Source organism: Mesoplodon bidens, assembly GCF_964165515.1.
Source record: "Mesoplodon bidens genome assembly, chromosome: 1".
Lineage (NCBI taxonomy): Eukaryota > Metazoa > Chordata > Mammalia > Artiodactyla > Ziphiidae > Mesoplodon > Mesoplodon bidens.
This window is the reverse complement of record NC_138176.1, coordinates 30172338-30244426: the sequence shown is the minus strand read 5'-3', so window position 1 is coordinate 30244426 and position 72089 is coordinate 30172338. Positions and strand designations below refer to the sequence as shown.

At 43.5% G+C, this 72089-nt stretch overlaps 1 protein-coding gene across 2 annotated transcripts; it reads left to right on the top strand.

Annotated features, from left to right (window-relative positions):
• Window positions 1–18515: 18515 nt before the first annotated feature.
• CNNM1 (cyclin and CBS domain divalent metal cation transport mediator 1) lies at window positions 18516–67949 on the top strand (the record flags this gene model as incomplete). Of its 2 annotated transcripts, XM_081225206.1 has the most annotated exons (12): window positions 18516–20079; window positions 36447–36590; window positions 39450–39590; window positions 41985–42154; window positions 43771–43870; window positions 44222–44269; window positions 47698–47760; window positions 55524–55687; window positions 62948–63131; window positions 63285–63434; window positions 64343–64444; window positions 65484–67949. In XM_081225206.1, 12 exons carry the CDS (start codon window positions 18516–18518, stop codon window positions 65561–65563), a joined length of 2910 nt encoding a protein of 969 aa, XP_081081332.1. In that variant the 3' UTR covers window positions 65564–67949. The 2 variants fall into 2 exon arrangements, with proteins under 2 accessions (XP_081081332.1, XP_081081333.1); XM_081225207.1 differs by lacking the exon at window positions 47698–47760.
• Between the last annotated feature and the right edge of the window lie 4140 nt (window positions 67950–72089).

Here is a 72089-nt window from a genome sequence, read left to right as displayed (position 1 = left end):
TGCCCTGCTCCCCCTAGAGAGAAAGTAATAATTCTTTTCATACCCTCTTGATCACGTATGCCACCACCAGTCTCAACATCTGTGTTGAGGGTCCCCAAGACCACCCCCAAGTTCAAAGATTTGCATGAAGGGCTCACAGGACTCAACTTATAGTCATATTCATGGCTATAATTTATTACAGCAGAAGTATTCAAAGCAAAATAAAGAGAAATGGTATATGAGGCAAAGTCCAGAGGAAACCAGGTGCAAGCTCCCAAGAGTACCTTCTCCATGGAGTCACAAAAGACACACCTAATTCTTCCAGCAACAAACTGTGCCAACACATATGAAGTGTTATTTACCAGAGATTTGAGCATTAGAAAAATGATAAAAGCAATTACTTTAATTAGACTATATAAAGTCAATAATGTATGCTGTAATCTCTAGAATTGAAATGGTAAAAGAATATATAATTAACAGGTTAATACAGGAGAAAATGAAATAAAAATATTTGATTACAGAGTATTCATTTTTTAGGAAAATTTTTTATTTTATCCAGCTTTTCAGATTGATTGGAATCAAGTTGTTCACAGTATCTTTCAATTTTCTTTTTAACGTCTATAGAATCCCAAAAATTAAACACAGAATTATCACATGAACCGGCAATTCTACTCCTACGTATATATCCAAGATAAATGAAAATATATTTCCACACAGAAACATGTACATGAGTGTTTTTAGCAGCATTATTCATAATAGCCAAAAAGTAAAACCCAAATGTCCATCAATGGATGAAAGGATAAACAAAATGTGATACAGCCATACAATGAAATAATTATTCAGCTATAAAAAGGAAAAAAGTACTTGTACATGCTACAACTTGGATGAACCTCCAAAACATACTAAGTGAAAGAGGCCAAACACAAAGGTCATATACATTGTATGATTACTTTTATATGACATATCCAAAATAGGCAAGTCCATAGAGACAGAAAGCAGATTAGACCTAGCAGGAGAGGAGAATGGAGAGTCATTATTTAATGTCTACAGGGTGTTTTTACGGGGTCATGAAAAGGTTTTAAAACTGGGGAGAGTCGGTGGTTATACAACATTGTGAATACACTAAGTGTTACTGAATTGTACACTTTAAAATGGTTAATTGTGTGTTGTGTGAACTTCACCTCAATGAAACATAGATAAAAATAGAAGCAAGTAAGAATCAAGGTAATTCACCATATTAATAGAATAAAAGAATAAAGTAAAATCATATGATTATCCTGATAGTTGAAGAAAAAGAATTTGATAAAATTTAATACACAGTCATAAATAAATCTGTTAGAAAACTACTAATAGAAAAATAAGTTCCTTAATCTGATAAGAATAATAATCAAAAAAATTCACTGTAAACATCATAGCCAATAGGAGCACGGAGAAACATTCCCTCCTGAGACCAGGAATGAATAAGCATGCCAGCTAAAAATATCCAACAGTGTCAATGCAATAAACTAAATTAGTTAATTAATCAAATAGTTTTAAAAGCAAAAGGATTGAAAGCAAAAGCATTGAAATGATAAAGTTGTAATATTCACCAAATGATTGTGATGTATAAAATCTAAAGGAATTTTCAGGTAAACTATTAGAATTAAGAAGTGAATTTAGGGAATTCTCTGGCGATCTAGTGTTAGGACACCACACTTTCACTGCCAAGGGCTCAGGTTCAATCCCTGATCAGGGAACTAAGATCCTGCAAGCCATGCATCACGGCCCCCCCAAAAAAAAAAAAGTGAATTTAGCAAGGTAGCTGGATACAAAGTCACTATCTTAAAAATCAATTGTAAACTAATGAGAACCTGCTGTATAAAAAAATAAATTAAATTAAATTTTTAAAAAATCAGTTGTACTCCATATGCCAGCAACAAGCAAATAAAATAAAATTTTAAGAAAAGGTGCTCTTTATAACAGCATCAAAAATGTCAAATGCCCAGTAATAAGTTTTTTTAAAGACATGTGAGACTCTTACACACTAAAATAGAGACATATACCATATTCATGAGTTGGAATTGTTAAAACGTTAAAATGTCAGTTCTCCCCAGCCAGATCTATAAATTTAATGCAATCCCAGTTAAAATCTGGCCAGGTTTTTCTGTTGTTGTTGTACGGAGTTTTTTGTTTGTTTGTTTGTATAATAGACAAGCTGATTCTAAAATGTGTAGGAAAATACAAAGGACCAACAATAGTAAAGTAATCTTGAAAAAGAATAAAATTAGAGAACTACCAGATAACAAGGCCTGTTATAAAACTCCAGGAATTAAGACAGTGTAATATTTGTACAAGTATAAATAAAAACTAATGTAATGATACATGCTACAATGCAGATAAAAGTAGAAAACACTGTGCTAAGTGAGAGAAGCCAGACACAAAAAGTAACACTTTCTATAATTCAATTTATATGAAATATCCGGAATGGATCCATAAAGTGAATCCACAGGGACAGAAACCATATTGATAGTTTTCAAGAGAAGAGAGTAAAAGAAAAATGGGGAGTATCTGCTTAATGGGTATGGGGTTTTATTTTGGATTGATAAAAATGTTTTGGAACTAGACAGGAGTAGTGGTTACATCACACCTGCATTAAATGCCACTGAATCATTCACTTTAAAATGGTTAATTTTATATTATGTAAATTTCACCTTAACTTTTAAAATTATGACAAATAATTTTAAACTAGAAAGAGTAGCCATGAAATAACACAGAAGGTGAACTGAATGCATAATTAAAAAACATTTTTTTCATTACTATTGGAACAGAACAGAGAGCCCAGAAACACACCCACATATATGTGGCCACCAAATTCATGAAAAAAAGATGACAGTCCAGTAAGGAAAAAATCAATTGAATGTCCATACAGAAATAAAAGTAACCTTGTCCTCTAACACCTAAAAATCAATTCCAGATGGATTACAGATCTAAATGTGAAAAGTAAAACAACAAAGCTTTCAGAGAAAAAAAAAAACATAGAAAAACATCTTCATAATCTTGAAGTAGACAAACAGTTCTCAAACAAGACACAAAAAGTGTTAACAATAAAGAAAAAAGGTAAACTGGATTATATTAAAATAAGAACCTTTGCTGGGCTTCCCTGGTGGCGCAGTGGTTGAGAATCTGCCTGCCAATGCAGGGGACACGGGTTTGAGCCCTGGTCTGGGAAGATCCCACATGCCATGGAGCAACTAGGCCCGTGTGCCACAACTACTGAACCTGCGCGTCTGGAGTTTGTGCTACGCAACAAGAGAGGCCGTGACAGTGAGAGGCCCGAGCACTGTGATGAAGAGTGGCCTCTGCTCGCCGCAACTAGAGAAAGCCCATGCACAGAAACAAAGACCCAACACAGCCAAAAATAAATAAATAAAAAACTTTTTTTAAAAGATGATAAATTTTAAAAAAATAAGAACTTTTGCTCATTAAAGTACATGATCAAGAGTGCTATAACACCAAGAGAAGATATAAAGAACTCCTATAAGTAAAAACAACAGCAAAAAAAATCCACAAACTCAATTTTAAAATGAGGAAAAGGCAACATATAAAAAATATTATAAACATGTGCAAATCAATGAAATAAACCATATATATAGAATAAAGGACAATAACCATATGACCATCTTAGTTGAAAATGTCTGACAAATTCCAACATACTTTCATAATAAAAGCACTCAATAAACTAGGAATAGAAGGGAACTTCCTCAGCATGATAAAGGGCATCTACATAAAACCCAGAGCTAACATAATATTTAATGGTGATAGTCTGAAAACTTTCTCCCTAATAATCAGAAACAAGACAAATATGTCTGCTCTCACCACTCCTATTCACCATTTTACTGGAGGTTCTAACCTAACCAGGACAATTTGGCAAGAAAAAGAATTTAAAAGCATCCAAATTTGAAAGGAAGAAGCAAACGTAGCTCTATTCACAGATGACAATCTTATATAAATAAGAAATTCTAAGAAAATGCTAAGAAATCCAACAAAAAACTATTAGAACTAATAAACAAGTTCAGCAATGCTGCAGGATACAAGATCAACACACAAAAATAGATTGTATTTCTATACACTTGCAATAAACACCTAAAATTGAAAATAAAACAATTCCATCCACTATCGCATTAACAAGAATAAAATACTTAGGAGTAAATTTAACAAATGAAGTGCAAGAGTTGTACCTTGAAACTACAAAATATTGTTAAAGGACATTGTAAAAGCCCTAAATAAGTGGAAGGACATCCCCTGTTCTGATATTCATGGATTGAAAACTTCATATTGTTAAGTTGGCAATACCCTCCAAACTGATCTACAGATTCAATTCAATCCCTATCAAAATCCCAGCTGTCTTTTTTGCATTACCTGACAAGCAAGGGACCAAAACAACCTTGGAAAAGAACAAAGTTAGAGGGCTGACACTTCCAGACATCAAAACTTACTACCAAGCCATTGTATTCAAGAGAGTGTGGTACCGGCATAAGGACAGACATGCAGACCAATGAAACAGGATTGAGAATTCAAACATAAACCCATACATGTATAGTCAACTGATTTTCAACACTGGTGCCAAGACCATTCAATAGGGAAAGAATAGTCTTTTCAACAAATGTTGGGACAACTAAATACCCACATTCAAGAGAGTCATGTTGGGCCCTTCCTTGACACCATATATATAAAAATAACAAAATGGGTCAAACAGCTAAATGTGCGAGCTGAAATTATAAAACTCTTAGAAGAAAATATAGATGGAAATCTTTGTAACCTTGGATTAGTCAATGGTTTCTTATATACTGGGTTGGCCAAAAGGTTTGTTTGTTTTTTCCTTAAGATGGCTCTAGTAGCACTCAGTTGTCTTTAACTTCATTCGAAACAATTTGTTAGATTGTATAGGACAACTGTCATTTCAGCGTACATTTTAAAAAAAGACATCAAAACTAATGACTTTTTGTGAAGCCATTTTAATATTGAAGATGGAAGAAAAAACAACATTTTTGGCATATTATGCTTTATTATTTCAAGAAAGGTAAAAACACAACTGAAACACAAAAGAAGATTTGTGCAGTGTATGGAGAAGGTGCTGTGACTGATCAAATGTGTCAAAAGTGGTTTGTGGGGGCTTCCCTGGTGGGCCAGTGGTTGAGAGTCCACCTGCCGATACAGGGGAAATGGGTTTGTGCCCCAGTCCAGGAAGACCCCACATGCCGCGGAGCGGCTGGGCCCGTGAGCCATGGCCACTAAGCCTGCGCATCCGGAGCCTATGCTCTGCAATGGGAGAGGTCACAACAGTGAGAGGCCCGCGTACCGCAAAAAAAAAAAAAAAAAAAGTGATTTGCGAAGTATCATGCTGGAGATTTCTCACTGGACAATGCTCCATGGTTGGGTAGACCAGATGAAGTTGACAGAGATCAAATCAAGACATCAATTGAGAACAGTCAATGTTATACCACATGGGAGACAGCCAACATATTCAAAATATCCAAATCAAGCACTAAAAATCATTTGCACCAGCTTGGTTATGTTAACTGCTTTGATGTTTGGGTTCCACGTTAAGTGAAAAAAACCTTCTTGACCTTATTTCCACGTGTGATTCTCTACTGAAATGTAATGAAAACATTCCATTTTGAAACAATTGTGATGGGTGATGAAAAGTGGATACTGTACAACAATGTGGAACTGAAAAGATCATGGGGCAAGAGAAATGAACCACCACCAACCACACCAAAGGTAGATCTTCATCCAAAGAAGGTGATGTTGTGTATATGGTAGGATTGGAAGGGAGTCCTCTATTATGAGCTCCTTCCAGAAAACCAAACAATAAATTCTAACAAGTACTGCTCCCAATTAGACCAACTGAAAGCGGCACTCGATGAAAAGTGTCCAGAATTAGTCAACAGAAAATGCATAATCTTCCATCAGGATAACGCAAAACCACGTTTCTTTGATGACCATGCAAAAACTGTTACAGCATGGCTGGGAAGTTCTGATTGATTTGCCATATTGACCAGATATCGCACCTTCAGATTTCCATTTATTTTGGTCTTTACAAAATTCTCTTAATGGAAATTGAAACCCTCAGACATTGCTGGTGGAATTGTAAAATGATTCACCTGCTTTGGAAAACAGTTCGCCAGTTCCTCAAACGTTAAACAAAAAGTTACAATATTACCCAACAATTCCACTCCTAGGTATATACTCCGGAGAATTAAAAACATATGCCCACACAAAAATGTGTACATGAATGTTCACAGGAGCTTTATTCAAAATAGCCAAAAGTGCAAACAATCCAAATGTCCACCAACTGATGAATGGATAAACAAAATATGGTGTATCCAAAACAATGGAATATAATCTGGCCATAAAAAGGAATGAAGGGAATTCGGCCAGCAGCCTTCATTTGGGGTGCAACTCTTCCCAGAGTCTCTGGCCTGCTAGCCTACTATGTCAGATTTTGGATTCACCAAGCCTCCACAAGCATATTAAGAAAGTGAGAAAGAAAGAAGTGAAATAAGTCATCCAAGATCATATATGCACCGTACGGCTGACAGGGTCTTGGTTCTCCACACGGGTGTCAGGCCTGAGCCTCGGAGGTGGGAGAAGCAAGTTCAGGACATAGGACCACAAGAGACTTCCTGTACCCACGTAATATCAATCGGTGAGAGCTCTCCCAGAGATCTCCATCTCAGTGGAGAACCAGCTCCATTCAACGACCAGCAAGCTCCAGTGCTGGACAGCCTATGCCAAACAACTAGCAAGATAGGAACACAACCCCACCCATTAGCAGAGAGGCTGCCTAAAATCATAATAAGTTCACAGACACCCCAAAACATGCCACCAGACACGGTCCTGCCCACCAGAAAAACAGGATCCAGCATCATCCACCAGAACACAGGCACCAGTCCCCTCCACCAGGAAGCCTACACAACCCACTGAACCAACCTTACACACTGGGGGCAGACACCAAAAACAATGGGAACTACAGACCTTCAGCCTGGGAAAAGGAGACCCCAAACAGAGTAAGTTAAGCAAAATAAGAAGACAGAGAAATACACAGCAGATGAAGGAGCAAGGTAAAAACCCACCAAACCAAAAAAAATGAAGAGGAAATAGGCAGTCTACCTGGAAAAGAATTCAGAGTAATGATAGTAAAGATGATCCAAAATCTTGGAAATAGAATGGAGAAAATACAAGAAACGTTTAACAAGGACCCAGAAGATCTAAAGAGCAAACAATGATGAACAACACAATAAATGAAATTAAAAACTCTCTAGAAAGAAATCAATAGCAGAATAACTGACGCAAAAGAACGGATAAGTGACCTGGAAGATAAAATAGTGGAAATAACTACCGCAGAGCAGAATAAAGAAAAAAGAATGAAAAGAACTGAGGACAGTCTCAGAGACCTCTGAGACAACATTAAATGCACCAACATTCGAATTATAGGGGTCCCAGAAGAAGAAGAGAAAAAAAAGGGACTGAGAAAATACTTTAAGAGATTTCAGTTGAAAACATCCCTAATATGGGAAAGGAAATAGTCAATCAACTCCAGGAAGCGCAGAGAGTCCCATACAGGATAAATCCGAGGAGAAACACGCCAAGACACACATTAATCAAACTATCAAAAATTAAATACCAAGAAAAAATATTAAAAGCAGCAAGGGAAAAGCAACAAATAACATACAAGGGAATCCTCATAAGGTTAACAGCTGATCTTTCAGCAGAAACTCTGCAAGCCAGAAGGGAATGGCAGGACATATTTCAAGTGATGAAAGGGAAAAACCTACAACCAAGGTTACTCTACCCAGCAAGGATTGCATTCAGATTCGATGGAGAAATTAAAACCTTTACAGACAAGCAAAAGTTACAACAAATGCTAAAGGAACTTCTCTAGGCAGGAAACACAAGAGAAGGAAAAGACCTACAATAACAAACCCAAAACAATTAAGAAAATGGTAATAGGACCATACATATCGATAATTACCTTAAATGTAAATTGATTAAATGCTCCAACCAAAAGACACAGACTGGCTGAATGGATACAAAAACAAGACCCATATATATGCTGTCTACAAGAGATCCACTTCAGACCTAGGGACACATACAGACTGAAAGTGAGAGGATGGAAAAAGATATGCCATGCAAATGGAAATCAAAAGAAAGCTGGAGTAGCAATTCTCATATCAGACAGAAGAGACTTTAAAATAAAGACTATTACAAGAGACAAAAAAGGACACTACATAATGACCAAGGGATCAATCCAAGAAGAAGATAGAACAATTGTAAGTATTTATGCACCCAACATAGGAGCACATCAATACACAAGGCAACTGCTATCAGCCATAAAAGGGGAAATTGACAGTAACACTATCATAGTAGGGGACTTTAACACCCCACTTTCACCAACGGACAGATCATCCAAAATGAAAATAAATAAGGAAACACAAGCTTTAAATGATACATTAAATAAGATGGACTTCATTGATACTTATAGGACCTTCCATCCAAAAACAACAGTATACAATTTCTTCTCAAGTGCTCATGGAACACTCTCCAGGATAGATCATATCTTGGGTCACAAATCAAGCCTTGGTAAATTTAAGAAAATTGAAATTGTATCAAGTATCTTTTCCGACCACAACGCTGTGAGACTAGATATCAATTACAGGAAAAAAAACTGTAAAAATACAAACACATGAAGGCTAAACAATACACTACTAAATAACTGAAAGACCACTGAAGTAATCAAAAAGGAAATCAAAAAATACCTAGAAACAAATAACACTGAAAACACCATGGCCCAAAACCTATGGGATGCAGCAAAAGCAGTACTGAGAAGGAAGTTTATAGCAATACAATCCTACCTAAAGAAACAAGAAACATCTCAAACAACCTAGCCTTACACCTAAAGCAATTAGAGAAAGAAGAACAAAAAAAACCCCGCAAAGTTAGCAAAAGGAAAGAAATCATAAAGATCAGGGCAGAAATAAATGAAAAAGAAATGAAGAGGGCTTCCCTGGTGGCACACTGGTTGGGAGTCCACCTGCCAATGCAGGGGACACGGGTTTGTGCCCCAGTACGGGAAGATCCCACGTGCCGCGGAGCAGCTGGGCCCGTGAGCCGTGGCCGCTGAGCCTGCGCGTCCGGAGCCTGTGCTCCATAACGGGAGAGGCCACAACAGTGAGAGGCCCGCGCACTGCCAAAAAAAGAAATGAAGGAAACGATAGCAAAGATCAATAAAACTAAAAGCTGGTTCTTTGAGAAGATAAAGAAAATTCATAAACCATTAGCCAGACTCATCAAGAAGAAAAGGGAGAAGACTCAAATCAACAGAATCAGAAATTTAAAAAGGAGAAGTAACAACTGACACTGCAGAAATACATAGGCTCATGAGAGATTATTACAAGCAACTATATGCCAATAAAATGGGCAACCCAGAAGAAATGGACAAATCCTTAGAAAAGCACAATCTTCTGAGGCTGAACCACGAAGAAATAGAAAACACAAACAGACCAATCACAAGCACTGAAATTGAAACTGTGATTAAAAATCTTCCAACAAACAAAAGTCCAGGACCAGATGGATTCACAGGTGAATTCTATCAAACATTTAGGAAAGAGTTAACACCTATCCTTCTCAAACTCTTCCATAATATAGCAGAGGGAGGAACACTCCCAAACTCCTTCTACAAGGCCACCATCACCCTGATACCAAAACCAGACAAAGATACTACAAAAAAAGAAAACTACAGGCCAATATCACTGATGAACACAGATGTGAAAATCCTTAACAAAATACTATCAAACAGAATCCAGCAGCACATTAAAAGGATCATACACCATGATCAAGTGGGGTTTATCCCAGGAATGCAAGGATTCTTCAATATACAAAATCAATCAATGTGATATACCATATTAACAAATTGAAGGATAAAAACCACATGATAATCTCAATAGATGCAGAAAAAGCTTTTGACAAAAGTCAACACCAGTTTATGATAAAAACTCTCCAGAAAGTAGGCATAGAGGGAACTTACCTCAACATAATAAAGGCCATATATGACAAACCCACAGCCAACATTGTTCTCAATGGTAAAAAACTGAAACCATTTCCACTAAGATCAGGAACAAGACAAGGTTGCCCACTCTCATCACTATTATTCAACATAGTTTTGGAAGTTTTAGCCACAGCAATCAGAGACAAAAAAAGAAATGAAAGGAATCCAAATCGGAAAAGAGGAAGTAAAACTGTCACTGTTTGCAGATGACATGATACTATACATAGAGAATCCTAAAGATGCTACCAGAAAACTACTAGAGCTAATCAATGAATTTGGAAAAGTAGCAGGATACAAAATTCATACACAGAAATCTCTTGCATTCCTATACACTAATGATGAAAAATCTGAAAGAGAAATTAAGGAAACACTCCCATTTACCACTGCAACAAAAAGAATAAAATACCTAGGAATAAACCTACCTAGGGAGACAAAAGACCTATATGCAGAAATCTATAGGACACTGATGAAAGAAATCAAAGACGATACAAACAGACTGAGAGATATACCATGTTCTTGGATTGGAAGAATCAACATTGTGAAAATGACTATACCCCCCAAAGCAATCTACAGATTCAATGCAATCCCTATCAAACTACCAATGGCATTTTTCACAGAACTAAAACAAAATATTTCACAATTTGTATGGAAACACAAATAAAACCCGAATAGCCAAAGCAAACTTGAGAAAGAAAAATGGAGCTGGAGGAATCAGGCTCCCCGACTTCAGACTCTACTACAAAGCTACAGTAATCAAGACAGTATGATACTGGCACAAAAACAGAAACATAGATCATTGGAACAAGATAGAAAGCCCAGAGATAAACCCACGCACATATGGTCACCTTATCTTTGATAAAGGAGGCAAGAATATACAATGGAGAAAAGACAGCCTCTTCAATAAGTGGTGCTGTGAAAACTGGACAGCTACATGTAAAAGAATGAAATTAGAACACTCCCAAACACCATACACAAAAATAAACTCAAAATGGATTAAAGACCTAAATGTAAGGCCAGACACTATAAAACTCTTAGAGGAAAACATAGGCAGAACACTCTATGACATAAATCACAGCAAAATCTTTTTTGACCCACGTCCTAGAGTAATGGAAATAAAAACAAAAATAAACAAATGGGACCTAATGAAACTTAAGTGCTTTTGCACAGCAAAGGAACCCATAAACAAGACCAAAAGACAACCCTCAGAATGGGAGAAAATATTTGCAAACAAGGCAACTCGCAAAGGATTAATCTCCAAAATACACAAGCAGCTCATGCAGCTCAATATCAAAAAAACAAACAACCCAACCCAAAAATGGGTAGAAGACCTAAATAGACATTTCTCCAAAGAAGACATACAGATTGCCAATGAACACATGAAGGATGCTCAACATCACTAATCACTAGAGAAATGCAAATCAAAATTACAATGAGGCATCACCTCACACCAGTCAGAATGGACATCATCAAAAGGTCTACAAACAATAAATGCTGGAGAGGGTGTGGAGAAAAGGGAACCCTCTTGCACTGTTGGTGGGAATGTAAATTGATACAGCCACCATGCAGAACAGTATGGAGGTTCCTTAAAAAACTAAAAATAGAACTACCATATGACCCAGCAATCCCACTACTGGGCATATACCCAGAGAAAACCATAATTCAAAAAGAGTCATGTACCACAATGTTTACTGCAGCACTATTTACAATAGCCAGGACATGGAAGCAACCTAAGTGTCCATTGACAGACGAATGGATAAATAAGAAGTGGCAGATATATACAATGGAATATTACTCAGCCATAAAAAGAAACAAAACTGAGTTATTTGTAGTGAGGTGGATGGACCTAGAGACTGTCATACAGAGTGAAGTAAGTCAGAAAGAGAAAAACAAATACAGTATGCTAACACATATATATGGAATCTAAAAAAATAAAAAAATGTTCTGAAGAACCTAGGGGCAGAACAGGAATAAAGACGCAGACATAGAGAATGGACTTGAGGACATGGGGAGGGGAAAGGATAAGCTGGAATGCAGTGAGAGAGTGGCATGGACTTATATATACTACCAAATGTAAAACAGATAGGTAGTGGGAAGAAGCCGCATAGCACAGGGAGATCAGCTTGGTGCTTTGTGACCACCTAGAGGGGAGGGATAGAGAGGGTGAGAAGGAGACGCAAGGGGGAGGGGATATGGGGATATATGTATACATATTGCTGATTCACTTTGTTATACAGTAGAAACTAACACAACAATGTAAAGCAATTATACTCCAATGAAATTGTTAAACAAACAAAAAAAAGGAATGAAGTACTGATTATGTTACAACATGGATGAACTTTGAAAACATTATGCTAAGAAGCCAGACACAAAAGATCACATATTCTATGATTCCACTTATATGAAATGTCCAGGATAAGCAAATTCATAGAGACAGAAAGTAGACTAGTGGTTTCCAGGCGCTAGGAGTAGAAGGAATGGAGAGTAATTGTTAATGATCATGGGGTTTTCTTTTGTGGGGGAGTGATGAATATGCTGTGAAATTAGGTAGTGGTGATGGTAACACAACTCTGTGAATATACTTATGACCACTGACTTGTATAGTTTTAAAAGGACGAATTTGATAGTATGTGGATTACATCTCAGTACAGTACAGTAAGTCCCCTACATACAAACAACTTCCGTTCTGAGAGCGCATTCGTAAGTCCAATTTAAGTCCAACAAAGTTAGTCTAGGTACCCAACTAACACAATTGGCTATATAGTACTGTACTGTAATAGGTTTATAATACTTTTCACACAAATAATTCGTCCATAAAACCAAACAAACACAAAAAATAAAACACTTTTAATCTTACAGTACAGTACCTTGAAAAATACAATAGTGCAGTACAACAGCTGGCCTACAGGGGCTGGCAGGCACGTTCACATCTTTGGAAGTTCGCATCTTGAAGGTTCATATGTAGGGGACTTACTGTATTTTAAAAATTAGCAAAACGCTTGAACAGACCCTTCACAAAAGAGTATATCTAAATGGTCAACACCTGAAAAGATGCTCAACCTCATTTGTCATCAGAGCTGTGTGATTTAAAACCATAATGAGATACCACTACACACTACAAGAATGGCTAAAATGGAAAGGACAGAAATTACAGTGCTGGAAAAGACACAGAGCAAGGATCAGCAAAGTAAGACCCATGACCACCTTATTTGTAAATAAAGTTTCATAGGAATGCAGCCCTGCTCATTCATTTATGCACTGTCTATGGCTTCTTCCACGCTACCACAGCAGAGCTGAGTAACTGCCACAAATCCAATATGGCCTACAAAGCCTAAAATACTATCTGGTTCTTCAATATCTAACCCCCAACCCTTGATGTAGAGCGACCAGAACTTTCGTACACTGCTACTGGGAGTGTAAATTGGTACAACCACTCTGGAAAACTATTTGGCAGTATCTACTAAAACTGAATAAGTGCATACACTATAAACCCTATTATTGATTTCCTCTGGCTGCTGTAACAAATTATCATAGCTTTGTTGGCTTAAAACAAAATAAACTTATCCTCTCATAGTTCTGGAGGCTCAGACTATTAAAAAATTTCTTCTTAATTGGACTGTCATTATAATTAGTATTAGCACCCAATTGAGCAAAACAGCGTAAACATAATAAAATTTATATAAATATTAGACATAATAAAAATTGTATTCACATCATATCTGTTAGTGAAAGGAATGTGGCTTTTATTTTATGGATCCATGCTTTTACTGACAGTAATAGTAGATGTACAAAATCAATCCCTTTCCTATATTTATTTATTTTTAAATATAAATTCTGAGAAACCTTGTTTACATAAATAAGTAATTAGGAATAATCATTTTGCTATGGTAACAGCACATAATTCTTTGATCTCCAGAGTTATCTGCCAAAAATCCTACAATGACCTATTACTAAAAATTACTTTTAATTATCTATCAGTTAACAACTACATTAGGTCCTCCTTCTATTTTGTTGAAAGAAAGAACTGGAAACCACCTAAATTGGAAAAAGATTTGTGGCCCAGTGATTTGGGTCATTTACTTTCTCAAGATCAGCACCAGTTTTCCTTCCATGCACCACAGCAAAATCAGGAATGGATAAGAAGTATGCAAAGGAAATGAATTATATTGTACTATAGCTGTCAAAATATTTTTAAGTTAATGATATAGCATGCTTCAGTGTTAATGCACTGAATAAAAGATCAGGTGGCAATCAAATAACTCATAATTTTATAGCAATGAGCAAAAATATTTCTACATACCACAATGTGAATGACATCTGTGATTTCTCTGGTGGCAAAGGTACAGGTACTGTCAAAACCACTTGATTTCTATTGATGAGTCATGGGTACTGCTAACATTCCTGTGGTTTACGATCACTTTCATAATTGATGAAGACGCAAATTTTTATTTAGATGTTAAACAAATATGATTTTCTTTCCATTGTGGTTCGCGGACCACCATAATTCTAAGGTTAAGAACTCCTGGTTTGATGGAAGGAAGGAGGTAGTGATAAGGAGACAAAGCAAGGGGAGGAGTGAAAAGTGAGGAAGGGAAGAAGGGAAGGGGGACAGAATAGAATGAGGGCAAGAAATAAATACAGCTACATCTCTGGACTCAGACTAAGCAAATAAGCTTGGAGATTCGCAGCCAGTGCTGGAGTTATTTCTATGGTGATTTTATATTGACATTTTATAACAAGTAGTTTCTTCAGCTGAGTCCCACCCGCTCAGTCCCATAAAGGGTCACCCGATTGCATCATGTCTAAGTCCAAAAACAACCAGTATTTTCCATGGTCTTCCAGTATAGTGAGCATAAATCTGATCCCCTCAGGGCCATACCCCAAATATTGTGCTCTCAGTTACCCCTTCCTTAGCAGGAGGTCCATATTTTCTCGGGATAACCCCTCCTACGTTAGCTCCTCCACAAGTCCTCAAAGGGGGTGCTGCTCACCTGTCTTCTGAGCCGCCGCCTGCTGCTCTCCGACCTCAGCCCAGGGTTCCGCAGCCCAGGGCCGTGTGTCGACTCGGTGGCCTCCTCTGTCCACCGACCCTGGGACTCTTCTCCACTGCTGACCGAGAAAGATATTCCCCTCCTGGGTCCCTCTTTTTTCGCTCCCCAACACCGTCTTTCCCTTTTCTCCTCCGCCTGTCAGAGGGCACAGTCCCGCATCGGACCTGGGGTGGACACTCCCGGCAACGCCCGCTAGGCTCTGCCGGCTCTTCCTCACTGGCGGAGGTTCTTCCCCTCAGGGGGCTCCGGTCAGGCGACCATTCTTCCGCAGGTTTCGTCGGTTCCAGTCCCGTGTTCCGGGCCCCACAGAAAGTCAAGCAGAGACGGAACATGCGTTGGGAAGTCACTGCACATTCGACGCCCTACGGAAAGTTCCTGAACTTTCAATGACCCAGCGCGGAAGCCTTCGGGGTTACGAGGCGGCTCCACGCCGCTCTCGCGGATGATGAAGCACCGCGAGATGTTCCCGGCTGTGAGGAAGCACCTGGCCCCACCCAGCCAAAACAGGTTTGATAGGGGTTTGATACACCTGCAAAGAAGAGCCGTGGAGAGGAAAACAATAGAAGCAAAGCAGCGCCAGGTTCCACTCATCCCAGGTCCCTTTTTCTATCTCTCCTGAGTATCTCCGCTGCCTTTGAGTTCTTTTTAGGTTGTGCTTTGAATCGCCCCCGCAAGAGATCCAAACAGGAAGATGACTATAGTATTCACTTCCCAACCCCCAGTATTAAGCTCTAAAACTTGCAGAATGGAATCTTCTGTTCGTTTATACAACAAATATGTTACCAGTGCCTACTGTATGCACTGGGGATATAATGATGTATAAAATAATCACAGTCCTTGAGATCACAGAATTCAAATTCTTGTCAAAGAGGTAAGTAAATAAACTGGCAATTATAATACAACTAAGTTATATGTCGGGGAAGAAAAAGAATTTATAGGACTGTAGGGCAAGGACTTATGACTCAGACTTGGGGAATCACGTGAAACTTCTTAAAGAAACTTCAAAGCTAAGATCCGAAAGATAAATATGGAGGGGTTTTCCAAGCCAAAAGAGTGGATAGAGAAAGGCCAAGCATAAGCTACAGCATGTAGCAAAGCCTAAAGACATGAAAAAGCATAGTTCATGGGAGACGATGAAGGACATTCAATATGGGTGACTGCTGGGACAATGCAAGCAAGCAGTTAAGAATATTGGCTCTGAAAGTCAATTACATGAGTTCAAATCCCAGCTCTGCCACTTACCACCCTTGAGAAGCAGGGTGATGAAGCAGAGAGAAGGCAGTTCATGAAGGATTTTGATAAGCCATGTCATAAGCAATAGAGAGCCATTAGAAGCAGAGGATTGATATAATCAGATTTCTGTTATATACATATGGATCTCTTCCCAGACAAACAAAAGCTAAGGGAATTGATCACCACTGACCTTCCTTGCAAGAATTGCTAAAGTGGTTTCTTTAAGCTGAAATGAAAGGACACTTAATTAAAAGAACTTAATTAAAGTTTAGCAAAATTCATCTCCAAAGTCCCTCGCATGCAGCTCCAACAATCAATGGTTCTATGCTCAAGTTGAAATGAAGAGACTTTTGATTTCTTTGATTTCTCAGCAACACAATTTAAACGCGGAGTTTCATTTTTCCTCTTTCGCTCTGTACTGTTGTTTGAATGGGTGAATCGTGTCAAATGTATGCTTTTAATTGTTTCTTGTTTCTTGCCTCCCTGGCGGTCCAGTGGTTGAGACTCTGCGCTTCCAAGGCAGGAGGCGCAGGTTCCATCCCTGGTCGGGGAACTAAGGTCCCACGTGCCACATCCCACATGCAGCGTGGCCAAAAAATAAAAATAAATAAATAAAATAAAATTATTTTAACAAGTAATACAGACCTGTGGTAAATTTACCCAAGAGAAATGAAAATATATGTTCACACAAAAACCTGCACACAAACATTTATAGCAGCTTTATTCATAATTGCCAAAAACTGGAAATAACTCAAAAATTCTTTAACTGGTAAATGGATAAACTGTGATATATCCACCTAGTAGAATACTACCCAGCCATAAAAAGGAATGAACTATTGATAAACACAACATGGATGACTGTCAAATGCATATTGCTAACTTAAGTAAGGGAAGCTAGAGACAAAAGGTTGCATATTGTATTATTCCATTAATACGACATTCTGGAAAAGGAAAACTGTAGGAGAGAACAAATCAATAGCTGCCAGAGGATGAAATGGGGGGAGAGCTGGCCACAAAGAGACAGAAAGGGAATTTTGGAGAATGACGGCACTATTTTGGATTGTGATAGTTACATGAATATTTGTCAAAACTCATAGAACAGTACGCCAGGAAGTGAATTTCACTATATAAATTTCTTAAATAAATGCATAAAAGTAAAAGTAAAGTAACAGGCCCATGGTAAGTTCAAACAACACAAGGAATTCAGTAAAATGTCTCCCTCCTAGCTCTTTATGGTGATAGAATAGTTCTGCATTTTGATTTCAGCAATGATTATATAAATCTATACATGTAGTAAAATGAGACAAAACTATACACACACATTATACCAGTGCCAATTTCCTGCTTTTGGCATTGTACAATAGGCCTGCTCCCCAGAGGTGAACACTATTACAAATTTCTTGTGTATCCTCTGCATATTAAATCTAATATTTTACATATGTATATATGTACATATACATTTATACTTACATACTTTTAATACAAACAGTAGCATATTATACACACTGTTCTGCACCTTGATATTTTGCAGCTATTACTTTGGAGATATTTCCATATCACAAACACATGGATCCACATCATTATTTTTTTCTGCTGCATAGTATTCCATTGCACAGTGGTATCATAACTTAATTCAACAGTTTCTTATTAATGGACATTTGGATCTTAACAAGGAATTTAACCTAAGTAATTTGTAAATTTTTAAAACATGAAAGGTCAGCTGGAGTTGAGACTAAACACAGATTCAGGACTCGTCTCCAGAATATCTTTTGACCAGAAGGGGGAATGCAAGAGGCAGAAGGAGAGGCGAAATGCTGGGAAATTTCCCTGGCCAATGGTGAAGTGGCGGGGCCAGATGGGAAATTCTGCCCGGTAGGAGTTCGCCGAGGGGCATCCTACTGCTGGAATAGGAGGCCGTGCTTCAAGACAAGCCTTCCTGAGGCTGCAGCTCTGCCGTACCCAAGTGCGTCGGGGTCACGCACCGTGCAGTGATGCGTGACCATCGCCAGCCTCCCGCCGGGACCCACCCCCACCGCCTCCAGCTCACGCGCGCAGGGGTGCGTGCACGTGGTGAACTGCCTGGGGCCGGGTTCCCGGCTCCGGCTCCTCCTCCCTCCAGCTCTCGGTAGGCTTTCTGCAGTATCACGTGCAGCCGCGCCGGGTGCAGGATGGCGGCTGCGGCAGCAGCGGTGGGTGTCAGGCTCCGAGACTGCTGCAGCAGGGGCGCTGTGCTCCTGCTCTTCTTTTCCCTGTCCCCTCGGCCCCCGGCCGCCGCCGCCTGGCTGCTGGGCCTGCGGCCCGAGGACACCGCTGGAGGCCGCGTGTCCCTGGAGGGGGGCACCCTGCGCGCCGCCGAAGGCACTAGCTTCCTCCTGCGCGTCTATTTCCAGCCCGGGCCCGCGGCGCCCGTGGAGCCGGTGCCCACACCCACCCTTTCCCCAGGGGAGAACGGCACCGGCGACTGGGCTCCACGGCTCGTGTTTATCGAGGAGCCTCCGGGCGGGAGCGGCGCGGCGCCCAGCGCTGTCCCCACGCGCTCCCCGGGGTCGCAGCGCTGCCGCGAGCAGAGCGACTGGGCATCGGACGTGGAGGTCCTGGGGCCCCTGCGCCCCGGAGGCGTGGCGGGCTCAGCTCTAGTCCAGGTGCGTGTGCGGGAACTGCGTAAGGGCGAGGCAGAGCGAGGCGGCACGAGCGGTGGCGGGAAGCTCTTCTCTCTGTGCGCTTGGGACGGGCGCTCCTGGCACCACCACGGCGCCGCCGGCGGCTTCCTGCTGCGTGTACGCCCGCGGCTCTATGGCCCGGGCGGGGACCTGCTGCCCCCCGCGTGGCTGCGGGCGCTCGGAGCGCTCCTGCTGCTCGCCCTGTCTGCCCTGTTTAGCGGCCTGCGCCTGAGCCTGCTCTCGCTGGACCCGGTGGAGTTACGGGTACTGCGGAACAGCGGCTCGGCCGCCGAGCAGGAGCAGGCGTGTCGAGTGCAGGCCGTGCGCGGCAGGGGCACCCATCTGCTCTGCACCCTGCTCCTGGGCCAAGCCGGAGCCAACGCGGCCCTGGCGGGCTGGCTGTACGCCTCGCTGCCGCCGGGCGTCGGGGGCACTGGGGAAGACTACGGCGACGCGTGGACTCACTTCCCCTGGCTCCCGGCGCTCGTGTGCACCGGCGCCGTGTTCCTGGGCGCAGAGATCTGCCCGTACTCGGTGTGTTCGCGGCACGGGCTGGCCATCGCCTCCCACAGCGTGTGCCTGACCCGGCTCCTGATGGCGGCCGCTTTCCCCGTGTGCTACCCGCTGAGCCGCCTGCTGGACTGGGCGCTGCGCCAGGAGATCAGCACCTTCTACACGCGGGAGAAGCTGCTGGAGACGCTGCGGGCCGCGGATCCTTACAGCGACCTGGTGAAAGAGGAGCTCAACATTATCCAGGGCGCCCTGGAGCTGCGCACCAAGGTGGTGGAAGAGGTGCTGACCCCTCTTGGGGACTGCTTCATGCTGCGCTCCGACGCTGTGCTGGATTTCGCCACTGTCTCCGAGATCCTGCGCAGCGGCTACACTCGCATCCCCGTGTACGAGGGCGACCAGAGGCACAACATTGTGGACATTCTGTTTGTCAAGGACTTGGCCTTCGTGGACCCCGACGACTGCACACCGCTTCTCACGGTCACCCGTTTCTACAACCGGCCCCTGCACTGCGTCTTCAATGATACCCGGCTGGACACGGTGCTGGAGGAGTTTAAGAAGGGTGAGCATGTGGTCTAATCTCCTCCCTCAACTCCTACCCCCTTAAAAAGTATTACCCTCTCATAAACACGTGAGGCTTCAGGTACCCAAAGCAGCTTCTCTCCTATGGTACCAAAAACTCAAGGAAGGCCCTACCTCATGGCTCCCTGGGGCTTTTTATTTCACTTCTCCCTACCTTCCTTGAGGCTGATTGAGTCCCTGCCTCTTCCCGTTTACTTGGCTCACAGGATACACTGCATTCCTCCTTCATTGCATTCCAGTATTTTTTCAGGGCCTACCAGTTGCCGGGTATTGTGAGGATAGGACTCAGGAGATGGCCTTTGGAGGGCACTGCATAGCTCCCCATTGCAGGAGGTACCTCTAAGGGTTCCCATAACAAGCAGTCTTTGCTTCCTCACTGGGTGGGAAGCTCACCATTTCCAATTCCAGGGCAGACTCCGTTGCTGGACAGCTCCAGCTGCTGAAAATGTATTTCCTACAAGGAGCAGAAATTTATGTCTCCAGAGCTTCTCTGTGGGTCCTAGTTCTGCCCTTTGAATCACATAGAGTAAGCCCCAGACACCTTAGCCATTCTTCCCCCATATTCATCTTTCCATCAACTATGCCTTGGACACACATCAAGTACCCAGGTTGGAGATTAAAAGTTGACTAAGGCAGTGAGGTCCTTGTACTTCTGGGAACTCTGGTCCCATGAAGTAAGGTAGATCTAGACCTGAGGAAATATTCTGGTAAAGGGAATCACTAAAAAACCTGCATATCCAAATGAATGGAGTTTCCTTCAGAGCGGTCACATCCTCTGCCCTTGACGTCATGCCTATAACATGTTTACTCCATTTCTGGGGTTTGCCTTTGGAAACTGTCTTCTGAGGTTGAGAACAATTCACTCCAGAAAAATCAGCCTGAATACTTTAGGGTTGATCCTCTTGACATTATACAGTTTGACTGGTCCCCCTAGTAACCAGAGTTGACCCAGAAGGACCCTTGGTTGTTTTTGAAAATCAAATCTACCTTCCAGAGTCACAGTTGAGAGCATTCAGAAAACTATCTCACAGACCCTAAAAGCAATTCCAGAAATGATTTGAGAACAGTGACATGGTTAGAATAAGTGTAGAACCTCCCAGAATAACTATTTTGAAAGAGGCATTCATCTGTACTTATGAGTTGGCATGTTTATTGAAAACAAAACAAAGCAAAAAATTAGTCCCCAACTTTAGAATCAGGTTTCAAATGTAGCTTCCCTGTGGCTAGCAGGAATCTCATTTGACCATGTGTTTTTGATACATTTTTTTGTTTGTCAAAAATTCAGTCTCATTTCATTATCAGCACAGGTACTCTTTGTATATACAGGCTTTGCATACAGAGAGAAGTCTGGGGACTTCCTCCAGCCACAATATTTTTAGACAAGTGAAATTGTGTTAAATATCAAAAAGTAACCTGAGAAAGGGGAAAAAGTCAAAAAGCTACTTTCAGTCTCTCAGATTTGGAGAGAGAACAGCCCTATGCTTTGTGTTGATAGCATGAGAAGGGGAAGGAAATGTATATACACTGCAGCTGTTTAGCCCAGTCTGGGTTACTGTCTCACGCTCTTCTGTCTGTCTCCCCCCAGTCCTTCCATGACTCATGCCCATTGCATTCAGAGGTTCATCCATATACTTCTAGCATTTTTCTTACATTTTGTGTACCCTACAGAAGGGAGTCTTGGTTCTGGGCATAAAAGCTGTGAAAATCTATATTAGTTTGCTAGGGTTGCCATAACAAAATACCATAGACTGAGTGGCTTAAACAACAGAAATTTTTTTTTCTCACAGTTCTGGAGGCTGAAAGTCCAAGACCAAGGTGTTGGCCGGTTTGGTTTCTTCTGAAGCCACTCTCCTTGGCTTGCAGATGGCTCTGCCTTCTTGCTGTGTCCTTACATGGTTGCCCCTCAGTGTGTGTGCACTCAGCCCTGGAGTCTCTCTGTATTTGAATCCCTTCTTATAAGGACACCAGTCAGATTGGATTTAAGACTCACCCTATCAGCCCCTTTTTAATATAACCACCTCTTACATGTGATAGCTAAGATAGAGTTCACTGTCACGCGCTTCCAGACAATACTTTTTTTTATTGAGGTATAGTTGATGTACAATATTATGTAAGTTTTAGGTGTACAACCTAGTGATTTTTAAGGGTTACATTCCATTTATAGTTATTGTAAAATATTGGCTATATTTCTTGTGTTGTACTATATATCCTTGTAGCTTATTTTATACATAGTAGTTTGTACCTGTTAGTCCCCTACCCCTATTGGGCCCCCTCCCCCTTCCCTCTTCCCACTGGTAACCACCAGTTTGTTCTCCATATCTGTGAGTCTGTTTCTTTTTGTTATATTCACTAGTTTGTTTTATTTTTTAGATTCCACATATAAGTGATATACAGCATTCGTTTTTCTCTGCCAGACAACATTTTTAATGAAATTCCTGGGAACTCATCCATTCATTCATTTAGTACTTACTGGCATCTATATAGTGCTAAGCAACAGGGGAAACAATAAGACTGCCCTGAGAAAATTAACAATCTACAAGGGTGGACAGTGTTAGAATAAAGGCAGTCTTCTGAAGCAGAAATTGTGTCTTACTAACCTCTATATCTCCAGCACCTTGCACTGTGCCTCGCATGTAGTAGGCTGCTGGAAAAAGTCACTATTGATCAGAAATGAGTCCTGTTGCAGAATTTCTAAATCTGGTCTAAAAAAAGGCACGGTAATGTTCCGTCAGTAAGTGGTTAGTTTGCAATTAGGTAGATCCCTAAAGAGAAGCAGGCCATTACACCACCCCAAGAGATTTCCATGTCCCTGTAGAGCCTTGCTCTTTCCTCAAAGTGTGGTCCACGAGCCAGCAGCATGGGCCTCACTTGGGACCTTTTTAGAAATGCACATTTTCATGCCTCACTCTAAATCCACTGAAAAAAAATCTGCATTTTAGCAAGCCCTCAAGTGACTCGTGTACATTAAATTTTCAGAAGCATTGTCTTCAGAGAACCTTATTAACAATGATTGATAGATTAACTTAGAATAGAATAAATACAAGGTATAATTATCAAGGTAGGTGTTCTCTGGCTCCAAGCCATATAATACGGTGGTCATTTTCTATAAGAGTTACGTTTGCATCATAGGTTAGGAGAGGAAAGCTGAGTTGAATTACTTTTCTTTACCTTTAAAAATAACGTTTTAAGCAAGTCATAATAGCCCTTCCATTTCCCTCACTTCCTTGCACTTCAAGTAACTTAACCACCTAAACAAACCCCTTAGGAGGTAGGAGAGGAAAAAGGTAATTTTAATAGGAGCAACGGTTACCATTAACTGAGCAACAGCCCTGCCAGGCCCAATGCCAAGCCCTTGACATACTCAGAACAACCCTCCTGGGGTGGTATTATAACCTCCATTTTACAGATGAAGAAACTAATGCTCAGATTGATTACATGACTTGCTCAACTTTCCACAGCTAATAACTGACTGAATTGTGATTTGAACCAGATCACAGGACCCCAAAGCCTGTTCTTTTTTCCACCACACCAGTCTTATTCCATCTCCCATCCCAAAACTCCTGCCACCCAAACGGTTCAAAGCTGTCCTTTCACCTCTGACTTGCTGCCCATGACTTGCTACCCTTCAGTTTCTGCAGGTTGGAAATGTAGCTTTTTATAATTACAATAATTGCTAACATGCATATTGCATTTTACAAAACATTTCTACCTACCTCTCTTATTCTTTTTTTTTTTTTTTTTCCGGTACGCGAGCCTCTCACTGTTGTGGCCTCTCCCGTTGCAGAGCACAGGCTCCGGACGTGCAGGCCCAGCGGCCATGGCCCACGGGCCCAGCCGCTCTGCGGCATGAACCCACATCCCCTGCATCAGCAGGCGGACTCTCAACCACTGCGCCACCAGGGAAGCCCCCTCTCTTATTCTTAAAACAATTCTGCAGATATAGGTGAGGACCATAAGAACCAGAAGCGTTACTTGTACTGCCTAAGATCATCACTCACCTGGTATATTCCAAGGCCCAGATTCAAGTCCCGGTCTTGTGATTCCAAAGCTCTTATCCATATGGGATTTTATATATATATATATATATATATATATATATATATATATATATTTCTTATGAGCTCCAGGTCTTTAGAAGTAGGGGAAAAGGAAAGCAAGCATGCTAGCTTTACAAAAAGGAACAATATTTCTCCTCACCTGACTGTGAGTTCCTTGAGGGCAGAGAATGAATCTTACTTACTTTGTATACTCAGGACAAACACAGTGACCTTGATGGCTAGAGGATGAATAAATATTTATTGAACAAGTGATCTTAAATAGCTAATTTCAATTATATTTCTATGTTTGAGTGAGGTGAACCTTAAGTACAGGATAATTAGTGTTGTTCCATTGACCATAATCAATCTTCCTCTTCCCAGTTTATCTACCCCAGTTAGTGACACACCTGTGCCCCCAGTCTACCAAGGGAGAAACCTCTCCTTCACTCCCCACCCTCATCCTACTAATCACTGTCTTAGTCTTTTCCGGCTGCCATAACAAAATATCAGACTGAATGGCTTAAACAACAGAAATTTATTTTTTCACTGTTCTGGAGGCTAGAAGTCCAAGATCAAGATTCCAGCTGATTTGGTTTCTGATGAGAGCTCTCTTACTGGCTTGCAGACAGCTAGCTACCTTCTCACTGTGTCCTCATGTGGCCTTTCCTTAGTGCACAAGCACAGAGAGAGAGAGAAACAGCTCCTGTCTCTCTTCTTCTTATAAAACTACCAATCCTTTTGGATTAGGGCCCCACCCTTGTTATCTCATTTAATCTTAGAGGCCCACTGGGGGTTAGGGCTTCAACATATCAATTTGGAGAGGGGAAGGGACACAAATATTCAGTCCGTAATGATCTCCAAAGTCGGCCAAATATTTGGAACAAAGTCTGAAAAAATTTGCCAATATTGCGTATTTCTTGTACTGATACATAACTTAGTCTGCTATTTCTTCCACTTGGGTTATTCATTAATTTTATTCAGCAAATAGTTACTATACACCTATTGTGTAGGCACAGTGGAGAACACCACCAATAGGGCCCCTGTCTGAATGGAGCTTTCATTCTAATACAGGAGACAGAAATTAAACAAATGAGATAGAAATTAAGAGCATAAGCTTTGGTACCAGACTGCTCTGGTTGCATCCTGGCCTTGGGCAAGTTATTTAACTCTTTGCTTCATTAGCTGTAAAATAAGGGTAATAATAGTATTTACTCATAGGGTTGTTTGAAATATTAAGACAATATTGCATAATACTGCTTATTTAGTAACTGTCATATAATAAATGCTAAATAAATGTTAGCTTTCATTATTAAATTTAAACACAAATCTGTTACATACTCATTTGTGCAAATGCCTCCTGAGAAGTTCTACTTCCTCCGGTTTTTTTTCACCCTCAAATCCATCCTCTCCAGTGCCAATAAATAATCCCTGGTGTCGTCATCATCCCCTGCTTCAAACACTTCTGCCTGCAGGATAAAGTCTAAGCTGTGCAGTCATGACCTGCTCCCCGCCCTCCCCTGCAGATTCATCACTCATCACTACCACAGCTTCACGCTCCAGCAACGCCGAACTCCGTAGCCACACTGTGTTATTTCTTGCCTTTGTCCCTGTACTCATGCTGTCCTCTTTGTCAGGAATGTACATTACCCGACTAATCCCCAGTCTAGCCCCTCCTTTAACATCAGCACAGGGGCCACCTCCTCTGCGAAACTTCTCCTATAAACCCCAGTTTTGGCCAACTCAGTTGTTCAATATCTCTATTATTGAACTAACAGGCTGTATTTTTTTTTTTTTTTAAGAAGACGTTGGGGGTAGGAGTTTATTAATTAATTATTTTTTTGCTGTGTTGGGTCTTCGTTTCTGTGCGTGGGCTTTCTCTAGTTGTGGCAAGCGGGGGCCACTCTTCATCGCGGTGCACGGGCCTCTCACTATCGCGGCCTCTCTTGTTGCGGAACACAGGCTCCAGACGCGCAGGCTCAATAGTTGTGGCTCACGGGCCCAGCTGCTCCGCGGCATGTGGGATCCTCCCAGACCAGGGCACGAACCCGCGTCCCCTGAATTAGCAAGCAGCTTCTCAACCACTGCACCACCAGGGAAGCCCCAACAGGCTGTATTATTAGTATGTGTTGGAAAGTGCTGCCCACCCATATAACGAGCACCTGGAGGACAGAGTCTGTCTTATCTACCTTTGTAGCTGTAGCCCGTAGCGATGGATATAACACAGTAAGTTTTCAATAAATCTTTATTGAATGACTGAATGAATGACTGGAAGGGGTTAAACCTTAATATAATGGAGGGGATCTGCAGAGCTCTAGTAAATGAATCATTCATTATCTCCAGCCCAATCATTCTGGACCATGCAGAAGGACAAAGTCAAATTTTAAATGTTAGAAGAGAAGTGTTATATATTATCTTTCTTCACTTCTTTAGGAAACAATTATTTAGCCCTTTTCAAAGCACTGTGCTAAGAGTTGGGTGTATGAGATACAGTTCCTGCTCCCAAAGAGCCTTCAGCCTAATGGGAGAAGCTTTCCCCTTTATAAAGCTAGAAGGCAGGCTGGACTCACCTTTCCCCCCAACTTCCAGCAATGTTACATTTTGCAAGTCATAGCTCAGCATATAAGAATGTGGATAAGACAGACTGGTACCTAAATCATTAAAGCAAACATGCAATAATAGAAATCCTAACATGCAAGGAGAACATGGAGAAGAGAGAAATTATGATAGGGTTATTTTGCTTTTATAAAATTTATACTAAGGTTTATGAATTTCTATATTTATTCATTATAGAAAATTGAAAAATATAGAACAAAGTATGAAAATCACCTGAAGATAATCATCCCACTGTTCTGAAATAATAACTTTTAATACTCTGTCATGTTAAAAATATATTGCATGCAATAACAACCTTAATCAAACTCTTAAACAGAAAAAAAAAAAAGAAAGAAAAACCCTATGGTCTTGCCTTCTTCCACAAATCAAATATCCCATTCTAATCTTCAGAGGGAGTTTTTTTTTAAAGATGTTTTAATGTGGACCACTTTTTCAGTCAGTGTTTTGCTTTATCACTCCAAATTCCGGTGTGAGCTATTTTAGCAGAAAGTCATCCCACTGCTTAATTCTATAAAAAGCTGCCAAAACATTAGTGCTCCATTCTTTGTCTTCTACAAAAGAAAATAAAAAGTTATTTCACTCAAAGTTATATTTCACTGGTATAATTAGATGTAATATGCTTTAAAATGTGTTAAACATTGCTAAATAATAATTAGTAAAATTTAGAATGAGATGTTTACCTTCTAAACAATAATTAGAATAAAGAGTAAGCAAAGCATAGTCCATCATGCTCCCCTACAGGGAGGAAGGAGAAAAGGAAACAAGGAAAAGTGAAAAATAATAAATTATACAAGGTTCTAACATTGCTGGTTTATATTTCTTTCTTTACAATTTTTCATTATGATTGTTGTAATATTGTTATGCAATATTTGGTTTTTTCTTAGCCTGGCAATAGCAATACCAGGTAACAAGAGAATCTGAGCTGGAAGGGGCACTGAGAAACCTGAGAGAGAATCTAATTCACACTTTTTTTTTTTTTTTTAACCTTTAGTTATCCTTTCCAGGACATAACAGCCTTTGTTATCAGACTCTCTTTTTATCTAATCTAAATCCCACACACTGCAGTCAAATCCCATTTCCTCTTTTTATCATGCTTTGTGAGTCCTCTTTTATTTGGAGAATATAGTAGCTCACCTCAATTCCATTTTTTAACAACCAAATACATTTGGTTGTGTTTCTGGCTCCCTTAAAGCATTTGGTGTCTCAGCGCAGGGGGCCTGTGGATTTTCCTAGTACTCTCTTAAATTGGTTTACCTCTAGGCCCACGTTTAGCCACCCCTGGACCTTCAATAACAACTCTCAATCCTCTATTTTCTGTTGTCTGTTCCCTTCCAAACTGAGATTCTTCTCAATTCCTCCTTCCCTCCTTCCCTCCCTCCTTTCCTGTGACGTTATCTTGTGTGAGGCCTCCAGCCCTCCTGGTGTTTACAGTCAAGTAGAGAGATATACAGGAATCAATAAACAATTACAAATGAAGACAAGTGATTTGAATAAAAAGTATAGGGAACTATGAGAGCTTATAATAGGGGGGCCTGACCTGGTATTATAGGTTAGGATAAACTCCCCCCTCTCCCCTCAGAGATATTTGTGCTGAATCCTAAAGTGTGGAAAGGAGTTTGCCAGAGCTTTCCGGGAGAAAGGAACAGACATCCAAAGGTTCTGAGGAAAGAGGGCCGTGTGCGTGCCGTGCACGGCTCCTAGGCCATTTAACACCCATTAGGGAAAGCGCCACCTCTGCCACCAACCTTCCCTCTGCCAACATTATCTGAGTGCTGGGCTACCAGGGCTCTGGGAGATGGACATGGATATAAATATCCAGGAGCTGAAAAGAGGGATGAAAATGATACAAAGCAGCCTGGGGTACAGGGAAGGGCATCCAGACAACATCTATGGGCGAGGGGGCAAGGGAGAAATAATTCCCTGGAAGGACCTGGGAAAACTCTGAGGAAGTAACTGAAGAGGGACTCTGATAAGCAGTTAGGAAGGGAAAGGGCATTCTAGCTGAGGTGGGAGCTTGAGCTAGAAAAATAAAGGCAGAAAGGGACCGAGACAACATTCAAAAGCTGGTAAAACCGTGATTATAATGTTGCTTTTCTTCTAGCTAAATGGGGAGCTAGGCAGATTGAGGCATTTGTCAAACCTAATTTACATTCCCTCCAAGTGCCAAAACTGTATATTTTAACCATTTTTGGTGATACTATTTCTAAAATGTTTTATACCCATTCCAGCCTTCCTTAACAAAGGATCCTAAATATAACAATCTTTTCTTGATGACGCATGATCATGGTCATGAGAGTGTGGTTATTTTATGCTGTATTATAAAGCAGTTCTCCGTCTACTTTTACATTTTTCTCTGTCCTCTGGCTGTCAGCTTCTAGTTCTCTTTGAGTCGGCCTCAAGCAAATCCCTGCCCTCACCTCACTCATCACAAAACCACTCTGTGTCAATTCTATTTAACTGAGAAACCAAGTAAATACATATGTTGGGAATTGTGTGCCTGGTGTAGAATAGGCTTCAATAAATATTTGTTGAATAAATTATTAATTAGGCTTTGACTGGGAGCCTCAGGTATGGGGTTGATATATAGACCAGGGATAGTTCCTTCTGGGACCAGATTCAAGACCATGCAACGTCAGACCTCCAGATAATGGGTCGTTACTCTGCTATTTTTGCAGTGTTGCTTAGCAAGCCAAACTGCCAACCAGCTTAAGAGTCTAGTGACTAACAACTATTTTTTCATGCTCTGGTGATGCTGGTTACCATGGTGTTCTGGGTGACATGCCTGGCTTTTTTTATAATTGCCTTTTAGTGGCTCGAGAAATTTTTGGTGATAAATGCGTTGATTACTCTATTTCTGATGAAGTAGAGCAGGATTACTACAAAGTACAGCCTTTTTTTTTAAACTAGAGAGAGGGACTGTTTTGTTTTTCCAAATTTAGGTGATTGCTGCAGGACTGGTAGGATAACATTTTTTGTGTTTCTATTCCTGATTTCATAGAAAGTGATTTGATTTGATTGTATAAATTTTTTTTAAAAGTCTAGCATGTGTCAAGGTAATTTTTCTCATTTTATTCTTAAAATTAAAATACAAACATTAGGAGTTCAAGCTCCTTTGTAAACTCAAGAAGCTGTAACTATTGGCACTGTTAAAATTCTGGTATGTCATACATCATCACAAAGAAACGTCCTATTAAGCCAAACTGTTTTTGTAGCCCAGGACTGTTTAGCCTTATAAAAGCATAGAATTTTAGAGCCAGAAAAAAGCATGCTGGAGATCACCTGATCCCATCCTTTAATTTTAAGGCGGAGAAAACTGAGGCCCAGAAAAGACAAATTATAAAATAGCGATGATAATCCCTTATTACCTTTGCAAAGATCTTTCCAAACAGTAACTCATTTTGTGCTCACCATGCATGTGAAGTCAGCAGAATTTATCCCCATTTTGTATGAGGCACATGGAATCTGGAGACACAAGTGTCCTGCTCAGTGTTAGTGACTGAGGCAGAACAGGAAGCCACATCTGTGACTTGCTGTCTCAGACTGTGGAGCCACAGGCAGAGATAGTCTGGGCCCAGTTCATCTGTTTACTAGCAGTGTAACTGGGGCAGGTCACTCTACCACTCTGAATGAGGCTTACCTTCCTTCTTCTTAAAATGGCAATATTGATCCTACATTGTAAGCTTAACGCAAAGACTAAAGATAATGCTTGTACAGCATTTAAGACATTCCACCATTTGCCTCTCTCCTCACTGATCTAGTTAAATGAATTCTGTCTAGTTAGTTGTTTTGTATAACAAGTACTTTCTCTGATTCAGCCCATGTAGAAGTCATTGTATATAATAAGAAAATAAAAGTGAGAGCTGTTTACTTTGGATAGGGCCCAGAAGACCAAAATTGACTGTGGAAATTTCCTTATATTTCTTTTATCCTGTCTTCAGTTCGGTTTCCTCCTGCATCACTCTGCCCTTCCTCAGACATCCCAGGCAAATAAAAAAAAAACCTAACCTACAAACAAATATCACAGCCAGATCAATGAAACCCCTTAAAGCTGCAAGCAGTCCACAAAATGAAATATCAGGCTGGACGTGGGAAGGGTTGAGCCAGAAGGCAGACATATTATGCCGGGGAGTCGGGGGACAGTGACTCCTCCTTTCCCCTTCACAGTCTAAAGCCCTCCTCTGCCTTTGTGAGGTGCTGGGCATTAGTTCTGCATACTTTCAGCCATTTACACAATAAGTTCCCATTTCTCTTAACACATTTGGGACAGGAAACCTGAGATCTGGCCTGAAATGTGGAGTCAGCAAGGTGTACTGGGAGAAGCACAGGCTATGGAGGCAGACGGACCTGAGTTGTTTCCTGGCTTTATGGCGTACTAATTCTCGGCCTTGAGCGAGTCACTCACTTTTCTGAGTGTCATTTTCCTCATCTTCATATTAATGATAACAATCCCCATTTTGCAAAGAGATGGTGAAGACCAGAGGTGACATATGACCCCAGTTTACAGTAGGTATGGTAGTCACCACCATGGCAAAAACTGGAAGATCGAGTGGATATTGACCTGTGCTCTCAGGAGTCAGCTTGGTTTAGATCAGAAACAGTCTGGAGAACGTTGGAGTAGCTGTAGGCGGTCTTCACCTGGAATGAAAACCTTCAAAATAGCGGGTTTTCAGGCCACCTCAGGTGTCTGGCTTCCTTCAGATAGGGCCCCCAGAGCCACATCTGTCTCTTTTCCCAGAGACTAGCCAAGTTTGACCATAGCCCCTGGGCTGGCTCAGAACTAATAGATCTGCTGGACAACAAAGGCCTTTCCATGTATCCTCCTCATATCTGAGATTGCTTTGTGGCCTGAGAATGACACCATCTGCCAAAGCTTAGCCAATGGTGATTGTTAAGCAGAGGATCCTGGTTATGTTTAGCCTGAAACTAGAGAGTCAAACCGGCCCCACGGGCAGCCTCTTAGGCCAGTTCTGTGCCTAAAAGGCCTGAGGTTAAAATATCCAGTCTTGTTTTGTTCATCTCAGAGCTTTCCACAAATCCTAGCTGGGTAGGTCCTCTTCAGTTCCCTGAGTTCACATTTTGACTCCACCATTTATTGGCTGAGTATCCTTGGACCGGTTATTTTCTGAATGGGGAAGAAGCATTCAGAAATATTTTCAAAAGCATTCAAAATACTCTATATTTTGATAGAGTAGTGGGAAAGAAGGCAAGGTATATACCCTAAACCATGGAGGCCTCTAATGGCAGGAAAAAGAGTTCAGAAATGATCCTCCGTGGTTATTGGTCCATGTTATTGAGATGGGGAATAACTTCATAAGTGCAATGTTTGGGAGCAGTCAATCTGGTTTTAGTGGATAGTATGCCTTAGAACAGAAAAAAAAACAAAAGGAGGACTGGTTAGGATATTAGTGCAGTCATCCAGGATACAATGAGGGCATGGAAATTAAGAACTATACACCCAAAATTGGAAGGAGGGAAATATGAGACTTCATTACCTTCTGGAACTCCTTCTCAGTCTCCTTTACTATTCCTCCTACGTCATACTCACTGATACATCATCAGCACTTGGAACAGGACCTACCCAAGAAACATGCGTAAGACAGCAGTTCTTATTATCTCTCAATAGATTCTGGAGAAAGCTGGGGACCTGGCCAAACATTTCTAATTCACAAAATGAGGGCTTCTCACAATTCTCGGGAACATCTCCTCACAATCTCCATGACTCTCCTGTACCCTGTATGGAACCTCTTAACAAACTGTTAAGTTCTATATAAATGTTAATGATCATCATTGTCAGCCTAAATTATTTCACAGACATCCCGCTTTTCTAGTAAGTTGGAAGGAAACTGAAATCAATAGACTAGTAGTCGTGAGAAGGAACTTGAAAAATTCTGCTGGTCTGTAGAGGGACAGCTCAGCAGAAAAGGCCACAGTTCCCATTCACAGAACCTCATAGAAGGGCAGAAGAGGGGATTAGCCAAGATTTAAGCCATTCCCTCAAGTATGCCATTAGGAAGTAAACACAACACTCATCCATGGGAGGAGAAATAATGCATATTAGAAACCAGCTTTTGCCCAGAAAAAGGTGAAAACACTTGGGAAATTTGAGCCCCCCCTGCCCCAGTTTTAAATACTTGTGAGTCATCCCTCAGGGTTGATAAGATCTCTGATAAAGCCGTGAACCTACTATGCCCCAGACCCACAGCTCCCCAACACTTCTGGGGCCCAGAAAGAGAAGGAGTACCAGGAGGTAGGTCTCTTAAAGGCCAGCCTTTTTGAGGGAAGGACCTCGGGTATGTGTGTCATGGGAACAGCTGGTTTTCTTGTCCCGGTGTCAGCTCAGAACAGGGTTATGTGATTGCTGATTCCTGTTCCAGTCTGTCCCCAAGAAACAATGACTTCCTTCATTTGTTTGTAGATCTCTACAGGCATTTGAGGGAATCATAAAGGCTGATTGTGAATTTAAAATGTTTCTAAATAGATTACATAAGTACATTGTCTTGAATATTACAATTAGGACTTAAAATCTCTGCTGCCTGGTGATCACATAGCTTGTCCTCAAATTGACCTTATAAGGTGTAGACAAATGGTGGATTTTCACATGGAAGTTATGGCACTCTTTGTGAAACAACATAAGATGTTAATTTTTTTAATCCCATTATATGAACTAATCTCTTAGTGGCAGGAAGTATGGCTATATTATATATATTCTGGGCTTCACATACCAAAAATTATCCAATTATAGAAAATAATTTTGGATGAATTGGGAGATTGGGATTGACATATATACACTAATATGTATAAAATAGATAACTAATGAGAACCTGCTGTACAGCACAGGGAACTCCACTTTGCTGTACAGTAGAAACTAACACAACAGTGTAAAGCAACGATACCCCAATAAAAAAATAATAATAATTTTAAGAAATCACTTTTCCAGTTTTTTCTGTTATGATAGTCATTTTTTTTGTCATCTGCTAGCACATGTTAGCAGCAAAGTGAGAACAGGTGCCAGAAGTTTAAGAACATGTGTTGAAAAAAACAACTTTAAATGGAGCACATCCTAACAGTTAACATAATCTAATTTAAGCTACAAAACACTTCAGTCCAACTGGGCAGGATGTAGTTGTTTCAAAGGATAATTTTAGAACCACTGATGCATTTTAAATGTTCATTTAAACACATTGTATTTTATTTTTAAAAAAGGTTTTAGTGTCTAGTTTTAATACCATCTATTACATCAACTATGGATTTTTATTCAGTCTTAGTTCAGTTCCTCAGGCACTTATTGGCTGCCTGTTATATGGAGAGAACCCTGTCTCAGTGTATGTGCCTTTGTCCTGAAGAAGCTTATGATCTGAGGAGGAAACGTGGTCCAGTAGAAGACACACACATTGCAAGATACGAGAAGCGGCAAATTGTGATAAATGCGCTAATGGAGTTATCAAGGGCTTAGAAACACAGGCAAGGAGAGGTTGATACAAAATGGGGAAAATCTGGGAGAGCTTTCTTGAGGAGCTGGCACCTGAGCTGGAACTCAAAGGGCCAGTGGAGACAGAGTAGGAGAAGGAAACAGTGTGAGTGAGGACTTGGAGAGTGGACGTGGAGGAAGTTGAGGAGCTGGAGGGAACCTGGTGCACCTGGAGTCCAGGATGATTAGAGGATGCAGCAGGGCACGCAGTCAGAAAGACGGGGAAGAGCTACATTTTACAGTCTTGATAATAGCGAACTAAGGAGCCTAGATTTGATTTTGTGCACCCTAGGGAGCCTTGGCAGGTGTTTGAGCAGGGCAGTGGCCTGATCAGATCAGTTTGGGAGTAAGTTGAAAGATGTGTTGAAGGTAGAGAGGAAATTAGAGACCACTCTTGAGTGATACGGATACCATCTTTCCCATTATGAAAAATCCCACTAAGTAGCTATCTTGTGATTTGAGGTATTTGATACAGAAATTCATTTGTTTAAATGTTAATGGTTAATTATGCCTCTGGCAAACTGACTGCTCCTCTTATCTGATATTTTTAGCAATGGCCAAGCAAAAGTTTATAAAGGGTAGTAATGATAAGGCATGAACTTCCTTTTTTTTTTTTTTTGGCAAGAATAACATCTGAGTCAGTACCCTAGATATTCTCCTAATTTAAGGAGATGTTCTCTTAGCCAAGAAAAGAACCACCCAGATTGACATTTTAGAAACAGATCCAGGAAATGCATCTATCGGCAAATGAAGACAAATCAAGGTGAAGCAGGACTGTTAGGTAAGACTCAGTCGCTAGGTTAGGAACGAACCTGGTTACCTGGGTTCACAATCCAGCTCCGCTGCTTACAGGCTGTGTAACTTTAGGCTTATTACTTAACCAATCTGTGCCTCAGTTCTTTCACTTGTAAAATAGGGATAATAATGGTACTTGTCTCAGGGGTCGTTAAGAGGATTAAATGAACCTGATACATGTAAACTGCTCCAAATAGTACCTGGCTCGTAGTTAGAGCTCAATAAATGTTAACTATTATTCATGGTTGGACAGCTCAATAAATGTTAACTGTTATTCAGTGGTTGGACAGCTCAATAAATGTTAACTGTTATTCAGTGGTTGGGCAGTCAGTTAACTAACTACCTATGACACATCATAGTTTACACAGCATTTTCACACATCCACTAGGTCATTTGAGCTCCACAATTACCTTATGGATATTGGTTGTCCTAGTTACCACTGCTGCTAACAAGCCACCCCAAAACTTGGAAGCATAAAACAACAATCATTTTATTAGGCTCACAGATTCCTGAATCAGGAATTCAGACAAGGTACAGTGGGAGTTGCTTATCTCTGCTTCTCTGTGACTGTGCCCCCAGCTGGAGACGTCTTAGATGGCTGGGGAGGACACCAGTGGTGGGGATGGATCCACTGCCAAGATGGCTTCTTCTCTAACCTGTCTGGCACTTTGGTGGGATGGCGGAAAGGCCAGGCTGAGCTGGGACTGTCACCTTAGCACCTACATGTGACCTCTGCACCATGGTGGCCTCACGATACTTGTCAGACTTCTTAGAGTGTTTCTACAGCAGAAGATACATGCCTTTTATGACGCAGCCTCAGAAGCCTCATAGCAGACACTTCCCTGTTCTCTATTGGTTGAAGCAGTCACAAACCTGCCCAGACTCAAGGGATGGGATTAGACCACACCTCTCAGTAGAAGGCATATCAAAGAATTTGGGGGCCATGTTTGAAAATCACCATACTGGTATTATCCCCTAATTCTAGATGAGAAGATTGAGGCTCAGTACAGGTTTAATGATTTATCCAGGATTAGTTGCACAGATAGTCACTGGGATAGTAAGGGGTGGGGGCAGGGAAGTTTGCTGGAAGAAAAAGGCTTCTAACCTAATTCTTCTGACTCCAAATTCTTGTTCTCTCAATTAGATTATTCATCATCCTTCAGCTTAGATATACTTGCTAACATAGGAAAGTTACAGAAAAAAAACATTTAAATGACATTGTTTACATTAGGTAACTTTCTTAAGATGAGACAGTGATGTAAAAGTATAAAGTTTGCATTTATAAGAACTTGTACACAAACTTCATATTTTAAAGAGGTCCTGGGATGGGTTGAGTCCCAAGACTGGTCAGAGGTCAACTTAGTGTAATATTCTCACAAGGATAATTCTCTGAAAATGTCCCAGATGCTTAACTGTGACTTCCTTCATCTCTAGGAAAGTCTCACCTGGCCATTGTCCAGCGGGTGAATAATGAGGGAGAAGGGGACCCCTTCTATGAGGTGATGGGCATTGTCACACTGGAGGACATCATAGAGGAGATCATCCAGTCGGAGATCCTGGATGAAACTGACCTCTACAGTAAGTGCACAGCCTTGGCTCTTGTCCAAGGCCATCATATTTTTCTCTGAGATTCTCAGAGCTGGCTTAGTTTGGTGAACAGTGTAAAAGGGGGTCAGGACAAGCCCCAGGCATTGCTGTGTGTCAGCCCCCTCCTGCCAGGAGTTGGCACGGCAAGATGCCCTGACTTGAACCATCCCTGAGTCACTGAGAGTGTGCTAGCTAAATGTTTATCCAGAGGGAACCTTCAGGAACACAGCCAAGACGATGAAAAGGAGACCTCCTGGCCTTTGGATGGAAAAGGAACCAAAGGAAATAAAGAGTACCTTGGATGACCCCTCTGCCCTTGTTTCTGTCCCCTGTGCTGTTCCTGGTTTGTCTCTTCATCCACCTAGACACAGACCCCAGCACCCCCTGGGGTTCCACTCAGGATCCACTCATTCAAAACGTCCGTGTGCCGTAGAGACTCATGAGACTGCCCACCACAACCTAAGCTAAACCTGAAGTCACCCTTTTAGTCGCTCTTGTCCCTTGTGCGTTTTCAGCCCTGCCTCCTGGTTTCTCCCTCTCCCGCCTTCCCACCCCTGGCTCTGGTCCCTGCTCCCTCCTTTCTGGCCTCCTCCCCCCACTCCCCACTCCCCCTCAGGAACAACACGGACTCCTTCTTGCAGATAGTGACTGCTTTCAGTTTCTGAGCCTTATCACAGCTTTGCTTGCAAACATTACAAAGGCCTGCTTTCCTCAGGGCTGGGAGTGTTATCTAAATCCATGGGAGTCCCTAGGCCAGGAGGTGTTTCCTCCTCCTGAATGCATTTCATCACCTGGGACAGCAGTCCCTTTTCCTCCCCTCAGATGACTCATTCCAGACCCCTATGCTTAGTTTGCTAGAGGCAGCTGTTCAGAGACTAGCTCCCTGTAGAAAAGGTTTTGAGACTCTAAGGCAGTGAGTGGTGCAGAAAGAGTGCTTCCCTTTGGGGTGAGACCTAAAAGTGGGTCAGGCCTTAACGAAACATAGCAGGAATGTCCCAGTGTCTGCTATTGCTGTGGAGCCCTGGCTGGGCTCATCTTCTTGAGTTAGGGGTTAATTTCTCCCTCCCCCATTCCTTTCTCCCTTCTCCACCTCTGCCCATGGCTCATGATTTAGAATTCCCAAGTGTCTCAATAGATATAGTGGTGAAAACATTCACACTAAAGTGTTAGTGGCTGATAGTAGTGACAGGGGTCTAAATGAGTAAGCTCTTCCTAGGGCCTTTGTTGGAACGACCTAATACTCCAAATGCTCACTAATAAAATAGAAGAAATGAAGAGGGAGATCAGAAGACTGATTCTCCAATAATGAACTGTTCGCTGGCATTCTGTTGGAGGAGGGAGAGGAGATATTTAGACAAACGTGTCATGCAAACCGGAAGGTTACTCACTAGTCACACAAAAGGACCCGTCTGATACAGGTATTTGCTGCTGTCTTGCCTAACCGTCCTCTCTCTAAAGGAGAGGGTTTTCCCACTCTTATAAATAAGCTTCTGGCATGAATCCTTAAGAGTTTTGAGAAGGCCAAGGAGCCAGGAATACAGTGTTACTTCGCCCCGGACCCTGACCCCCAGGGCAGCTGGGCCTGTATCTCACCACTGTGGCAGCCAGACACAAGGATTGTTAAAGCCAGGGCCCAGAGTCCAAGGCAGGCCCACAAGAGAGCAGTGCAGTGGAAGGCACTTTCTCTCTTCTAGAAGGGAACCCAATCGTGTGGTGGAGTGAGCTCCAAAGGGAGGGGGAGAGTCCAAAGGAACCCCTGTCCCTGGAGTTCATTCCCTTTCATTTCCACTGTGTCCTCTCAGCCTGCACTGAAAGTTCCCTGCAGCCCTGTTTTTCTCTAGGCCAACTTTGGAGAAAACCCAAATCTGTTTCTCTGCTCCCCTTAGCACAGGTTAAGATAGACTAAAGTTTCAAAATTTTACTCAATACTAAGGGAAAGCAAAAGAGACATGACCAAAGAAAACATTCCCCTTACCCCCTAAACATGTTTTTTAAGACAAGCTTTTAAAAAGCAGGAAGAAAAAATTAAACTGGAAAAAGCAGAGATTTTCTCAATCAATAATCACAATAGTCCTTCCTGAGGCCGCCACCCAGAGACCACACCTTTATGGATTACAGGGCTATTTCCATTTTTCCTCCTTCTTTCCTTTATTTCCCCCAATTCTCTCCCCGTGGAGGGGCCAGGGTTGAAGCAAGAGAATTGTAAGTGGGGAGAGGGGATGACTGCCCTCCTCCCTTGGGTGGCATGCCTCAGGTACCACTCAGAGTGTGGTTTAAATCAGCAGGAATAAACCAGGTGAGCTCAGCTCTGGGGACAGGAGAAAGGCAGAGGCAGAAACCCCCTGGGCCCTGCCAAAGTCCTTGAGGCTAAGAGTGCAAGTTCCTCGTGTTTGAACGTTCTTTTGTAAGCATTTCACAGATAGGTTCAGATTGGAGTCTCATAATAAGAGACTCCTGAGATGAGCAGAAAAATTATGATTAATCACTGACCTTATTGTATAGATTAAAACACACAAACACTCTGATGCTTAGAGAGCTTGCACAGCTCGTAAGCAGGGGTGCCAGCCCTAGAAACCTGAACTTGGGAGCCCCAGGCTGGCCTTCCCCTTTTCCACTGTTCACCACTTCAGTGCAAGTAACACTGAGACATGGCAGCGGCTCCCACCTCCTATCCCTTATCCACATCCTTCCAGTCTCTGGGAAAGAGATGTTGCGATGTCACCTACAGTGGACACTTTCCAGAAATCCCCGTGGTCCCAAAGGAACTATCTGTCTCAGGTGACTATGGTGAAACCTCCAAAAACCATTAGCGATTCTGAGATAGCTGCAATGTGTCCCCTGTCCCGACAGCCGACAATCGGAAAAAGCAGAGGGTCCCACACAGGGAGAGGAAGCGGCATGACTTCTCCTTGTTTAAGCTTTCTGACTCGGAGATGAGGGTGAAGATCTCTCCACAGCTTCTGCTGGCCACGCACCGCTTCATGGCCACAGGTATGATGACTCTGCCCGCCTGCATCTCCACCCCAGGCAGGCAAGGCAGCTCTGGAGGGTGGGACCCAGGCACCAATCACTTTTAGTACCTTACGACCTAATTCCAATTCTGGGACTGAGAACCACTGTTCCAGGAGAGGAGGTCATCTTAGGTGGGGCGACAGGACTCCACGTACTGTCATTTTCAGCCTCAGGCCTGATCTTCTAGGTGGGGAAGTGAGCATAATGCAACTCTGCTTTTCTCTCTTCTACTCGAAAAAAGGGCTGAGGAATTCACCGCTGCACTTTCCCTTCCTCCACCTGCTTCAAGGCAGGAGTTGGTGGTCCCCAGAGGGTTCATCAGGGAGGGACAGGCGATGTCCTGTGCAGCCACAAAGGCCCTGGGGCCCAGACCCTCCAGGGGCCATGTAGGCCTGTGAGCTGCGAGTTCTTCAAATACAGATGTGGATTGTGAATACTGGAATCTTTAGAAAGAAAAAAAAAGAGAGGATCCAAAGATAAACTTCTTCTTGTGAAGAAAGTAAAGTTTGTCTTTGAACCGTCTAACCTTCTCATCCATGCCTAATTAATGTGCTGACCCAGAATGATCACACACATTACTAAGTTCAATATTTAATTAATCTAACTTGTATTTATTGAGTATATAATGAGTGCTAGTACTGTTCCAGTTACTAAAAAGTAGAAAATTTTAAATTGGAGCTTCTAAGAGAGTTACAGATGTAGAAAATAAACTTATGATTACCAGGGGGTAAGAGTGGGGAGGGATAAATTGGAAGATTGGGATTGACACATACACACTACTATATATGAAATAGATAACTAATAAGGACCTACTGAATGGCACAGGGAACTCTACTCAGTACTCTGTAATGGCCTATATGGGAAAAGAATCCATAACAGGGTAGATATATGTATATGTATAACAGATTCGCTTTGCTGTACTGCAGAAACTAACACAACATCGTAAATCAATATACTCCAATAAAAATTTTTTTAAAGTTCAGGTCATAAAGAAAATAAATAAATAAATAAACACATAAATAAATTGGAGCTTCTTTAGGGTTTTCAACATGTTATCTAGTTCTAAATACAGATTTCTTTAATTACTGGCTGTCTGATTTCCTAGAACAAAACAGCTGTATCTGTTAATATAATGACATACCATAATAGTATAGTATAACATAACAATATAAATAATAATATCTATTAATATGTAAATATGATACAGTGATGCTTCTCATTATTGAGAAATTCACACTTAAATAATTAACTGTTCCTGTTAACTTGAAGTTTCATTTCATTCAACAGATACATGTCATACAAATAAGTCAGATTAAATTCTCTGTATTTCATTTGATTGTAGCATTAAAACTTTTTTAGCCATGTTTACATGGCTTACTTATCCATGTCCAACTCAGTAGTTGTGGCACGTGGGCTCAGTAGTTGTCGCACACAGGCTCTAGAGCACAGGCTCAGTAGTTGTGGTGCACAGGCTTAGTTGCTCACGGCATGTAGTATCTTCCTGGACCAAGGCTCGAACCCGTGTCCCCTGCATTGGCAGGTGGATTCTTAGCCACTGTGCCACCAGGGAAGTCCCTCTTGTTGCTTTTTGAACAACTTTATTGAGGTATAATTGATATACAAAAAAAACGGTACACATTTAATGTATACAACTTGATGAGCTTGGAGATAAGCATACACCCAGGAAACCATCATCGTAATCTATGCCATAAACATATCCATCACTTCCAAGAGTTTCCTCCCCCCCTCTTTATTTGTTATTATTATTTTTGCGTGTGTGTGTTAACATAAGATCTACTGTCTTAGCAAATTTTTAAGTATACAGGATAGTATTGCTCTTAGGCTCTATAGGCTGTGCAGTAGATCTCTAGGATTTATTCATCTGGCATTAACCGGAACCCTGTACCCTTTGACTAATACCTCCCCATTACCTCCTTCCCCCAGCCCATTCTACTCTCTGCTTCTATGAATTTTACTATTTTAGATTCATCATATAAATGGTATCGAGTAGTATCTGTGCCTGTGCCTGGCTTATGTCACTTAGCATAACATCCTCCAGGTTCCTCCATGTTGTCACAAATGGCAGGATTTTCTTCTTTTTTTAGTTTATGTGCAGCTTTAAATAAAATCAAGGAGAAAAATAATAACAAAACTGACATTGCCAAAATGGTGACCTGTTTCTCCTGAGGTGCCAGTGCAGGGACACACATCCCCAGAGGGCCTGAGACACACACGTGGGCTTAAGAACCCCACCCACCCAAGGGAACTGCAGGAATCCTGCTAGCTTGGTGCCTGAGAGCATGAGTGGCCCTGGCTGTGCCCACCCTTACTCCTCCCAGCTGCCAATTCCTCCTGCCTCCCGGTCTCCCCTAGAAGTGGAGCCGTTTAAGTCTCTGTACCTCTCGGAGAAGATCCTGCTCCGGCTCCTGAAACATCCCAATGTGATCCAGGAGCTGAAGTGTGATGAGAAGAACAAGAAGGCCCCAGAACACTACCTGTACCAGCGCAACCGCCCCGTGGACTACTTTGTGCTACTTCTTCAGGTGAGTGGGAAAGCCACAGACCCCCCAAGGGCAAGACAGGACCTCTCTAGACTGGAGAGGAATGGCCATGCCTCCTCTGTGCCAGGTTCCAAGGCTCGGCTGGCTGCCCTGGGAGCAAGGCCAGTTGGTGTGGGTGTTTGTCCGCGACGCTCAGAGGGGACAGATGTGACGGGCTGGCGTCCTGGAGTGTTGGGATCTTGATGGCATTTAACCTGACATCAGCGATGTTTGTGGTGGGATGCAGTGGGTACCTCCCAGCAGAGGGGTTTTGTCGCTGAATTTCCAAACCTGCTGCCCTACAGGATCCCTAACACCTCCTTGTCTCTGCTTGGCCATGCCCGGGAATGCAACTGTGCACTGCCTCCCAAACTGCAGACACTTCTTGTTGCAGGCCCTTTTCTCTGTTGAGCTGAACTCTCACCGTCTCTGATTTCCACCCACTGGTCCTTGCTGTGCTCCCTGGAAGTGCACAGAACACATCCGCTCTCTCGACCACACTTCAGCCTTTGCAGTCCCTTAATCTTCTCCTTAAGAAGACTGGGAAGGGAATAAATGAGCAAATGAAAGAGGGGCAGCATCTTCCCGGTACTCACAGGAGTACAGTCACCCTTTGCCCTGGGTGCCTGGAAAGGCCTGTAAGTAAGTGTCAGGCATGGTTCCAGCACTAGGTAGTGCTGGTGTCCTGGCCTGGCTCCACCATTAGCTCCGTCCCTATTCCCTGTCTCTTTCCAACAGAATCTGGTGAGCCCTAAATACAGCGATTGTCTTAAAATCTTCATTAAACTCACGTTGACTTAGAAAGGGCCTCTCTGTTACAGTTCCCCTGCAGCCTGTCTGCTCGGACTCGGTAGTGTACCTCACACCCATCCTTCCAGATAGCCTCAGTAAAATGCCCTCTCTTCTCCAGAAATGGAGTTGCATTCTTTACTGTTGGAAATGGAGAAGCGTCCTGTTACATCGTTTATATAACACAAGGAACACATAGAGTCTTATGCCTAATATAAACTTAACCATTTTCAAATAAATCTTGGAGACGTAAAATGTAGTGGCAAGAGTGTAGATTCAGAAATTGGGAAGATCTAGCTTTAAAGTCTAACTAACCTTGACCGAGTTATTTAACCTTTCTGAGCCTCAGAATTGATTCATCTATAAACTGGGGATAAAAATAGTACAGGCCTCATAGGGTGTGGGCGGATCCATGCAGTGGATTTCAGACCCATAGACGCACACTATATGCACAAGCTTCTCACAGAATCAGGCTTTATCTCAGCCAGACTTAGAGATGGTTTAGTCTCAGACTACACCCGTGGGGCAGTTTACGGGGTTCTGGGCTAGCTGGTGCCTGGACCCGCATCATGGAAGAGCCATTACAGTCTGCAAGGAAAGCTTGGATGTACATGACGGGATGCTGCTTTATGAACTAAGCAAGTAATTTACTGCCAAGGCCTTCTGAAGTTGGAGTTGCTGTTTCTGAAACGTATCCAGACAGAATTCACATTTCCCTGTGATAAGATTTTAAGTCCACTTACTATCCAAGCAGAAGTGCTTAGGGTCGTAGTCACTAGTAGATCTGGAAGTGCTGTCCACACCCTTAGTACACTTCCTTCTTTCTCCAGGGTAAAGTGGAGGTGGAGGTTGGTAAGGAAGGCCTTCGCTTCGAGAACGGAGCCTTCACCTACTATGGTGTCCCAGCCATCATGACCACTGCTTGCTCAGGTATTCCAGTTTCCAAGCCATAGTTTATTGGGGAAGCAGTGGGACAGTGGAGAAAATGCATCTGGGTTCAAGTCATGACTCCCGTTATGGACCCTGGACAAGCCTTTTACCTTCCCGGGCTTTAGATGTGGAAGTACGTGGTAGACTGTAACATTACCCAGTGTTAGGGATGGATAGTGGTAATTTTCAATATGAAAAGACAAGTTTATTTTGCTTTTTACACTTCCACCTGATTGCCCTGTTTTTACAGGGTTGATTGGTGCTGTGGGTGGGGCGGAAGAGGGAGAATTCCTTTAAGAAGGTGTGTTTTCTGAATTGCCTCTGAAACACACTGCATCCTTCTGTCCTTAGATAACGATGTGCGGAAGGTTGGAAGTCTGGCTGGATCCTCTGTCCTTCGTATGTATCTCTCAAAACCCCTCCCTCATCCTCCCTGCTGTGGTCCTGCCTCAGCCCACTCTGGGGACCTGGACCGAGCACTCTCAGCCTGGGCTAGGGCTAACACAAATGCTGGCAGCCTCTTTGTATGCTCTGCCAGGAACACCGCTTTCTGCCAGGTACCCACGGACCGCAGGGGGCTTAGTTTCTGCGTGTCTGGAATGTTTTCTGCTGCTTCTCTGCTCACGTGCAAATGACGAATGACCGGGGAGGGAGGTTGTGAGGGGAGGCACCATTTATTGTCACCTGCCAGGGAATGCAGGCAGGTGGTTTGTGTGCTCTGGCGGAGGTTCAGCCTTTCCTTCGCTGCTGTGATAATTCACCCACTGTCCTTTACTTGCAAACCCTAATACGCTATTACTGTGTCTGTGGGGGTTAGTAAGAAGTGACTGCAAGACCTTAGGATGTAAGTCCCAGGCTGGTGCGTATGTTGCTTACCTGCTTCTCCTTCCTCGTTTACCACATCTCAGCTGGTGGAGACGTGTCTGCAGCTGGCTGTGCATGCTGGTGGGGGCTGGCACGGGGCTGCTTGCGGGTGTGTTCTGCGCCTTCTGTGCTCTACCTTCTCTCTGTTTCCTGCATAAGTTATTGCACTTGTGCTTAGAGGGCATGGCATTCATTTTGATATAAGTGTGATCCAGAAAGCATCGTTTCTCTAGATTTCTCTTTGGTTCACCGGTCTGAAGTTTGCATTACTTTCAGCTCTTAGTGTTTATGGTGGCCATTGTAATGTCAAAGGGGTGTTTTTTCTCATCATAAGAAAGATTTTACATAGTGCTTTTTATTGGGATTTATCAGAGGGACCCAAAGCGTGATATCACAATCCGCGGCACATGAAAAGTAGATACCATTTTAACACAGAGAAACTAAAGAAATGACTTGCTCCGAATCACCCAGCAGGTTGGTGATTTTCCTAGATGCATTCTGGTATCCTGACTAGTTCACACAGCACAACGAAATAGAGATTTCAGATCCATCGTGTTCCAGAATGTAATTTCTATGTGGAATTATTGGAACAATTTGCAGTGTAACTTCACATCCTAGCCCAGCAGATGTCTGAAATGAAATTGAAGTAGCTGCCCACACCCTAGGGGTGGTCCAACATGAGTTGAAGGAGAGCTGTAAAATAAAAAATCCTCGTACGTTATTATACTTATATAAACCAACAAATCTCAATTAAGGTTGATGAAGGAAGTGTCAGTGCTCAGAACAAGAAGTCTAGGTGGGAGAGGGATGGTCTACAGGACCTGGTAAACCTTGGTTCCCTAAAGGAGATTTCCACCATCCATCACATTGGGGATTGCTCATGGTAGAGTAACTCCTGGGATATGAAATGTTACCTAGACATGTTGGCCCTATTCTGGCTCTTCCACAAGACCAAAAGAGGTGGGAACTCTAGGGGAAAAGAGCTACCTAAAGCTGCCAAGCCCATCTGATTTAGATGACTTTCTTTCTTTTAAAAAAAAGTTTTTTAAGTAGTAAGAATGTGTTATCTGGTTTCCTCCTTTCCTTCCTTCCTGTCTCTAGTTCTTTCTATCAAAATCCTTCTATTTTATACGTGAGACACAGTAAACTTGCAACACTAATCTCGCCTTCAAAACTGGTTAACTAAAAAGAAATATTAACCTCTCTTTTCCTCTCCACACTTATGAGCATCTTTATCAATCTTCAGGAGGAAAAAGAAATTAAATTAGCCTGTAGGGGTATGGAGACATTTTCCATCCTCCCCCCGCAAGCCCTCCTTACCTAATACAACGAAGTGTGAAGAACTCCAAAGACCACCATCCCCACCCACTGCCCCCCCTTGTTCCAGGTCCACTCTCAGGCCAGGTCCAGCCACCCAGCATCTTTCACTGGCCAAGGACCTCACCTGTAGGTTGAGGAAGAGCTTAAGCTGAGCCACAAGGCAGTAAACTCTTGTAGGGCCTCAGTCTACCAAACTACCCCTGTCCTTGATGCCAGCCTAGAGCTTTGTCAGCCTTGAGGGTAATAAAGGAGACAATGAGTTTGCCAGAACACTGGCCCTGTGACCAATGCCTCAAAGTTGAACTCGAGGTTACAATAAGTCCCTCTGGTTTTCCTGTGCAGGGCAAAGGGAACACAGTCAGCACTATCTCCTTTGTCTTGGTTCTGATTGCCAGGGAACCCAGGAGGACCATGGTGAGCCTGGCACTCTGGAGGAACGGGGCCTGAGCTCAGCGTGACCCGAACAGATGCCCACAGGGGTGTGCAATTGGAGAGAGAACAAGTCTCCTATCTACTTGGCTGGGTATACATGTAATTTGTGGCCCAGAAGTGCTAGGATTCTTCTTGAGACAATGGGGTTTCTTATTCCAGTGTGTCTCGTGACACTAGGGGCCTGTTAAAATATTCTTTGACAAAGAATATGATTATTTGACAAAGCAAATGATTATCAGGTAGGTATAAGGCTTTCCCCTCCCCACTCCTTTGTACTATTGGATAATTTCAGGCAAGTCATCGGGCTCAGCAGCTAAGACTATGGAAGCCACCTATTTCAGTGTACTGTCACCTGCACTCTGACTTCATTTAGGTCCTTGGAAGGGACTCTGGGAATGACCAGATAAGAGAGATGAAAACAGATTCCCATGCAGAAACACTGCTTGATCAGGGTCAAGATCGGGAAAGGACTGGAGTATTGCTACACACTCCACCCCACCCAGGCCCCAAGTGATAGCCAGCAGCATTTCAGACTCTGTGAGGAAAGAGAGAGAAGGAAAAGCGGATAAGAAGAGAGGTGCTTTGGAGCACTTGTACTTGCAAAGAAATGACTGATTTAGTTTACCAAGTTGATTTACATTAAGATTGCTAGACATGCTGCCCTTCCTGTGTCCCAAGGCTCTAGGCACGCACAGTTCCTCCCCAGCACTGTGACCACAGAGGGAGCTCCTAGGAGTCCGAGGCAGGTGACAGCTTCCTCGAGGATGCCCCTAGCAGGAGCATGCACTTGCTTTCACCCCTCCCACAGGTGAGCTGGAGACTTGAGGCAGCTGGGAGAGCCCAGCGGGAATGCAGTGCTGGGCTCCCAGCACATTTGCTGGCTCCAAAAGGTGCCTCAGACAGAACACTGCCCACACACACTCCCCGCTGGGGCACTGCCTGTTCTTTTCATTGGCGGGTCTGATCCCCTCAGAAATTATTGTGCATCTTTTTGGAAGACCTTCAGCAAAGTCTATTTTATTTTCTTCTTTCTGGAGAGTGACTTTGTGAGAGGATGCAATTTCCGTGTTTCCAGAGGCAAGATTCACTTTGGCAGAGAAATGTGATGTTGTGAAGATCCGGGAACAGACTGTCTCACATGCTTTGCTCTTTGTCTCTCTCCTTTTATGTTTATCTTCCCTTACGCAACTCACAAATCCTTGACTCTTTAGTGCCCGTCTCTGTGTCTCGTACCTTCGCCTTCAGCAGAGGGGACTCTCTGGCAGGCTCCCCAGGTAAACATGCATGGGGTCTCGATCTCCATAGATCCATGGGGTTTGCAAGAGGCCTTTGGTCTCTGTCACTGTCCCACATGAAAACTAGTCTCTCCCAGCTAGTCTCTCCCAGGACTAAGGCATAGCACGTTGCACAGCTAACACTCACTTGTACTCGCTGACCTGGCATTGCTGGTTCAATGGTATCACTTGTGAACTTAGCCCCGAAGGATATATCTGTGTACGTAGATGGAGAAATGGTGGGGTGAGGAATGGTGTGAATTTTTCCTTATCATTTGTCTGACTGCAGAATGGAGGGATAAGGGGTGCAGCAGAAGAAAAATAGGAAGAAACAATGAAAGACTGTGCTTTATTCCTATTTTTCCTCCATCTTTTCTTCTATGTGGTCTCTGCCTTTAGCTAACCCACTAACCCCTCCTTATCTTTCTAGTAATGTTACTGTGTAGTGACCATATTCTCTCTAGCTCTGCTCATACAAAGGATGCTATATGTAAAATTTTCAAAACAACTTTTCATCAGGCTTAACCTCTCTTGTTAATTAAATAAAAGTTACTGGATTTTTTTTAATCAGGTAAAGTAGCTCCTCACAGAGCCACACAGTAACTCAAGGATTGAGTAGAATGTAATGAATCTGAACAATCAGTTAAGTGTTTATATTGTTTTCATCCCTAGTCGTTCATCTCTTAGGGTCATGGAGCAAGTAATGACCAAACTAAGAAGGTGTTTGTTAAGTTACCTTGAAGTTAAAGCACAGCCCCGGGCTTCCCTGGTGGCGCAGTGGTTGAGAGTCTGCCTGCCGATGCAGGGGACACGGGTTTGTGCCCCGGTCCGGGAAGATCCCACATGCCACGGGGCGGCTGGGCCCGTGAGCCATGGCCGCTGAGCCTGCACGTCCGGAGCCTGTGCTCCGCAATGGGAGAGGCCACAACAGTGAGAGGCCCACGTACCGCAAAAAAAAAAAAAAAAAAAAAGCACAGCCCCATTTCCCATACCCTCTACATCTGTCTCCCTTATCCCAATGCTTTGGCGATGATTCTGAGGCCCCACCATAGCCTCAGGCATCAAGAATCCAGTTATGTTTCACTGTCTGTATAGTAGACCCTCAACATTCAAAAGGCTCTGTTCTGAGACCTCAAACCCCCAAATTTGCAACTTCAGAACTACTTATGTTGATCTCTACTTTCTCACAAATCACATTTTTCCATCAAAAACCATCTGGTTCCCATGTTTATCTGTACGAGACGACTTAATCACCTTCTCAAATTTCACCAAAGTTTTCTCTCTTACTTAGTGGAGATTGTCCACCAAGAAATAAATTTTTTTCTTGCTTTGTGAGAGCTCATGCCTTCATGATGACTACAGGAGTACTGTCAATGGGAGATGCCAATCTGGTACCCTCCCCAGCTAAGTGGTCACCCCCACATGCCCGTAAAATTAGAAATGACCACATCACAGACCTTCAAGATCCTTCCCATGTAAGAAATCTTGGTGAATGAAGAACGTGCTATGAAGCTTCATCAGCAGAAAGGAAAGATGTACATTTTTAAAAGATTTTCAACGAAAAGGATCAAAGCATTAAAAAAAAGAAAAGAAAAGAATGAAAGCAGGAGAGCAGGAGTATATTTTTTTAAAATTAACCCTCAGTTAACCAGACAACCTAGTTAATTATAACTTCCTACTTATAAGAAGGTTAGTTCTAGTTCATCGGTATTTATTATGAAAATTAAGGTGACTCATTTCTGCTGTGCAGTCCCCCTAGGAGGTACTGAGTCTTCCGATCCAACTCTGGCTGGTGCCATGTGCTCCTGAGAGCTCTTTTAACCTCCCCCTGCCCCCTTTTCCATGACTGGAAACCCAATAGGAAGCAGGGGAGGGCAAGGCCAGCTTATTCCCACCCTTGGTTTAACTCTGCAGAGTGTAGCAGTGACGAGCGCAGCAGGAAAAAATGAGAGATGGGAACGTTCTGCTTCTCCTTCGGCTCTTTTCTTCCCACCTTCTTCTGTCTCATCTCTTTCTGTAGCCAACCACTAAGCTTTCCTAGCGACCGGGTGACATCCCCAGGACCTATAATTTGGTATTTCCCAGTAGCTCTTGCTTCTGTTCCATATCAGCAGAAGAAGCCTCAGTCATTGGATTTTTATGGAAAGCAGTTCTGGGCACACTCTGGTCCCATACTTGATTTATGATCCAGATACATTAATTTACATATATTATGTCTTACTCCATCTTAGATAAACCCTGGAAGTTAGGAATTATTGCTGGGCAACAACAGGTAAGGAAGCAGCTCTGAGAAATTAAGCCGCTGGGTCACTGTCAAAGGTGTAGTAAGAAGGTAGAGGGATGAGGACTGGCATCCAAGCCTCTTAGGTCCTGTTCTAGGCCGGGACCTTGCTGCCCTTCTGAACGTGGGCGTGTTGTGCCCTCTAGAGGGCTGTGACTTGTCTGCATTTTGAAAACAGCTGTGCTCATGAACTAAGGTGCTCCCTCTGGGTTGAGGCCAGTGGTCCCTACACCAAATATTGCCACCATTACCCATAGGCAGTTTCCTTCTATTTGAGACTTATTTGAAATAAGGAGAGCAGAGTGGTGTGTGGATTACCTCCAGAGTGTGGTGTAATTAGCCAGATTTGCAGGTGCTTTCATTTAAAAACGAAACTGCTGAGAGTACACGGCCCCACTGCAGATCTCCCCAGATTCATCCCTTTTTTTCTTCTCCCAGTGGTGGAGATGATTCCAAGTTCCCCATGACAGTCCTTCCACAAAAGCACAAAGACAGGAGAGAGGTCGCAAGCAAGGGTCCTTTTTCAATGCCCAGTTGTCCATCTGTAAGGTACTTTGAGATCAGTGAGGTTAGTTTTTCCCCAGAATATAAAGGGAGTACCTAAAAATAGTATTTTTTACTTTGTGAAATGTAAGTAGAAATATTCCTTTGGGTCGGCTCTTGCATAGTAAACATTTGGGAACCATTAAAGCTCCATGTAACGTGAGCGCATTCATCTGGACTCCTAACTTGGGCTGATTTGCAGAGTTCACATTGTAGCTTTGACAGAGAGCTTTTGGCATTTGGTTGTCTGATGTTGAATATTACCCCAGAATGATGAATTTTAATAATCCTAGTTTGTAGTCCTATAAGCCTATGTAATTAAATTCCCCCATCCAGTTTAGAGAACACAGATGCCCCATGGCACAGTGACGATGACCAGAGTGAGCTATTCCTCCCCATCCCTCACCGATGCTTTGAAAGATGTAAGCGAGCAGCTGCTGAGCCTTACCTCTTCTCAAATCCCCGGACTGAAAAGGGCAGTGGGATGTTCTTCTGTATCATGGGTCCTGCTCCTGTGATAGAGTTGCGAAAGCCCTCCAGACACAGGTGTCATGAGTAAAGCAGAGCTGTGCATAGGTTTTCAGGGCCCCTGCCTATTAGTGCAGAGTGAGGGGAGATTCCGTCTAGTCCTGATTGCAGTTTAAAATCCTCTTCCTCCCCTTCTCCCACCCCGACCCAATTTTACCCCAGTGTCTTCTCCACCCAACCTCAGTAACTCCAACTTGCCATCCAGGACAGATATCTCTTGCAGACTGTCCACGTGAAGTCCGCAGGAATGAGGTCTGCCACACTTCTCCACAGCACTTGGGGGTCTAGAGCAGGAAACCCTGCCCTCCCCCAGGGTTGCCCTCCTGCCAGTCTCTGGCCAGGGCCAGCTTGAGGGTATGACGTAAGAGCAAGAGTGGGCAAGGGATATGTCGGAAGCTTGGCCTGGGCCCTGTTGAGGGGTCCTGTGGTCAGTTTCACGCTGATCTGTCGCCTCTCAGACCTCTTTGCACTGTGCTTAGGATTCTCCTTCTCTCTTCACTCCCCCAAGCTGTGCCTCTGTGCTCTCAGGAAATGCCAGGGGGAATTATACAACTTGAACTAGTTCGCCATGCTGCTGGGACACTCGTCTGTTACTGATTTCTTCTCTTTTTTTTTTATTAATAGCATTTCCATTTCCCTTGCTCAGGAACCTCTCGAGTGTATGTGCACAATTACCAAAATGCCGAGTCATCAGCATCCTACCTGTTGAGGAATGTAAGGCTCTGGGACACAAAAACAGTGATCTTGCGCAACACTCAGATGAGCTGGGACTTTCTTTGTCATGAAATGAGGATTCCTTTGTCATTTAAAAATTGCTTTTATATACCCGACCTTTGTAAGACAGTTGTATCTTCTGGTGTTGGGAATCCTTTGGGATTTTATGAATAAAGCTTCAATAGCATTGTTTTTACTTAAAAAAAAAAAAGACATGTTTTTCCTCCCAGCACAACCGTGATGTCGCTTGTGTTTGACATGTGGGTCCTTGTGAGGGACAGCAGGGTGACATGCTTGTGCTGGGTGCCAGTGAAGATGAGAGCTTTGGGGAGATCAGGGATGAAGCTGTTTCCTCTGTTTCCAACAGGGAGTAGAAGTGATTCAGGCAGAAGTTGTTTAGTAGATACAATAGGGTTGTGGTTCCCTGTCAGCCTCCCTGACCCTATCTTGAATTATGACGTAAGGGACGAGGATGTAGAGCAGCAGATGTGGGGTATGTGAAGCACGTGTCCCACCAGGCAAGGTGGAGGATTATCAAGCAGCAATGGTCATTCCTCAGGGTAACTGAAACCACAGACGCCTGCCCACACTCTCTCTCTTCGTTCCAAACTGAGTTGAGGATAAAACCCACCAGATCAAGGTGTGATTTCCAGACTCTCCTCACGCCAAAGAAGCTGCACTCCTGCAGGACTGCCTGCCCCTCTTTTCCACAACAAACAGCCCTGAGGAAACACCACCGACTTACTTAGTCAGTCACCACCTCAGAACAGCCACAGTGGGCCTAGGCAAGCCAGACCTCATCGGTTTGTTTTCAGGGGATCAGGACCAGACATGAAATGGGTATTTCTCTGCCCAATGTTACTGCTATTTACAGTCACCTTGGTGCTTCACTCTGTTCTCCATGGCACCATCACTGTCCCTCTCGGTCCCTGGTCACTCTGGTGTCACCCAGCAGATAAGTAGGAGACCTGACTCCAGGACCCCCCGTTTCACAGGCTCTTATTAAACAGACAGACAGACAGACAAAAGGTCTTGATGCTCCCTGCGGCCTCTTCCTCAAGTTATGGGGCCAAGGCCTGAGGCTTCTTGGTGCCCTTGGATTCTCACTGCACACTATTTAACGCTCCAGGGCATTTCTGGAGTGTTCTTCTACCCACCCCTCACTTCAAGAAGTCAGCTTCCCTAAAATGACTTCGGTTGCAGGGGGAAAGCCTTCTGATTCCAGGGTGATTGAGAGCCCTGAAACCTTTTAAAACAAAATTTAGATTCTAAATAAAAACTCCTTCAGGGATTCTTAGGTGCTGATTTGTTCATTCTGTACTTTTTTATTGAGTGCCTACTCTGGGCCAGGCACTGTGCTAGGTACCAGAAGTACAACAACGACCAGGAAAGACAAGGTCTTTGCCCTCATAGAATTTATCATTGAACTGAGTAGACATTACAAATGAATGCAAACCTGTAATTAATTAAAACTTGTGAAAAGTGCTTTAAAGAGATGAACAGGGGACAGTGATAGAGGAAAATAGGGGTAATCTTCTTAGGGTGGCCAGACCAGGTCTTCAGAGAAGGTGGTGTTTCAGCTGAGACCTAATGACTGAGAAGTGAGAGCAGGGGTGGGAATGGTGCTAAAATGGGGGGAGGGGGAGCAGGGGAAATGGCATCTACTGAGGTGGGTATGCTTACATGGTTGAGGATCCCCAAGGTGGCCAGTAAGCTAGAGCAGAACAAGCAGGCGAGGAGAGGGAGCCCCAAGATGAGATCAGACAGGAAAGCAGGGCTCAAGTCATAGGGGGTTTAGGGGTCACAGCAAGGAGTATGGATTTTATTGAGATTCAACAGGAAGCTGATTTGTGTTTTTAAAATGTGCTTTTGACAGCTGAGGTGAGAACAGATTATGAGATTATAACTGGGGAGACCAGACTGTGGTCCAGGCCAGGGTGATGGTAACTGGGACTTGAGTGGAGACAGAGGTAGGGGCAGATGAGTCTATTATGTCGGGGAAGTGGAGACTTGATGTGGGGCTGACAGACTGGCAGGAGTCACGGGAGACTCCCAGGTTTCTGGTTTAAGTAACAGCATGTATGTGAATGACACTTACTGAGAAGGGGAAGACGGGAGGTGGAACCCTTAATTCTATAATCTGATCAAGGCAGTGATTATTCTGGCTCTAATGAGAAAATGATTCAACCTATTGTCATTTTAGTCTTTCCACTACTACATGGTTTGCCAGACAACAATAACAGCCTGGCAGCTAAACAGATCGACAGACCTCCAGAAGTCACTCCAAATAGATGCTAATCATTTTGATGGATGGCAGCATTATCTTAAGAGACAGAATTAAATTCCCAAGGTTCTTCCCTGAAAGAACCAAGGAGCAGAATCTCTGAGGAATCAGACTCTTCATTGGAGCCCCTGAACTGAATCTGTGTTAGGAGAGGCTAAGAGCCTCCCATTTCTCTTTTTTGGGAAGAAACGAAGAGTGGCGTCAGTTGGGAAGCAGAGGGATGGGAGGGGCTTTGCGGTCTCTCATTCAGGGTTATTCTATGATGGAGATAATGCTAGGGTCACCTTAAGAACCTCTCTTCTCTTCTGTTGATCCTGGGAGGGTAGTTCACACAGTCCATTTTGAAACCAAGTGATGTGGTCTTAATTGAACTTTCCCAAGAAGTGGTTCTTGAAAATGGAAAAAGCCGGCTCTGAACATTTAAGAGGCCTTTGACAGAAGGCCTGGAGGGTTATTCCAGCCTCCAGCCTTTGAGCCTAGAAAGAGCCCTGCCCTAGACCCACCCTTTAGGGGGCCTCACTTTGGCCCTCCTCAGCTCCACGCCTCTCTGTGGGGTGAGTAGTTCACAGAGCCAAAGGGATGTACCACCCAGAGCTGTGTTCTTCCTTCTAGACCACGTTTCAGGTATGGGAGTCCTGAATTCCCCACCCAAACAGCTCTGGGAGACCGGGCCAGGAAGCCCTAGGGCAGAGCTGGTTCTCCCCCTACAGCCCATTTTCCAGCACAAAACTCTTAAGGAGCCTCATCTGGCCTGCTAGGTTTTTAAAAAGTTATATTTGTCAAAGACAAGGATAGAGCATATTTTAACAGTTTATTGATGTGATTTAAATATCTTTCCACATGGTTTATGGGCCTCCGCTTGTCCCTGGCCCTGCCAGTGTTGGGGCCTGCGTCATCCCCTCTGAAATGCCTCACCATGGTGAGGGCTGCTTCCCTGTGCTGCGACAGGTGGTTTTTAGGGCAAACCTAAGGCCTCAGCCTTCCTAAAAGAAGGTTTGTGAATGGAGTTTATATAAAAGAACTCACCCCAGTAGAGGGTCTCATGGTCTGGGGTAGCAACCCACACTCACAGAAGGGTCCTCATCTCCTGCACGTACCCCAGAACCGAGAAAGGCAGCGGCCCACCCAGCTTCTCGCTGCTAGAGGTCGTGGGGAGCAGGAACCTGAGCTGAGTGGGGCCACGAGGCCTTAGGCATTTGCTCCTCGTAAATGGAGCGGCCAGGCATTTTCCTGGGCTCTGATGGGAGGGGAGAGGGCCCAGTCCGCCACCCGGTGTTGCCATCACCTAAACGTACTATGAGACCTCGGTAAACGACACCCCTTTCTCTCTCTCCCTCTTTCTGTTCCCCTCTCCCTCCTCCCCACCCCTCCCTCCTTCCCTTTCCTCCCTCTCCTCTCTCTCACCCTCTGCAGTAAACCGGTCCCCTTCCCGCTGCAGCGGGTTGAACCGCTCCGAGTCTCCGAGCCGTGAGCGCAGCGACTTTGGGGGAAGCAACACCCAGCTGTGCAGTAGCAGCAACAACCTCTACACACCCGACTACTCAGTCCACATCCTCAGCGACGTGCAGTTTGTGAAGGTAGCTCCGTAGGGAGGGCTGTCCCCTTACTCCCAGCCAGCAGCATCCTGTTCCCCCTGTTCCAAGATAATGCTGCGTGGCAATTGCTCCCTGGCTTTCTAAAGGCCCTGGTTTCGGTTAGCTTTATTCTGTTCATTATTTGTCACCGTTATTGTTCCTTTGTTCGTTTGAACCATGATTGTTCATTAAGATCTCCTGATCCCCATTTTTCATGGTGGAGAAACTGAGGCACAAAGCGATAGGGAATTAGCTTGCCCGAGACAAGCTGCTGGCACAACTGTTTCCTTTGGATGCCCCGCCATTGGCACCAGGTTGATTTTATTTATTCAAGATAAATTTGCAGGTGATTAATAAACCAAGGGTATAGAAGAAACCATGCTATGATTTTACATGTGGGTAAGATTTTACGTATTAATATTTAAAGTCTAAAACACAATTCAGCCTGTATGTTAGCTGAAAATATTTTGTCGTTGAAACTATTATTATACGCCCTTGCTGTCACTGAGCTATTTGAAGAGAACCACTTTGCAAGTGCGGTAGAGAGAGGCAGCGGTGCTTATCGCCTTGTAATTAAGGAGGAGGGGTTTCTTCATGCCCTCATTGAGACTGGTATTGGACAGAAACATTCTAAGATTCCCTCCTTCCTCTTGCTTTGATAGGTTTTATTTTGTTTGTTTTGTTTGCTAGCATTCCACAAACCATTACACACTTGGCCTGAGATCAGAAGGGCACCCATTTACCCAAGTCCAACTAAACACCCAACGCACTCACTTGGTAACAGTCATCCCAGTTGCAGGCCGGGTGAGAGGAGTATGGAAATCACAAAGGTGGGAGGAGGTCCTTTCCTTCTGTTCAGAACACTGACCCTGATTATTTGAGGGTGGTGTGTGCTGGCTGGCTTTCTATGTTCCAGAACTCTGCAAACACCCTGAACTAAAACTCAAGAGCGTTGAGAAAAGTAACCGTGGAGAAGAGGGGTCACTCCTGGGGGGTGGGCTGGGACAGGGACTGTTGGTGGGGTGCTGCGTGCCATGCACTTTGTCCCTGAACGAATTTCCCACTGAGTCCTACAACCACCTTAACAGGTAGGTACTGTGTCATCCCCACTTTATAGACGACGTGGGAGCTTGAGGAGTATAAGGTCACGTGGCTGGGACGTGGCAGAGCCAAACTTCAGATTGAGTCTCTCTGTCTCCAGAGTCCAAGCCTTCGAGTCCTTGGGCTTTGGGGAGAGTTTAGGGAAATCAGAGCTGACAGAGCCCGGGAGAAGTGCTTTAGGCACTAACCCAACAACACGCACGGTGTGTATGACTGTGGACACTTACTAGTCTATCGTGACAGTGAGAATGAACCTCAGAAAACCGCAGCCCACGATTCTCCTCCCTCTTGCTTCCAGCCCTGAAGCCCTCTCATTGCAGACCTTCCTCAGAAGTGGAGGTAGGAAAAAATGGGAGAAGAGAAATTCTGCTATACTAACTCTTAGTGGTTTGTAGTACTGGGCACGTGGTTTGTGGGAAAAGAAACTGAATGTCGCTATATGAGTCAGTGGTTCAACAGGTATTTACTGACTACCTGCTCGTGCTTGGCACTGTATAGGCATCAGCGAGATACCATGGTGAACAAGACAGCAAGCTCCTACCTTTCTAGAGCTTCCATGCTCCTAGGGGGAGAAAGATGATAAACAAGTAACTACATAAATAACCTAGGTAATTTAGGGGAGTGATGAAGGCTATGAAGGAAATAAACTGGATCATGGGATAAACAGTGATTGGGCAGAGTTGGCAAGGAGGCTGCTTTAGAAATGGTTGTCAGATCAGCCTGAGAGAGACCTGGAAGGGGATGTGGAGAGAATGTTCAAGATAGAAACAACAGAGGCAGGAAAGAGCTTGGTGGTCCAAGGAGGATCTTTGTCCTGGCGCATTATGCGCAAAGGCGAGGCCAATGTGAGTTGGGAATGGAGTGCTGGCAGCAGTGTTGCCTTGCATCTTTAGGCCAGAGTATGGTGTCTGGATTCTGTTTGAAGTGCATTGGGAATTTTTGTTAAGTTTGTTTCTCAGGTCTTTCCATTTGTCTTAGTCCATTTGGGCTGCTATAACAATTACCATGAACTGGGTGGCTTAAACCACAAATATTTATTTCTTACTGTTCTGGAGGCTGGATCTCCAAGTTCAAGGTGCTGGCAGATGCAGGTGGTGTCTGGTCTAGTGAGAGCCCACTTCTTGGTTTGAAAATGGTTGTCTTCTCTTTGTATCCTCATATGGCGGGGAGGAGAGAGAGAGGAAGAAGGCTCTCTTCTTATAAGGACACTAATCCCATTCATGAAGTCTCCCCCTCCTCATGACCTAATTACCCCCACCTCCTAATGCCATCACCTTGGGGGTTAGGGTTTCAGCATATGAATTTTGGAGGGGACACAAACATTCAGTCCGTAACACCATTTATATCCTAAGTTGAGAAAATCCATATGAGGCTTTGGGGAGAAAAGTGAATGAGATTTTGAGGAGTGGTGTTTAATGAGCAACTGTGATGAGCCCAGAGTTTTTTGAAACATCTCTGGGAGTGCATAGATTGGAGAGCACTTTCAGGAGATGGATCTGGCAACTCCTCAAAGAGGAATGTGTTAGGATGAATACCTAACACTAAGATTGTAAGGATTTTCCTAAAACTTACAGTTGATCTCATATATCCACCCCTAAAACATAAGGAAAGGGAACATTCTATGAATAACAAGGAGCATAAAAGGGAAGTCTCTTTCCTAACGTGAGCCAGTGAGGTGTTGAGAACTCCAAATCTGAGGTCAATTCTCAGGTGCAGGTGTCCTTTTTCTCAGGCCAGAGGACCTTGCTGTGACTAGGGCAGCTGAGCATCACAGCACATGGTCCATTTTTCTACCTAGATATTTTGAAATTGAGAAGACTACATGTCAAAAGTAGAAGTTGAGGGGAGGACAGAAACAGTTAAAGCATAATTCAGAAACCTCTTTCAACTTGTGGCTCTAGTCTCTTAAAAACTTCAGTTGCAATGGGTTGTTCTACAGAAGGGGACGTTGTGAGTGCAAGCTCTTGTTAACACAAGGGTTTGATTTTCTCTTTTGTTTTTTAATGTAAGTTATCAATAAGATGATACAGTAAACTGATGCTGAGATTTTTTTCCTCCTGACTGAATGGACTTTTAGGGCCATGTTCAGGCTGCTCTTTTACTCACCTCCTCAAACCTGCCTTTTTTTAACATGAAGAGAGTTTTTGAGGAAGCTCAAGGGGTGATTTCACTGGCCAAAGCCCCTGTGACTGTCTGCAAGGGCTTTTCCTGTCCAACAGACTAAGTTCTAGAACTGTTCATTAAGTCCAGTAGTAATTTGAGTTCAAGATAAAATTAGAAAGAAAGGTGTATCCAGTGAGTATCTGGGAAAGGTATTAAAGCCATGATTAATAGTAGTTAATAAGTTATGAAGGTACCAAAGAATCCTTATGAATTTTTTAAATGTATTCTGTAAGTATCATTTTTAAATTAAGAATATTTGGCAGATGTATAGACAGAATTGTGTAACCATGGCCAAGATGCCCCATCACCATCTGGTGGCAGAATCTCTAAATTGCAGAATCGTGTTTTGAGGAATGAATAAACCACCTGAAAGTTGAAAATGTAAACAGAACATCATAAAATGATTGGAAACATCACACTGGCTGTAAGGTTAACTTCTGGACACATTGACTGCTAAGTCAAAATGTCCCAAAGGGGGGCTTCCCTGGTGGCGCAGTGGTTGAGAGTCCACCTGCCGATGCAGGGGACACGGGTTCGTGCCCCGGTCCAGGAAGATCCCACATGCCGCAGAGCGGCTGGGCCCGTGAGCCATGGCCGCTGGGCCCGCACGTCCGGAGCCTGCGCTCCGCAATGGGAGAGGCCACAACAGTGAGAAACCCGCGTACCGCAAAAAAAAAAAAAAAAAAAAAAAATGTCCCAAAGGGTACCCTTAACTCCTGTTAGTTTCAAGATAAACAGGTCTCCATTTCCTATGTAATTTAGAGGATGCTTGAGTTCTTAACTGGCAAGAGTATAAGGCAACTTTAACTCAAGCTGTTGTTAAGAAATGGTTGTAGCTACAGTAATGAAGAAAGAATAAGAACATATTGTCTTTTGAACAGTGGTTAGATTCTCTCAATGCCAATCAGTAAGTATTTGTTGAGCATTAAGGCTGGTTCTAGGCACCATGACCAATACTCAAGACATACAGTTGGGGAGAAGAAATATAAGTCAAATGATAGTAACCAATGCAGGGTAGTATCTAATTGATTACAAAATCGTATGGCACTTTATTTTAAGCACTAATTTGTCTAGAGAATATACTGGACCTTTAAGAATTAGGAAAGAATAAGAGGAGAGTGAAGGCAATGCCAAGAGCAAGGAGTGGGGAACCCTGATAAATAGGGGTATGGAAGGCAAGTGAACATGGCGCATTCAGGGAATGTGAAAGAGGAGCTGAGCTGGACCAGTGGTTCTGACTGGCAGACAGTGGGACACTATGGCCATGCAAGGCTGTATTATCAAAACTGGGCAGGGCCGTTTAGTTGATCTGCTGGACCATCACTGTCTGATACAGTAGCCAGTTGCCACATGTGACTGTTGAGCGCATGAAATGTGGCTCATCCAAATCGATGTTTGGTAAAATGTAAAATAATGGTTTGGCCAAAAAGTTCGTTCGTTTAGTGAATACGTTGTTCAATGAAGTTCTCCGTGAAAATGAAAAATGTGTCTTTTAGTCTCACTTAAAACCAAACAAACTTTTTGGCCAACCCAATACATATTGAATTCCAAAGACTTGGTACAAAGATGAATGTACAATTCCTTATTAATTATTTTATATTGGTGACATGTTGAAGTGAAGTTATTCTGGATACATTGGGTCAAATGAAATATATGTATTATTAAAATTAATTTCACATGTTTGTTTTTACCTTTTAAAAATGTGACAACTAGAGAATTTTAATTTACCTATGTGACTCACATTATTTTTCTCTTGGACAGTACTCTAGTACATAGAAAAGGCTTCATAGGTGAACAAGGGGAGGGAACTGACAAAAAGTGATGCTTGAATCTAGAAGTGCAGCTGGGGAGATTCCCTGAATACATTTCCAGAGAGGTCCCTTCTCAAATTTCTTTCAAGGTGACACATTAACATGGTATTTGTGATTTTTTTTTAGCTTAAAAAGAGGAAGCAGTGTGAAAGCAAGGCTGTGAGATGCCTAGAGCAGGTAACCAATGGGCAGTGCCTTTGTCTTGAATAGGCAGTGTGTTTCACACCATATTTTCTAGGCGAAGGGTCTTCTTTTGTTTTTTTTGTTTTTTTTTTTTTTTTGCGGTACGCGGGCCTCTCACCGTTGTGGCCTCTCCCATTGCGGAGCACAGGCTCCGGACGCACAGGCTCAGCGGTCATGGCTCACAGGCCCAGCCGCTCCGCAGCATGTGGGATCTTCCCAGGCCGAGGCACGAACCCGTGTCCCCTGCATCGGCAGGTGGATTCTCAACCACTGCGCCACCAGGGAAGCCCCGAAGGGTCTTCTTTAACTAAACTGGAAGCCAAATCTAAACTAACTAGTTAAAAGAACCCAAACAATAATATCAAGTGCTTTGTTGGGCTTATGAAGTGTCATTTAGGAAATTTTCCTGTTCAAGCCAGGAGAACCTGCAAGACTCCAAAGAAAGCTTCACCTTTAGAAACCCATGGGTACATTAGAAAATTGAGTTTTGATGATAACCTTGGCTCAGACCATGTGCCAGCTTCTCTTCAGTCATCTGATGCCTATGGACCCCCAAAAAACACAGCAGTTTTGGGGGGACCTCCCCTAAAGTTTTGTGAAAGGCAGCCTCCGTGGGCATGTGAAAGGCAGCCTAATGCAGCCAGGTGTGTTTGCAGTGTACAGAGCTGAGCTCACATGATTTCCCCTGGAGAGCAAGAGTAAAGGCCCTTTAAAGTGAAATGCCCAGATTGCAAGGGGTGCCATTATCAGACCCTGGAGTTTCCCCTCTGAGAACTTGGAGTTCCACATTCCCACTTCATCTTCCATCTCCCTGGCCCCAAAGAATGAATAGCACTTTCCCAGGCAGAACACACATCACATGGCTGGGGCTCTGAGGGCTTGCTAACTGTCAAACCTTAGGCAAGTCCCCCATCTTTCTGGTCCTCATTTTCTTATTTGTAAAATGGGCATCACGAGACCTCACATGCCTACCCCATGCAGTCATTGTGACCAAAGGAGATAACACATTCCTAAGTGCTCTGTGAGCCATAATGCACTGTATGGCTGGCTGGAAGGTTCCATCCTCATATCCCAACATCTGTCTGCAAAAGCAAGCTCTCTTGGGTAACATTAGCACTAGAGCTTTCACCAGTGTCTGAAAATCTAATCATCAGTTCCATCTCTTTAGGGTATTTGTAGAACTTTCAGTAATATATGGGGTTTCCAAAAATAAATAACCCAACGATGTTTTAAATAAAAAATTGAAAAGAAATTGCAAACCAATTTTGTGAAAATGCTATCAGACATGAGTTTGTTACTGCAAGTAAATAAATTTATTTGTGAGCTTCCAGGTCATAAAAGGAAAAAGGAGAAACCTAGTGGATATTTGAGTTCTCATCCAATATAAGAAAGTATATAATTCATCTAGAGAAAGGAGCTTATTCCTGGCACTAATTTCATGAAGGATTTATCAGGTGGATTCCTTTATGACTATGGAAGGCATCAGAAAAAAATAATAGTAATAAATTGGCTTCATCGGTGATTTTGCCAGAGTTTATGTTCTTCATTTGGAGGTTTCTTATTTCAGCCCTTGACACAAGCTGGGGGTCTTGCTCTTGCCGAGTCCCCACTGACTGCCCTTTAGGAAGAGGGTCCTTGGCAACAGTATAAGCCTGTGTTTTAAACCTCTCAGTGGGCAACCACCCTGCTAAACCTCTCAGTGGGCAACCACCCTGCTAACTGAAGATGCCCTCCATCCTCTCCTGGGTCTCGGGAGAAGGCTTGGCTCCGCCAGGTGCAAGAGTCCGGAGCCAATAAAAATGAACAGAGGGAGCTCTGGTGGCAAACAAGCAAAAGGGTCCCCTCGTTGTCCCTTAACTGCTGGGCTGGGGATCATAGATCCCGGGCCACCAAGGCCAGGGGTTCCCAAGCACCTCAGTGGGGCTGCTTCTGAGCTCAGGGAGGCAGACTACATCCAGGGAGGGCTCTGCCCAGCTCCTCCTGAGCTTCCGCCCCTTCCTTCCAGATCACACGGCAGCAGTACCAGAATGCGCTCACCGCCTGCCGCATGGACAGCTCACCTCAGTCCCCCGACGTGGAGGCCTTCACTGACGGAGACTCCACCAAGGCCCCCATGACCCGGGGCACACCCCAGACCCCCAAGGATGACCCTGCCGTCACCCTCCTGAGCAACAGGAACAGCCTGCCATGTAAGTCAGTTGGGAGGATGATGGGCCGGGCTACCGTGAGGTAGGGACGGCCCTACCTTCCTCCTCAGTCCTGCCCAGAGCTGCCATCTTGTCCTCATGGGGCCCCAGGTCTTCTACAAAGCAGGGAGGTGACGCACTCACTGTCCTCCCCAGGCAGCAGTTCAGATGGGCTGAGAAGCCCCAGTGAGGTCGTGTACCTGAGGATGGAGGAGATGGCCTTCACCCAGGAGGAGATGACAGACTTCGAGGGGCAGAGCACACAGCAACGCTCACTGTCTCCTGCAGCTGTTCCCGTGAGAGCAGGTCAGGGAGGGAAACTGGGCCCTGCAGGAACAAGTGGGGGTGGGTGTCAAGGCCACCAGGTGCTGGGATGGCCCACGGTGAGCCATGTGAGGGAAGTCTGGGACCCCTGTCCCCATGTAAAACTTCCCACCTCATTCCACCAGGGAAGGGAAACTAAGGCTTACTGTGCACCTACCATGCGTCAAACCCATCTTAATCCATTCTCCTAGGAAAACAGTGTGTAGGACAGTTAGCTAGGTTTCCACCTGGATTCAGATCCTGGCTTCTCCACTTAGGAGCTCTGCAACTTAGGCAAGTTACTTTAACCTAAGACTAGGTTTCCTTATCTTAATAGATATGTTTCCTTATATTAGTAGATATAAATCACAGTGGCGGGCTTCCCTGGTGGCGCAGTGGTTGAGAGTCCACCTGCCGATGCAGGGGACACGGGTTCGTGCCCCGGTCCGGGAAGATCCCACATGCCGCGGAGTGGCTGGGCCCGTGAGCCATGGCCGCTGAGCCTGCGCGTCTGGAGCCTGTGCTCCGCAACGGGAGAGGCCACAACAGTGAGAGGCCCACGTACCGCAAAAAAATAAAAAATAAAAAAATCACAGTGGCTAGCTCATGAAGTAGCTTTGAGCATAAATGAGATAACATTTACAGGAGGGCACATCATAGTACTTGGTGCCATGCTCCCTAAATGTTAGGCATCAATAGTTATTATTAGGCCTAATTTACAGATTAGGAAACGGAGGTCAGCCATCACTCTTACTGACAAGGTTCGTCCCTTCCGTTGGGCCCCAGAGACTAGCTAGTAAGCTGGTTTTGAACTTTCACTTTCTGAGAAACATCAACCAAAACACCCTACCTGGATCCCTGGGTGTGTAGGTGGGAAAGGCTTGTGTTCTTTCTTCTTTCCTTTCTCTCAGCATCAGATAGTGAATGTTGTCATATCAACCTGGACACAGAGACCAGCCGCTGCAGCAGCAGCTTTGAGGAAACCATGGGCCAGAAGTTGCTGAGAACCTTGAGTGAGTAGCTCTTCACCCAGATGAAAACGGCCCACCAGCTGGTTAGTACAAAAAAACATGTTAGGATCTTATTCCTGGAGGAGGAACCACTGACTCCTGTTGGGAACCCTAACGAGGTACAATTGTGGAAACCCATAATAGGGCTCAGGCAGTACTGCACCTTTGATACTTTGGGGAACTGTCCCACTCAGTTGGTGGTCGTCTAGGACAGGAGTCTGCAAACCATGGCCACAGATCAAATCCTGACCTCCCTCCCCTGCCCATTCCTGTAAAAAATAAAGACTGACTGGATCATAGAACCCCCTTGTTATTGATGGCCACAATGGCAGAGTTGAGCAGTTGCAACAGGGACCAAATGGCCTGCAAAACCTAAAATATTTACAGTCTGGTCCTTTAAGGAAAGAATTTGTGTCTGGGACACTCAATAAAAAAGAAAGCAATATCCTCCGTGGAAGGAAGTCCATGGCAGAGAGAACAAGGTGAAAAATACTCCTTCCTAAAAACAATGGAGATGGGAACAGAGTGCCCTTCCATCCTTGAGGGCAGTTATATAATTACCCCCACGTACCCCAGTGCAGAAGGGAGGTTGCCTCTGATCTAGAGAATGTAGGTCCCTGGGCGGGGGGGTGGGGGGCTCCCAGCTACACCCACCACCCCTGGCTCAGGGACATCAAAGTCCGTGAGACCAGTCCTCTCTCAGAGGGTGTCTGGCAGTCATTTGAGCTGGGAATGGGGAGGCGTGATCCTGAGGCATTATGTGGGCTTCGCTCAGTCCCCTCCAGGAAATCTCCATTCCATTGGCACTAGCCTGGGTGTGCGGCTTTTTGGAGATGTCATCTCAGGTGGAAGGTGCATCCTAATCCTTCAAGATGTAAATATGCTGATGTCAGCACCAGGAGACAATGCAGGTTACTTCTGACAAACAATCAAGGGCTTTGTCTCCATTCCTGCTTCTATTTGGAAGAAAGCTTAGACCACCGAAAGAGTATCAATGTCCTCCCAGTCTTGAAGATTGATCCTTACAAGCTGTGTTTTTCAGGTGGTCGAAAAAGGAAGAGGTCACCAGATGGAGAGAGAACCTCTGAGGAGAACTCCAACTTAACCCCTCTCATCACATGACAGGGCAGTCAGCGTTCGCTGGGTGCGTGAGATTCCAGAGCTTTGGGGAGAACCCGTCCTCCCATCATCTGCTTCTCCCCAAGGCCTCCCACAGGTGACAGAGCGTTCCGCTTTCCTTACCACCTCTTCACCCCTAGCTGTCAGTTTGGCAGATTTTCCCTCATTCCTCCAGTTTGACTCAGAGCCTTGCGGTAGCCATAACGGAAGGAGGTGCCTCAGTGGAACATGCTAGAAATGGTCTTATCCACAGCACAGTCTGGGACTGGAGAAGAAATGACCCCAGGCTGACAGTGCCACTCGAGGATCCCTGATGCCCTTTTTTGTTCTTTGGTGTCCCCTGGTACCATATTTCATACTTAGGTCAAAAGGTGCCACCGGCAGACGGGCACAAAGGAGGCTGGAGCAGCAGATAGGAAGATTAGTTCAGGAGATGCACCAAGAATTCCTCCAGAACATTAGAGCAGCGGGACAGTCACGTTGGCATGTGAAGTTACAGGACAGAAAACTGTCAGTGACCAGTTTCCTGTTAGATCAGGGTTCCAGCAGCCTGGGAGGTGTGTCTCAGCTGGAATGGAAAGAATGTGAGATGGAACCTCAAGTCACTGTATTTCCCAGGGACACATCTGCTTTGGCTCCTGATCAGTACTCATCAATCCAACAATAAATCTGCTCTGGAAGAGGAGGAGCAGGGAGCAGAGAACCCCATTTGGGAGCCAGAGATGGAACTTCAGGTTTTAAGTTCAAAAAATATATATATATATATGTGGAAAGTTTTTAGCCATGACAAACCAAAGAGTGCCCAGGTCGGCCAAGAAGGATGCAAGCTCTCATGGGACTTCAGTGTATATTACACTGGAACACTGAAGAATCACTCTTCTTTTTTCATCCATTCCCCCCACCCCCACCCATTACTCCACTCCAGCAAGTCAGCTGAGTGTACTTTATTCTAAGAACGTACTGATCTTAGATCTCTGGTTTTTCACCTGATGTTGGGGCAGGTGCAATTCCAAGCATCACCACCAGATGGCAGGATGACTGCACAGACCTACTTGAAGAACAAACTCGTTCTGATCCGGAACCACACAGCCAGCCTTAGGGAAAATGTGGAAGTAAGTGAAGGTTGTCTTTGGGACACCTGCCCCCCTTTCTGATGTATATCCCACCCCTAGATCAGGGATCCAGTGATCCAGTGCTACCTGCTGATCTCCAAACCATTCCCTAACTTATCTCTGGGGTATACTATTCAGGCTTCCCTTCCCTTCCTCCAAAACCTTTACTCTCACCTCCCCCCACCCATTCAATCAATAGTCACATGGGGAGCGGGAGGCTGATAATTCTTCTGGGTTATTTGCATCTCAAAAGAAAATACCCAGAGGAACCTTTAACTCAGGGGGTCCTTAACTTGGGGTCCATTGCTCCAGGGGGTCCATTGTTGGACTTCAGAGGGTCTACGAAACCCCTGTCAGAATTTAGTGTCTGCGTTCTTATGTGTGTTTTACAGAGGGCTAAAGCTTTCATACGATTTTCAAAGGTCTCAGACCCACAAAGTGTTAAAACCCACTATTTTAACTAGTGGAACTTTCAGCCCAGAGTTTCTGCAGTGCAGAGTGAAGTGAATACTGGTTAGTTTGAGACAGATTTTGAGTTGTAAATGGTCTTCTCAAGTGTCCATCAAATCGATAGGGAAAGCTGGCACCCACCACGTGGAAGTCGTCAGAAACACTGTACAGCCTACACCCGACATAACTTGGTCCCCCTCCCCCACCAAACCAGAGCAGGTGTTGCCAACAGGAGGGGCACAGCATGTGGAAGTAGACTTTCCAGCTGGAGATGCCTTTTTCAGCAATGTATTATTGACTTCACATCCCTTGCCTGGCTCTGCCTGAGGCTCAGCAGTGCATGACTTCTTGTAGATAACTCACAGCTACCACCCACCCCCAACACCTACTCTTGCCTGGTAGAAACAGGCAAAGTGTCAGCCCTTGGTGCTGGGTGCTCCGACTCAAACCAGTAAACGGTGAGTTTCAAACAAGGACTGCCATCATGCAGTCATCTTGCCCAGCTGGCCACTGGCCCGAGAGGGCCTGCCTGTCTAGTCTTCCTTTCATTACCCCTTACGCCACTGCTGTTGCATTAATCCATCCCTTTGCAAAATCCCTAAGGAGCCTGTCACCACTCCCCTCCCTATTCCCCACCCCAACCCAAGATTTTCTTCAGATTAAAAAAAAAAAAAAAGAGGATTTTAAAATAAAGCATTTGTGAAGGCTCAAAAAACTGTAAATAATTTTTAAATAAAATAAAAATGCTTTTCCTGGAATGTGGCTGTTTCCCTTGCCCCAGCATCTCAGTGTTCTGACATGGTTTCATTTGAGGTGCAGGGTGGGTGGTGCACACATATAATTATCTTACCTGAGGCCCACCTGCCTAAAGAGGCACCCCTCTTGAGACCAGGTATGAGGTTGCAGGTAAGGTTACAGAAAAGCCCTCACGCTCTGCTTTGGGATATCAGATGGGTAAGATGTTGCAAGAACGAATGCCAGAAATGGAAAGTAAAAGCCGAATGAGAAGCCAGAGTGACTTCTGGACAAGGAAGAAGCACAAGGATGATAATGAGAAGGGCAGGCATTTGCCAGAGCCCCGTGATATGCAAGGCACTGGGCTGGGTGCCTTCTAAGTTCAAGGTCTTGGGGGCCAAACCCAGTCTAGCTCTTGAGACAATGTGCTGGTCACACTGGCTCACTTCTGTAGGCCCTTTGGAGAGGAGCAAAAGTGGCCTAATTTCAGCACTTTTCAACCAAAGGCTGGGAAAAGGAATGAGGGAGTGGGCAGGGCTTATTGATTAGTTTTAAACCAAGGCAGGAGCGAGGGGACAGCCAGACAGGTGGCCACAGGTGTTGGGGTTTTTAAGGTGTTTGCAGAGGGTTGGAATCTGACACCTACTACCAAAGTCTCCAACCACCACACAGGACAATTAGCGAGTGACCTGCACCAGTATGACCCGTGATTCTTCCCAGGAACCTCCATAGGCTGTTAAGTTCATTAACAGTAAATAAATGATGCAACTATTTTGCTGAGGGTTTTATGTGCCAGGTCTTGTGCTAAGCAGGTGTGCACTGTGAACCTCAGAGGTAGGACTGGTCCACGCTTGCGAGGAAGCACTCACACCCCTAGGCTCCGCAACTTCCTGGCCATGGAAACTTAAGCAATTCGCCTAAGTGTTCCCAGCCTATTTCATAGACTGTAAAACAGGGACAGGCTGTGAAACTTCCTTCCCAGGGTGGTTTTGAGAAAGAAATGAGCGTGCCTGCATGTGAGAGGCGCCGAGAAGCCCTGCAATAAAGAAACCTGTGTAACTCACTAAGCCTGGCTTTTCCCAGACTTGCTCAGAGCCCCCGCTCATGGGGAAAAGAACACGCTGTTGGGAATATATGTAAGAAGAGAACAAAGAAAGGCAGATTTGTATTGAGACCGGGGCTTTATTTATTTATTTATTTATTTATTTATTTATTTATGGCATAGTCGGGTCTTAATATGGCACATGGGCTTCTCTCTAGTTGTAGCGGGCAGGCTTAGTTGCCTCATGGCATGTGGGATCTTAGTTCCCCAGCCAGGGATCAAACCCACATCCCCTGCACTGGAAGGTGGATTCTTAACCACTGGACCACCAGGGAACTCCTGAGATTGGGGCTTTTTTAAGTACTAAAAACATTTGAGAACTTTGGTACATATACTTTGACTTAAAGAAGTGTTTTCAACCGGTTTTTTATTAGCAATCCCCCTAAAGACAAAAATTAAGTTCAAATTCTCCCCAACAAGAGAAATTAAATACCCAGAAATAAGATTTTGTCAAGTAAGATTGTGCTTTGCAGGACCAGAAAAACACTTTAATATCTCGGACTTTCTTTGTCCCCATGAACCAACTTTTGGCCCCTCTCTAAGGGATACTATCACCCTTGTTGAGAATTCATGGTTTAAAGCTGTGTTTTGGAAGAATAATAGAAGACTGACAAAATGTAGAATCATTCGACTCCAGTTTTGTTCATCTTCCCTTATGAAGGGCAAGCATCTTTAAATAGGAAGAACAAATATTGACAGAAAGAAAAATAGAATGAAAGTAATGAAGAGTTGAGTGCAAGGTCATCTTATCACTTGAAATCTGTTCCTATCTGCCAGACCCAATCATGCACCTGCACATGTTCTCTGAAGGACTGCTAGGGAGCCAGCCGGGTGGTGAAGGATCTGGAAACCATAATCTGTGCTCAAACACTGCAGAATCTTGGAGGGAGGAGTTTCACATGGAGAAGCAAAAACAAGGGATAACAACCGCTATTCTCAAATATTTGAAAAGTCATCAATTAGAAGTGCCAGTACACTTAGTGTCTGTGGTTTAAAGGAAGAGAAGAGGGGGACTGGGTGAGTAGGACAGATGGAGATCAAATTCTGGATCAAGGTAAAAGATCTTTGTAATGAAAGTGCTCCATCAGTAGAATGGGATGTTTCACCAAGCATTGAAAGAACCCAACCCACAGAGGGCAGACAGCAGAAGCAGGAAGAACTACAATTCTGCAGCCTGTGGAAGGAAAACCACATTCACAGAAAGACAGACAAAATGAAAAGGCAGAGGACTTTGTACCGGATGGAGGAACAATATAAAACACCAGGAAAACAATAAAATGAAGTGGAGCTAGGCAACCTCCCAGGAAAATAATTCAGAATAGTGATGGTGGAGATGATCCAGAACCTCGGGAAAAGAATGGAAGCAAAGATCGAGAAGATGCAAGAAATGTTTAACAAACACCTAGAAGAATTAAAGAACAAACAAACAGAGATGAACAATACAATAACTGAACTGAAAAATACACTAGAAGGAATCAACAGCACAATAACTGAGGCAGAAGAATGGGTAAGTGACCTGGAAGACAGAATGGTGGAATTCACTGCTGCAGAACAGAATAAGGAAAAAAGAATGAAAAGAAATGAAGACAGCCTAAGAGACCTTTAGGACAACATTAAACACAACAACATTCGCATTATAGGGGTCCCAGAAGAAGAGAGAAAGGACCAGAGAAAATATTTGAAGAGATTATAGTGGAAAACTTCCCTAACATGGGAAAGGAAATAGCCACCCAAGTCCAGGAAGCACAGAGAGTCCCAGGCAGGAGAAACCCAAGTAGAAACATGCCGAGACACATAGTAATCGAGTTGACAAAAATTAAAGACAAAAATTATTGAAAGCAACACAGAAAAAATGACAAATAACATACAAGGGAACTCCATAAGGTTAACAGCTGATTTCTCAGGAGAAACTCTACAAGCCAGAAGGGAGTGGCACGATATATTTAAAGTAATGAAAGGGAAGAACCTACAACCAAGATTACTCTACCCAGCAAGGATCCCATTCAGATTCAATGGAGAAATCAAAAGCTTTACAGACAAGCAAAAGCTAAGAGAATTCAGCACCACCAAACCAGCTCTACAACAAATGCCAAAGGAACTTCTCTAAGTGGGAAACACAAGAGAAGAAAAGGACCTACAAAAACAAACCAATAACAATTAAGAAAATGGTAATAGGAACACACATATTGATAATTACCTTAAATGTGAATGAATTAAATGCGCTAACCAAAAGACACAGGCTTCCTGAATGGATACAAAAACAACACCCATATATATGCTGTCTACAAGAGACCCACTTCAGACCTAGGGACACATACAGACTGAAAGGGGATGGAAAAAGATATTCCATGCAAATGGAAGTCAAAAGAAAGCTGGAGTAGCAATTCTCATATCAGACATAGGAGAGACTTTAAAATAAAGAATATTACAAGAGACAAAGAAGGACACTACATAATGATCAAGGGATCGATCCAAGAAGAAGATATAACAATTATAAATATATATGCACCCAACACAGGAGCATGTCAATACATAAGGCAACTGCTAACAGCTATAAAAGAGGAAATCGACAGTAACACAGTAATAGTGGGGGACTTTAACACCGCACTTACACCAATGGACAGATCATCCAAAATGAAAATACATAAGGAAACAGAAGCTTTAAATGAAACAATAGACCAGATAGATTGAAGTGATATTTACAGGACATTCCATCCAAAAACAGCAGATTACACTTTCTTCTCAAGTGCACACGGAACATTCTCCAGGATAGATCACATCTTGGGTCACAAATCAAGCCTCGGTAAATTTAAGAAAATTGAAATCATATCAAGCATCTTTTCTGACCACAATGCTATGAGATTAGAAATCAATTACAGGGGGGAAAAAAACGTAGAGAACACAAACACATGGAGGCTAAACAATATGTTACTAAATAACCAAGAGATCACTGAAGAAATCAAGGAGGAAATCAAAAAATACTTAGAGACAAATTACAATGAAAACACGATGATCCAAAACCTATGGGATGCAGCAAAAGCAGTTCTAAGAGGGAAGTTTAGAGCAATACAAGCCTACTTCAAGAAACAAGAAAAATCTCAAATAAACAATCTAACCTTACACCTAAAGG